Here is a 72089-nt window from a genome sequence, read left to right on the forward strand (position 1 = left end):
AGAACAAACAACAAGGGAGATATAGTGTCCCCTTGTCTTAGACCTTTTCTACAAATAAAGCTCCCTTGTAACCTACCATTCATCAAAATAGAGCAAGATGTGCCCTTCAAACAGATCATAATCCAGCGAATAAACGACTGGAAAACAGTAAGCACTTAGAATGTCCTCCAAAAATTGCCAATCTATAGTATCATACGCTTTGCTAAGGTCAATCTTCATCACACATCTAGGGGAGATAATTTTCCTCTTGTATCCTTTAATAATATCGTGAAAGATGAGAATGTTATGGGCCAACAATCTATCCTTGACAAAAGCTCCTTGATTTTGATTTATTAATAGAGGAAGAACCTTAGTCAATCTACCACATAGCATTTTTGAAATACACTTGTAAAGAGTATTACAACAAGCTATGGGTCTATACTCCACAGCCTTAGTAGGAGTCTCAACTTTCGGAATCAGTGAGAGGGTTGTACTCTTAAGCTCAGCTGGAAGCACTCCATGATCAAAAAACCCCAAGATGGCATCAGATATTTCTCCTCCCAAATCTTTCCACATAACTTTAAAAAATCTCGAACCATATCCATCAGGACCCGGGCTTTTAATCGAGTTAATACTGAACATAGCAACTTCCACATCCTTCTTGGTGAAAGGTTTCATCAAATTCAGCTGCTGATCCAAAGACAAAATGCCTCCATGAATAAAACACTCTCTCTGAATAGGAGCAGAAGCTGAACTATGACTGCCCATATTACTTCGAAAATGATTCAAAAAATGAGCCACTACATCCTCAAATCTATCATTAATCTGCCCATCATCATCAATAAAAGAGGTGATACGATTAGTAGCCTTCCTTTGTTTTAAACACGCATGAAAATAGGCAGTGTTATCATCACCAAACCGAAGCCAGTTAATTTTGCTTCTTTGTCTAAGATAGCTTTCATAGTATCTAGATTGGCTAGAAAAAAACCTCAAAAGCAGACCTTTCCTCTCTTTGAAGATCATCTGAATGAGGGTCCTTTTGGAGCTGACATTGGGCAGATTGGTAGTTCTTCTTGGCTATAGCATACTTGTGAACAACATCACCAATTTCCCTTCTATTAAATTGGCGAAGTACATGTTTAAGTCTCACCAATTTCCTCATTATTCTATCTAAACCGTGAGCTTTTATTGGCTTAGACCAGCTCTGCAAAACAATTTCCCTGAAACCATCATGGTCAGCCTACATATTGAAAAATCTGAATGGTTTAATTCCTGAGTTCAATGCTGCTATGGACTTAATGATACAAAAATAGTGGTCAAAAAGCACATCCTAATTGTTATACCCAAAAAATAGGAGAACGCATTCTAGGAGAGCTAAGGGGAGTGGTCCTAGGAGACCCCAAGGAGGATGTGGTCCTAGGAGACCCCAAGAGAGTGATCCTAGGAGAACCCAAGGATGAGGCCCGAGGAGAACTCAAGAAAGTGGTCTTGAGGGGACCCCAAGGAGAAAGTGGTCCTAGGAGACCCCAAGGAGGATGTGGTCCTAGGAGACCCCAAGGGTGTGTTTGAGGTAAGCCTCCCAAGGTTTCCTAAGTGTTGGCTCGAACGTGTCCAAGGTAAGTAGCTAAGGAGGAGGAGTCCCATGCAAGTCAAGAATGGAGACTTAGATTTTGACAAGGAGAGCCTACACATGTCCGATCGGACATGGTTGGAGGAGCCTAGGAAGTGCCTCGGACTTGTCCGAGGAGAGATGCCAATAAAGATGGCTCGGACCACCTTGGTCCGAGGAGAAGGCAAGAAGAGGATGCCTCGAACTACCTTGGTCCGAGGAGAAGGCCACAAGGTCCGATCGGACCTTGGTTGGAGGAGGTAGGCTCGGACCTTCCCGAGGTGAAAGGCCAAGGGAGTAGGCATGCACCACCTTTGTCCGAGGAGAGCCAAGCATACATCATTTTGGGCCAAGGAAAGCTTGAAGGAGTAATCAACCTGCATGTGAGACTACGTCAAAATCCCCGGAACGACTCTAGCAAGAATTGGTCTAGACATCCGGAAATCTCTCATTTCTCACTCAAATTGAGGAATCAGTTGTATTTTAAACATTTATTGTAATATAAATATAAGATGAATAATAAAATATCCCTATCGTAAGGGTATATCATTTGAGGATCCCAGGCCTATAAATAGAGAGCATATGGGATGAGAGAGGGGTCTTCTTCTGCTTCTTCTTTCTAGAGAGAGAAAATTGGGTCTGTGTATTCTAGAGAGAGAAAGTGCTGAAATTTGAGAGAACTCTTGTATTTTTGCATTCTGTACTGAAGAAACTCAGTTGGCTCAGTTCATCTGATCTTGAGTACAGATCTATAAATCACAACTCTAAGTGGATTAGGCTATTACCGACAATCGGGGCTGAACCACTATAAAAATCTCCTGTGTTATTTACTTTTCCTGTTTAAACCGTCTGTGTCATTTTTATTTCTCTTGAAGGTTTGTCGTATTTGACGTTCTCACGTCGTTGGCTAAAAACGCAGTCAACAACAGCAATAGTAACATAAGCAAAATGCATCTCACTGCTTGGGATCAGGTCTGTTTGCCTAAGAGTTTGGGTGGTATTGGGTTTAAGGAAGGGTTCAAATGGAATAAAGTGTTGTTAGCCAAGTTCCTTTGGGCTATTTCGTCTAAACAAGATATCCTCTGGGTGAAATGGGTTGATGCCCTTTATCTCAAAGGGCAGAATTTTTGGGAGTATGAGATCAAAAGCAATGTGAGCTGGTATTGGAGAAAGCTAGTCAATCTGAAATCAGTCATCTCTCTTAGTGATTTGGAGGATGCAGTAAAGAACAGTAAACTTAATCTGAGAAGACTCTATTTTCAGCTGCTGAATAAGGAGAGAGTTCACTTTGCTAATGTAGTCTGGTGTAATCTGGCTGTTCCCAAGCACAGGTTAATTTTATGGCAAGCTACTCTTGGACACTTACTCTCCCAAGATAAGCTTGTTCACTGCCATATGAATATTGATTCCTTACTATGTCCGGTTTGTGAGCTGGAGCAGAAAACTCATGCCCATCTGTTTTTTGAATGTCTCTTTTCTCATCAAGTTAGATCAAAAGTTGCTTCTTGGCTGGGAAATGATATTTGGTCGATTAAGTATGAAGATTGGTCCACCTGGATGATTGAGAGACCTAAAGGTCTTAAGCAAAAAATTGCAGCAGCAACACTGGCTGCATCAGTTTATGCGATTTGGTGGAATCATAATTCTTGTATGTTCAGATTTTATGCTATGACAGTAGATAGTATAGATCACTTGATCAAGTCTTGTTTGAAAGCTAGAATTTTAAGACTTCCTAAGACAAAGTTTGGGCAAAAAGATATAGCTATTGTTGAGAAGTTGGACCAGTTGTAATGGTTCTGGCTATTGGTGCTCTATTAGAGCTTGAGTTGTAATTGTTTTGTTCTGATTCAATATATTCTCATTTCATCAAAAAATAATAATAATAATAACAACAATATAGCCAAGGAGCTTTCTAACCGTTCCATTATTTTCTCTTTGGGAGTTTATTCATATCGCCATCCTAAATGCTTCTATCTCTCTATCTCTGGGTTTCTCCCTCCTTCCCAATGCCGATTCCGATGATAAAAAAAAATTGGTGATAGAAAAGTAAGCACCGTGGCGTTGTCTCTTGCAAAGGTCACCGCGAAAGGCTTGGACATAGGCTATGTATTAAGATTAGCCTAGCTTTTTCCTTAACTTTTATTCTGTTACATATTCTGTTTCATAATAGAAGTTTTATTCTGTTACACATTCTGTTTCATAACAGAATTGTTTTTTTCTTCATTCTGTTACAAGGCTTTATGCCTCTATATATTGTAACCTAAACTTCAGTCAATGATATACAAAAACTATTGTTTTCATTTTTGTCTTCATTTCCCTAATATGGTATCAGATGCAACACCCTCCTCTTGACTGAAACCCATGGCCAGACCACGCACCAGAAGCTCTTCTCAATGCCAAGATCTTCCACCTCCAGCTCCGGCGACTGACTCCACCACTGATCGCCCAGTGCCTCGTCAAGGTCAGCCCCCTGGTAACAATGGCAGATTGGCTTCTTCTTCAAATCTCTTTGACCCCCTCACCAATCTTGATCACCTGCCTATGACGATTTTCATAGTCCATATCATCTCGGCAATGGAGATCACCCCGGAATGCTCATTGCTTCCCCTATCCTCACTGAAAACAATTTTGAGTCCTGGAAATGCTCAATGACCATATCCCTTGGTGCTAAAAACAAGATGGCTTTTGTGGATGGAACTCTACCTAAACCTCCTACCACAGACCCCAATCACAGCCCCTGGTTACGTTGCAACAATATGGTCATGTCTTGGATATTAAACTCCATTTCCAAAGAAATTAGGGATTCTGTGATGTACCTCAAGACTGCTGCTGCTATATGGCAAGAAATCATTGATCGTTTCAGCGAAGGGAATGGTCCTCGTATCTTCTAACTCAAACAAGTTCTTGCACAACTTCGGCAGGGAGATAATTCAATCAGTGGTTATTTTGCAAGACTCAAGTCTATTTGGGACGAGATCAATGAATACCAAGCCTATACAATCTGCAATTGTGAAGCTGCTAAGAATAATCTCGATTTATACAATCGGGATCAGGTTTTGCAATTCCTAACTGGATTAAAAGATTGTTTTCATTCTATTAGAGGCCAAATCCTTTTAATTGAACATTTTCCCTCTCTTGCTAAAGTTTTCTCTATGGTAATCCATGGTGAAAAACAATGCAAGATTGGCATCAATGTTACTAACAATCTTGTTGCTCCAACAATTGCTCAAAATCCTCCAAATCTTCATTCCATTATAGCACAGAATCCTGCTCCTGCCTCAACTTCTTCCATTGCTGCAGCATCACGGACTAAGAAACCAAGATATACCTGTACTCATTGTCACAAAACCGACCATCTTGTGAGAAATGCTACTTTCTTCCTACTGGTTTCACAGTCCCTATTGCCGAATCAGGCATTGTCCATATAACAGAAAATATATCTCTCAAAAATGTTCTTTTTGTTCCCAACTTCAAGCTAAACCTTTTTTCGGTAACATCCTATATAGCTCAAACTACCAACAATGTGATTTTCACTCACACTTGTTTTTTACAGGAACCTACAACGACTTTGAAGATTGGGACAACTAGACGATATGGCAAACTTTTTTGTTTCGAACAAGATTTGTCTTTCTTTTCCAATATTACTTACTCTTTTACTAGTCCTTGTATTGATGCCAATCAATGGCACATAAGACTTGGTCACCCTTCTCATTCAATTTCAAATAATATGAATAAAACTCTTTCTTTTTCTGCTCATAATTCAGTAGATAAACATTGTTCCATTTCCCATTTTGCCAAACAAAAAAGGATCCCTTTTATTTCTCATAATAATTTTGCTTCTGCTATCTTTGATCTTATTCACATAGACATATGGGGACCCTTTCACATCACTAGTATAGAAGGATATAAATATTTTCTAACAATTGTTGATGACAAATCTAGATATACTTGGCTTTACATGCTAAAATCCAAATCTGAGGCTCCATCTTGCATCCAACATTTCTTTACTTTTATCTCTACACAATATGGCATTAACATCAAAGCTATAAGAAGTGACAATGCTAAAGAACTTAGTTTACCATCTTTTTATGCTAGCAAGGGTATTTTACATTATCATTCTTGTGTAGACCGCCCACAACAAAATTATGTTGTAGAACGAAAACACCAACATATTCTTAATGTTGCTAGAGCTCTTGCTTTTCAATCTCATTTGCCTCTTCTTTATTGGAGTTTTATGGTGAAAACTGCCGTATATCTTATAAATCGTACACCCTCTGTTCTTCTTAAGAACAAAACACTCTATTTCCTTCTTCATAACAAGGAACCTTCTTATGACCATTTAAGAGTTTTTGGCTGTCTTGTATATGCATCTACATTAGACAAAACCAGACATAAATTCACAAAATGTTCTCGGGCATGTGCTTTTATTGGCTACCCCGAAAACATGAAAGCATATACCTTAATTGATATTACAATAAACCAGATTTTTCACTCAAGAGATGTCAAATTCCATGAGCATATTTTTCCTTTCAAAGATAAAACCAACAATGATGACATATCATCATTATTCACTAACAATGTTTTACCTTGTTTTATACCTGTCACTACAGCTGAAACAAGTCATCAAGAGGATGTTACCGCGGATGACAGAACATGAACTCAATCGGGTCGTATGGTTACTACACCAGCCCACCTCAAAGATTATGTTTATGCTCATTCTACTACAGCCCATCCTCTTACTATTTCTTACACTAAACTTTCTCCACAGTTTTGTGCAGCTATTCTTGCAGCAAACACTATCACTGAGCCACAATCCTACAAAGACGCTTGTACACAACCTCAATGGCAGCAAGCCATGAATACCGAGCTTGCTGCCCTCGAAGCCAACAACACATGGACATTAACTAAACTTCCTCCAGGTTGTCATACAATTGGAAACAAGTGGATCTACAAAGTAAAATACAAGCCTAATGGAGATATTGAACGCTACAAGGCCCGACTAGTTGCTAAGGGATACACCCAACAACAAGGAATCGATTACTCCGAAACTTTTGCCCCAGTAGCCAAATTTACCACCCTACGGTTGTTACTTGCTCTAGCTGCCATAAAAAATTGGACTCTTCATCAAATGGATATCAACAATGCTTTCCTCCATGGCGACCTCCATGAAGAAGTCTACATGAAGATTCCATAGGGCTATATACCTAAGGGCACGGTTCCTTCCAATTTTGTTTGCAAACTCAAAAAGAGTCTTTATGGTCTCAAGCAAGCATCGAGACAATGGTTCCAAAAACTTTGTACCACTCTTCTTCAAATTGGTTTTGTTCAATCTCCTTCTGACCATTCCTTGTTTATTAAAAATGTTGCAGGTGTTTTCATAGCTTTACTGATATATGTTGATGACATTGTCATAGCAAGTAACAATGATAATGCTCTTAATAAATTCAAAAATAACTTAGACAGTCAGTTCAAATTAAAAGACCTTGGCCAATTGAGGTTCTTTCTTGGCCTAGAAATAAGCCGATCTTCCAAAGGTATTTCCATTTCTCAACGTCCTTTTATCTTACAGCTTCTCATTGATGCAGGTTATCTTGGTACAAAACAAGCATCATCTCCAATGGAGCCCAACATCAAACTTAGCAAGGATGAAGGATAATTACTCTCAGACCCGACCACTTATAGAAGAATTATTGGGAAACTCATCTACATCACAATCACACGGCCAGACATATGTTATGTTGTCAATCATCTTAGCCAATTTCTTTAAACACCTTGGCACCCTCATCTTCAAGCTGCTCACAGAGTTCTACAATAATTGAAAGGAACTCCTACTCAAGGCTTGTTTTTTCCAGCAAGCTCAAGTGCTCACATTCAGGCCTATGCTGAGACAAGCCTTTCCTCCACAGATGTCCAGCTGAAGATCTTTGCTGATGCCGACTGGGCAAGTTGTGTTGATTCTTGACGCTCCATTTCTGGCTTCTGTATCTTCCTCGGCCAAAGCCTCATTTCATGGAAGTCCAAGAAGCAACGAATAGTGTCTAAGTCTTCTGCTGAAGCCGAGTACCGGGCTATGGAAAATGTCACTTGTGAGATAACATGGCTACTTGCTTTACTAAAGGACTTTGGTATATCTCACTCAAAACCTGCCCATCTTTACTGTGACAATAGTGCAGCAATACACATTTCTGAGAACCCGGTCTTCCATGAGCACACCAAACACGTTGAAATAGATTTCCACCTTGTTCGGGACAAAGTCACCAATAGAACACTCAAGCTCATTCATGTCAACTCCAAGAACAAAATTGCTGATGCTCTCACTAAGGCACTATTCCCGACTTACTTCCACGACCTTATATCCAAGATGGGTGTCAAAAGTCTATACACTCCATCTTGAGGGGGCGTATTAAGATTAGCCTAGCTTTTTCCTTAACTTTTATTCTGTTACATATTCTGTTTCATAGCAAAAGTTTTATTCAGTTACACATTCTGTTTCATAACATAATTGTTTTTTTCTTCATTCTGTTACAAGGCTTTATGCCTCTATATATTGTAACCTAAACTTCAGTCAATGATATACAAAAGCTATTATTTTCACTTTTGTCTTCATTTCCCTAATACTATGTGATGCTCTTTGACATGGTCACATCGAAGCTTCCATATATGTTAGTATTAACACCTCTAATTTGGAAAAGATGAGTGCTATTTTTTTTTTTAAAAAAAATTTCACACTTTGAATTATTTACATTGTAGTGGATTACTCTTGATAAAGAGTTGAAAATATGCAGTGATTTTCTATGTAGGAACATCGTATTTTTATTTTTAAGCTAATCTCTCTGTAGTGATTTTCTCCTTTGCATTTCTTTTTTTTTTTTTTTTTCCATTGCCAGAGACATCACATTTCCCTCTCTTATTTGATGGCAGTGTTGGTATTCCTCTTCTCTTTCTAATTTAAAACTAATTTCTTCTCATTTGGTCCTATATGGATTTTTTTTTTTTTTTTTTTGTCTTCAAACATTTCTTAATTGTTTACGTTTTCTTTTACTGTATTATTTTTTCTTCACTCATTTATATTTATGTTTTTTTTTTAAAAATGATATCCATAAAAAGTAATAGTAATGTTTGATAATAATAATAATAATAATAATAATAATAATAATAATAATAATTTCAAAAGTGTTAAGTTATTTTTTGTTTAATATTGACAATGTTAATAAATCTATTGGCATGACCCATTATGGGAAAGCTGTGATTTAATATTTAAACTTATTGAATCTTAAAAACATGTTTTTGAATTTTTTTTGGATAATTGGATTTAATTTAAAAATAAAACATCAAATTGGTTTGTTTTGAAAGGATCTCAATATAATTACAAATTAAAGATCATTTGATTATTCTCCATGATTGCTTTTTTTCTTCCAAACAATTTACCCCGAGTGTCTTTTGGTTTCTTCATACTATAAACACTAAGTATTTACTATTAGTATTAGTATTAGTATTAGTATTAGTATTTTCTTACCTACCATCCTCTTTACAAAGATTGTTGTGTTTTTATTTTTTGAATCTTTGGAACTTTGCCTACTGTTTGCTTTATGGAGTACTCTTTTCTCCAAGACTTTGAACAATGAAGCATATAGTTGGATGATAAGAATTAGACTTTATATGATGTGGGAGTCCATCAAGACCAAGAATAATGGAGAATTGATAAGTGTGAATATGATTTTCATTGATGAAAATGTTATAAAAATTTATTTCTTCCATTATATTCCTTATTTTTCTCAAATTATTTTATACTTAATGTTGCATTTGTTTTTGCCACAAGAAAGTTCAATGCATGCAACAATCAAGAAAAATTTAGTGTCTAGGTTTATGTATCTTTTGAGTGAGATATCTTTGTTTTATGTCAAGAATTCAAAAATTGTTGCAAGTACATGCGATTATAGACTTTTTTCAACTGAGTACAATATTCTCTTTTTGGTTACAACTTCACTCAAGCAAGTATATTTACATAATTGTAGACTACCATGTCAAGCATAGTTTTACTTTTAGTCTTATTCCTTACCCCATTTGTTTCCAACGCATTAAGTTCACATAACACTTTTATTTACTGCAAATAACGGTTTACTTTGGTTGTGTTTGGTAAAATTTTTGTTTTTGAATTTTTTAAACCCAAAAATGGAAATATTATTTTATTTTTGTTTCTTTATTTTTAAAAAATAAAAATATGTTTGGTAACTATTTTTGTTTTTTGTTTTTAAAAACAAAAAAATAATAAACGCGCTTGATAATTTTTATTTTTATTTTTTGTTTAACAATATGATGTGTTGGTTTGAATAAGAAAAGAAAAAAAAAGTCGAAAACTGTTTAAAAAAATTTTGAAAGTGAAAAAATTCTATTTTCAAAATTTAATAAATTTTAATTAAAATTTAAAAAATAATAAATAAAAATAGAGTTACCGAACACATTTTATGTTTAATTGTCAAATTTTTAATTAATTAAATAAAAAACTATTTTTTAAGTGTTACCAAACAACACCATTATGCCCTTTCACTTATTTAACAACTATAAAAGGTATAATTTCTTACACTCATGTTATAAAAATCTTAAAAAATTATAAAATTAATCATACAAATAAAATTCTTTAAATATACATACTTCTGAATTTTTATAAAAAAAATCGCACGAAGCGCGGTCACATTTCCTAGTAATAATATAATTGAAATCAAGAAATCATGTTTATGGCTTTGAAATCACCCTTAATCTAAATAGGAACTTAGCTAGACATAATTAAATAAAAAAACATAAAATTTACTAAGAGAAAAATTGTAGAAAAGAATGTCTCTCTAAATGAGAGCCTCGACTGTTTTCAAATAGAGACATACCTCTATTTATAATAGTCTCATAATAACTAAATCTTATCATAATAAAATTTAAAATCTAAAACTTAAACTAATAGATATTAATTTACTTTTAATATTATGTGATATCTCGAATTTTTGAATTTGGAGTAAAAATTTATGACAATTTGTTGCAAAATTGGAGTTTGAACCTGTTATTTTTGTATTCCTCAAGAAACTGATTTTTCCTACGCAGGTAATCATATTTTGGTCATATCTCTCTCTTGATATAACTCTGTATTGGACGATTCAACATGGCAAGAAAAACTAAGAAAAAAACTTACAACTTTTGGGGGTGTTTGGCACCTTAACTAAAAAATTGTTTTTTGTTTTTAAAAGTTAAAAACTGTTTTTTGAAAACAAGTAGAGGTGTTTGGCATTGTTTTCAGAAAACAATTTTTAAAAACAAAGTTACAAAAAACAGAAAATTTTGAGAACAAGAAAAAGTTGTTTTCTGTTGTTCTCAAATTTTCTCACTTCTTATTTTTCATCATTTTTTCTTTTAAATTATTTTATCTCATTATTTATTACAAACTTTTAAAATTATTTTCTCTTTGTAAATATATTTGTTAATTTTTTATTTAAGATTAAAAAAAAATAAAACTAAAAAATTGTTTTTAGAAAATATTAACCAAACACCTCTTGTTTTTTGAAAACTACAAAAACAGTTTTCTGTTCTCATTTCTGAGTACACAATTTTGAAAACAAAAAACAGAAAACAATACCAAACATGCCCTATTTTTGGCAGAATGTCCAAAATATGACTGTAACAATGTCAAACTTGCTCGTGAAGTTTCAGCTCCAGCACTAGCTCAAACTCATGTTCAAATTTCAACTCTTTTATTTTATTCATTAAAATATACATTTCTTACAAAACCAAATAAATAAAATAAAAAATAAATATTTCCAAATAAAAAATAAATTAAATTAAATCCATAAAAATATTAATTCAAATTCAATTTATTTTTATATTAATAAATGTGTATTTTAACTACTAAAATTATTTATAACCCAAAAATCACAAAATACCAAAAACATAATTAAATTCATTAAAATAACTAAAAACTAACCATTTTTAAGAATATATATAGTTAAAACTATAATTATCATCAATATGTATTAAAAAAAATGAGAAATGTCTTTTTTTTTATTAATTGCAAGTTCGTAGCATAGAATGTGATGAATCAAAAGACTTTTGCCATGTTAAAAAATACTCAAAATTTATACTCAAGCATTATATATATGTATATATATTGGGGTATCACTTTAAAAATAAAATAATACTTTGGTATAAAAAGTTGGAAATTAAACTTGAAATTAATGTATTTGATTCAAATACATGGCATAAATATCTTTTCCGTATGCTTCTTGAATGTTAGATATATAAATATATATATATACTAAGTACAAATAATGTATATTTCATGTTTGCTTAGTTTTATTTAAAAAAATTATTAATTATTTTTATTAAATTTTTAAGATTGTTATAAAAATTTTAAATAAATAAACAATATTATAAATAAAAAAAATTAAACCAAAACATTGTTATTACACCCCAAATTTCAAGGCATATTTATTTAATATCGAAATGTAGGCTCGCAGAGATAAAAATTGAATGAATAAGTAAAATGAGCATAAGGGTTTATTCAAGTATCATCAACTATGATGACACGTCATTAATTTGGCTCAATGCAAGGAGTTAGCTCGAAAGGAACGAGTCAACTTAAGGGTTGACTTCGAAGACTCGAAGGATGGTGACGTGGATATCACTGCAACTATAAGCTCGAACCAGAGTGTAGGCTTAAAAACGTACATTGGGTGAACGACAAGCAATTGTGTTTGTGTATTAAAAGCCTACAATCATGGGCTTGGTTATATTTGCTTAGTCAGACCTATTTTCATGAGATATTTTGTATTTTCAAATTTAAATGACATTGTTGTAACTTCCAAAAAAGGTGGGAAGTAATATTTGAACCCTGTCTATAAATATTTGGTCTTTTTATTTGTAAAGCATGCTCAATTCTTGTATGAAGAATCTCTGTGAAATTACTTTTAGGCTTTAACGCGGACTATCTTAATAATAATGACTTGTGGACAAGGTAGATTTAACCACTGAACCACGTAAAAATCTCTGTTCTTTTCTTTTCTTCCTAATTCTTTGATAAAAGCTCAATTGCTCTTATTTATTTTTTGATGACGAAAAACGTCGTCAACAGTTTGGTGCTTTCATTGAGAGCATTAAGCATTCTATCAAACCTCCTATTCGAATATGTGTTCATCATAAACATGGATGCACCCGCTGGAAACATCCTTGGATCTAGAAGTGGACGACCACTACCCAGGATCTCAGAGGAAAATACTCTGCAGGCTAAGGAACACCCCCGACGGGCTGGCAAACAACCAATGAATGACGATCGGACTCTAGATGAAGGAAGTGCTTCCTTAACGCCAGGAGATCCTGGCCCAAGTTCTAGGCCACCACGTCAGGATTACTATAATCGTGATAGGTACGTCCCAATGGTGGAGTTGGAGAACTAAAGGCTACGAGAGAGGCTAGCTGATGCCACTCGACTGAACGAAGAAATGGCGAGAAGAGCAGCTCAAGCCCAAGCACCTCCACAGAGCACTAGGGGACGTCCTTGGGGTAGTACCGCTGCTCAAATTGCCGAGCAAATGGCTCGATAGAACCAGGCAGGAGGAACTGGAGTAAATACTAGAGCTAACCAACCGAGGGTTTCATCTCGAAATCCCTCACGTGTGAGCCAAACGAGGGAAGCTCCTGCCAATATTGGGAATAACCCAGCTGCCCTACAAGCAGCTTGGAACAATAACCCAGAATCTGTGAGGCCAGCCTCAAACAATGAGAGACTGCTACCATCTTTGATCAGGCATCCACCTTCTCCCATTAAACATCCATCACCAGTTTGAGACATACCGCAGCATGACTCGGGTGGACCTCGAACTGGGGAGGAGGTACCACAAAGGCTAGCCCAAAGTGCAAGAAGTGCTAGTCGAGACAGAAATCCTCGGACCAGACATGGACAGAGGAATAGCCATGTGGTCCCAGTGGGAGAAAACCAAGGGGAAAGGCAAGTGAGACAGCCCCAGCCATCGGGAGGTCACTTGTTTAGATCCCGAGCCACTGGGATCAGGGAGCATGTGGATAACCCACCTCAAAATTATTCCCAACACCAGCAACAACAAAGGATGGTTAGTTTTCTTGAGGACAACCAAGATATCAGTAGGTCAGAAAATGTGTACAATACTGAGCCTAGGTACTACAAAAATTATCCTAATAATGGTCCAGATCTCCTAGATCATCTAAATCAGAACTGGGGGCAGTACAACCAGCCAAAAACAAATCTGAGAGCACACTTAAATGCCCAGAGGGAACCATTACAACCTGTTTACGGGAATAATTATAACTCAATACTACAACAAGGAGTTGGAGTTCCTTTGACAATAACCAACTCTCAGTATTGCAGGCTCCACCCCTGGTAAATCTGGTTCAGGAAAGAATAAACGCACTCGAGGAGCAGTACAGGCTCCCACAAGAAGGGAAAAATAAGGAGAAATCATACGACTTAGATGAGAAGCCTGAGCCCCTCATATTTCAAGCACACCTTTCCCGAATGGTTTTAAAATACCCCATGTGGCACCTTACGATGGAAACTCCGACCCTAGTAGCCACTTGAGCACTTTTAATACAGTAATGAGAGCCAGTAACGTGGGTCTCAAGCTTAGGTGCATGCTGTTAACGACTACACAATTAGGAGAAACAAAGAGCTGGTTCAATAAATTCCGCAGACATTCTATCTCATCGTGGGAATAGTTGTCAAAGGATTTTAAAAAGCAGTTGCGAGCTAAAAAAAGCATTAAGCCCGAAGCATCATCCTTGGAAAACATCAAACTACAACAAGGTGAATCACTCAAACAGTATATTGGGAGATTCAATATTGAGGCAGCTTGAGCCCGAGATGTTGATGATATTAGCCACTTGATGTTTGAGCTGGAATCCTGGCAGGAAGCGCCTTATGGGACAACCTACAGTGAAAAACTGGTTCATACCATAGCAGAATTCACCCTACGAACTCAGAGGTTTATCAATGTAGAAGAAGCCAAGTTGGCATTATAGCTGTTATCCAGATTTCCGGATAGCGTTTAGATGGATACCCTCGGGGAAGCAGAATTATCAATGTCTTTCACGGTAGGTGACCAGAGCTCGCGGATGGACAGAAAGGCTTCGCCTCTCCCGTTTAGTGTCCGGATTACTCTTTCAAGCAAACGCGACACGGAAGCTCGTCAACTCTCCCGGACTCCCGAAGGAGTATCCTTCGGGGAAACTCCTTCCAGGAGAAGCTCTTCAAGAGGTCTTCGCGGAAACAGTTCCGTGCCTCGCACGGAACAAGACCAGGCGGTCGAGTCGTGGAGGAGGCATATTTGGAATGATATCCACCTGACACAGGATCCCGCCTGACACGCCCGACAGGTCAAAGCCGCACACATCCCAGCACGCCTAAGGGTACCTTTTCGCCTACTGTTCCGCTGGCAACTTGGAAAAGACGGCTGACTTTGTGTATTCCCCATACTTTCACGTAAATATACCCACATAGAGTCTTGTAGCCATGCTACTACAGTAATTGTATCCCCTATTTATGGCTGGTGTAATTAAGACTCATGTACGTAGAGAAAAACCCTAATCCAAAACCCTAGCTATAAAGACCCCCTCATTTTACAATAGGAGGGACGGCCAACAAATCACATAGCAAGAACTCTACTAAAATCTCTCTAGCTTCATCTTCTTCAAGAGAACCCGAAAGAAACACTGTGAGTGTGTGAAGTTCTTGTACACCAGCCATCTTACTGTAATCCTTTACAAGTATAATAACATCGACTCGTGGACTAGGGCTTGTTAACGCCTGAACCACGTAAAAACACTGTTTGTTTAGTTACATTTCAGCACTTCTACAGTTCTTATCTTTTTATTATTCTGTTTGTATTCGTTTCCGAAAAACTCGGTAAACCTTTTGGTGCTTTCATTGAGAGCTGTAGGAAGTTGTTAGTCAGCTCTTTTTCTGTGTACGTTTTTTGTATTCACTCCGTGCTAAAAATATGGTGACTACGAGAAAATCCGCGGTTCACAAGAATGCTAGGGTCAACCCCGATACTATGATGGAAGATGCGGTGCAAAACGAACCCTTGGACTACCAAGGTGAAGACCCGACATCCCGCCAGGATCGGGTCAGTACTGAAGATACGACATACTTAGAAGACGAAGAAGAGTATGTCCAAGACGGTTATTACAAGGACGGCTGCTACTATGAGAAGGACCCAGAACTGGTCCAAGTAGCCGAAGAACTGGAGGTCACCAAAGCCAAGCTTGCTGAGCAGGAGCGCCTCTCCGAAAAAATGCAGCGCATGATGGAGCGCCTCCAAAGCAAGTTCGGAGACCTAGGCGACTCGGACGAGGACGCCTCTGTTTTAGGTGGTGCTGATGCCACTATGCCGGATTCAGCCGCTGCTGGACCATCCAAAGCCGCCCCTAACAAGGGCAAAGAAAAAGTTGGAGAGCCTGTGCGCGCTGACGCCCCTGCACCTCCTAAAGGCATGAATCACCAGGCCGACTGCCCCCCCCCCCCCCCCGCGCGCAGAAGGTCTCTGGCGCTCCTAAGCCCAGACGTCCTTCAGCCCCAAGGGGGCACTCCGTGCCTAAAGGGCCCGGTGCTAAGGCACCCAGGCCTAGGGGAAGGAACAACCGCCCCAGTGATTCCGTCAACCAGGACGGTCGGGCTGCGAACTCGCACTCCGAAGATAGCTGGTCCACGGTGGACCTAAGAAGAAGGTTGGAGGCCAAGTATGAAAAGGCCAAAGGAGAAAAGGCCCGGCCTCGCGGAGATGACCTCCGAAATCATATTAATGACAAGCTCCAGGGACGTGACCTCCCGGAGAGTGATACAAAGAGGCTCGAGGAACAGATTGCTGCCTTGACCAAGCTGGTCCGGAAGCAAAGTGGGGCCCTGTCAGACTCTGAGGAGGAAGACCCGGAACCATGTATTCGGAGGATCGCGGAAACGTCCCTCCCGGATAACTTCAAAATGCCTCACATAGAATTATATGAGGGGAGGACAGACCCGCGTACCCACCTAGCTAAATACAACAAAATGATGCAAGTGGCGCGCGTCAGTGAGGACGCCAAATGCATGTGCTTCTCACTCACCCTTACCAAGTCCACGGAGGACTGGTGGAAAAGATTAGCTCCCGGATCAATCCACAGTTGGAAGGAGCTACAGTCCGCATTCAGGAGGCAGTTCATTGCTGCCCGCGACCACGACATGGAGGTTGGTTCCTTAACCAACATCAAGCAGCAACCCAATGAGAACCTCAAAGCTTTCATTCAGAGAATGATGGAAGCTGCTGCAAAGACCAAGGTCAGCGATGACATGAAGCTGATCGCCCTTCAATCGGGCCTTACTGTCGGCTCCCTGCTATGGGGGGAAATGCAAAGGAGACGGGCAGAAACGCTGTCTGAATTCATGTCTAAAGCTCAGGGAATCATCAACCTTGAGGATGCCTACCAGCAGGCCTTTGGAGTTCCCCCAGCTCCAACGCCTTCCGTGACTGCGCCAAGCTTTGCTTCGCAAGCTCCCGCACCAGCCCTCACACTTCCAGGAGCCCAATTCACTCCAAGTGTGTATGGGCCTTCCGCGTCTGCTCAGACGCCGAGTCAAACCCATTTCTCTGGGTACGGAGCTGTACAAACCGGGTGTAGTATCGCTCCTGGCCTGCTGCAGCCGCAAGCGGAAGGCCCAGAACGAAATTTGAGCCAATCGCGGAGCAAACGAAGCGGAAGAAACTCCAACCGGGGAGACCATTCAAAGAAACCCCGGAAGGACTATGAGCCCAAGTTCACGGAGTATACCAGTTTGATAGACTCGCGAGAGAATGTCTATCGGGCGACCTGTAATATGGTCAACTACAGGAAGCCCCCGAAAGTGTCTCGCGGAGGAAGGCGTCCGCGAGACTCCAATAAGAGGTGTGAGTTCCACGGAGACGTGGGGCACACCACGAACGAGTGCCTTCAGCTGAAGGATGAGATCGAGTCCCTGGAAAGAGCGGGACACCTCGGTCAGTGGGTGAGGATACCCATTATCTATCCCGGACAGGGAGTAGTTCACGGAGCTGCATATTCCCCGGGACAGAGGGGGACCGTTAGCGCTCCTGGAGCCGGTCACCCCCAAGCTCCCGGGTCTCAGTTCCCAGCGCTTCCTGCTCCAACCGCTCCGGCACCCATTGCCTTGTTGGCTCCAGGACCTGGCAACCCATATCCGCCCGGCCTTGCTCCGCCACCGGTTGACGGACACGTAGCCACCATTTCCGGAGGACCGCACCTTGCCGGAAGCACCCGCAACTCCCAGAAGAGGTACTTGAGGGAGTTAGAACACACCGGGGAAATGTGCGCCTTGGTTCAATCACCTGCTCAACGTCCCCGAATGATGGACCTTCCCATCACCTTCACGGAGGACGATGCCCGACATGTGCACTTCCCCCACAAAGATCCCCTCGTGGTGGAAGCCCAGATTGCCAATAAGAAGGTCTCACGGATCTTGGTCGATAACGGAAGCTCCATAAACATCCTCTTCAAAGCGGCCTTCCACGGGATCGGATTAACCGAGACAGACCTGACCCCATGCCCCATCCAGCTTAAAGGGTTCAATGGGGATGCACTCATGCCACTAGGAAAAATTCAACTTCCAGTCACCCTCAGAGGAGAAAGCGATGCTTGTGTCTTCAAGCACAGCACATTCGTGGTGGTCGACTGCCCCACGGCGTATAATGCCATCCTAGGCCGACCGGTCCTAATCGATTGTGGGGCCATAACCTCAATACGCCACTTATGATTGAAGTTTCCATGCGACGATGGGCGTATCGGCACCCTTCGAGGAGACCAACGAAGCGCACGAAGCTGTTATAACGTCTCCGTCCGATCCGTCTACACGGTCCAGGAGACGGTTGCTGCCATTCCTTTGGCGGAAGAATTACCAGAAACTGGGGGTGCTCAAGGGGCATACTTTGACGAACTCGACCCAAGAGTGGGAATCGAGAAAGCGATAGAGCCAATGGAGGAAGTCGAAGAGGTGATCCTCAACCCGGGAGATCCCACCAAAGTCATTTAGGTGGGGAAAAACTTGTCGTCGGCCATTCGAGATAAGATCGTGGCCACTGTGAAGAATAATCAGGATATCCTGGCATGGTGCCACGCTGATATGACGGGTATTAATCCTAATGTTGCGTGCCACGCACTCAACATAGACCCATCTGCAACTCCAGTTCGCCAAAAGAGGAGGCCGTTAGACCCAGTGAGGGCCGAAGCCGTCAAAGCTGAAGTGGACAAGCTGATGTCCATAGGCTTTCTCCAGGAGTCACACTATCCCGTGTGGTTGGCCAACCCAGTTCTGGTCCCGAAACCCGATGGGTCCTGGAGAATGTGCATTGACTTCACGGACCTAAACAAAGCCTGCCCGAAAGATTGTTTCCCTCTTCCGCGAATCGATCAGATGGTAGACGCTACTTCCGGGTACGAGCTCTTATCCTTCATGGATGCGTACTCCGGATACAACCAGATCAAGATGCATGTCGTGGACCAGGAACACACCAGCTTCCTCACGGACAAGGGTGTCTACTGTTACGTGGTCATGCCCTTCGGTTTGAAGAATGCTGGGGCGACGTACCAGCGTCTAGTAAACAGGATGTTTAAGGACCAACTGGGGAGGAACATGGAGGTGTACGTGGACGACATGTTGGTAAAATCCAAGACCTCCGGGGACCACAGTGACGACCTTGAGGAAGCTTTCGCCGTGATCCGAAAGTATGGAATGAAACTGAATCCAAAGAAATGTACTTTCGGGGTCTCGTCTGGGAAGTTCCTCGGTTTCATTGTCAGCTCCCGCGGAGTGGAAGCCAACCCTGAGAAAATTAAGGCGTTCATAGATATGCCTTCCCCCCGGAAGCATAAGGATGTCCAGAGCGTTACCGGAAGGATAGCTGCTCTCAGCCGCTTCGTATCCAAGGCCACTGACAAGTGTATCCCCTTCTTCAATGTGTTGTGAGGAAACAAGAAGTTCGAGTGGACCCCCGAATGCGAAGCAGCCTTCCAACACCTCAAGGAACATTTAACCCGAGCTCCCATTCTGTCCAAACCTGTCGAAGGAGAGGCGTTGTTCTTATACTTAGCTGTGACAGAGCACGCAGTGAGTGCCGCTCTCGTCCGGGAAGATGGCCGTATCCAGCTCCCTGTGTATTACGTAAGCAAGAGGTTACTGGACGCCGAGTCCAGATATTCAATGATCGAAAAACTCTCCCTCTGCTTGCTAATTGCTTCGCGGAAGCTAAGGCCATATTTCCAGGCGCACACCATCAAAGTACTCACCAACCACCCTCTCCGACAGTCTTGCAGAAACCAGAGTCTTCTGGCAGATTGCTTAAGTGGGCCATGGAACTGAGCCAGTTCGACATCCACTACCAACCACGTGTTTCCATAAAAGGACAAGCTCTCGCAGACTTTATTGTGGAATGCTCAGGGATGAATGACCTCCCGGAAGATCTTGTCCCGGAACTTCCAACATGGAAGGTCTATGCAGACGGAGCCTCAAATGAAAAAGGAGCTGGAGCAGGGGTTATCCTAATTTCTCCCCAAGGACATCAGCTCCAGAGCGCCATCCGTTTCACGTTCCCAGCATCCAACAACGAGGCAGAACACGAAGCCATGCTAGCTGGATTACAACTGGCCAGAGAAGTCGGAGCCCAAAAAATCGAAGTATACAGCGACTCCCTACTTGTGGTAAACCAAATATCCGGAGAATACCAGACGAAAGGCGAAAAAATGGTTGCCTACGTGTCTCTCTCCCGCGGCCTCCTGCAGCATTTCAAAGGCTACCAAATCCGCCAGGTCTCCCGGGACCAGAATTCACTCGCGGACACACTGGCCAAGCTTGCAACAGACCCGGAGATTGAACAATATGGCCTAGTGCCCATCGGGCACTTAGAACCACCTAGTACTGAGACACAGAGGGTAAATGCCATCATCGACCATTCCAATTCCTGGATAGGACCCATCCTCAGATTTCTCACCACCGGAGAGCTCCCCACTAATAAAGCTGACGCAAGAAAGCTCCAATATCAAGCTCCCCGATACGTGGTTATGGATGGAAAGCTTTACCGCAGGGGGTTGTCCATACTTCTGGCCCACCATGAAGAAGGATTGTGTGGATTATGTCAGAAAATGTGAGCAGTGCCAGAGGTACGCCAAGGTTCCGCGAGCGCCGCCTACAGAAATTACCTTAATGACCAGCCCCTGGCCGTTCGCCGTTTGGGGCATTGACCTAGTAGGTTCCCTTCCAACTGGAAAGGGTGGAGTGAAGTATGCCATAGTCGCGGTAGACTACTTCACCAAATGGGCTGAAGCTGAACCTATGAACACGGTCACATCTAAAAAAGCACTGGACTTTGTCATCAGGAATATAGTGTGTCGTTTTGGGCTTCCACGAAAAATTGTGTCCGACAACGGGAAGCAATTTGACAGTGAACACTTCACGAACTTCTGTGCTTCGCATGGAATTATCAAAAGCTTTTCCACAGTCGCCAGACCCCAGGCTAATGGGCAAGTGGAGGCTGTAAACAAAATATTAAAGACCACGTTGAAGAAAAAACTCCAAGCCTGCAAGGCTCACTGGCCGGAAGAACTTCCGCGAGTACTTTGGGCCTATCGCACAACAGAGAGAACTTCGACGGGGCACACGCCTTATTCCATGACCTTCGGTTGCGAGGCCGTCATCCCAGTAGAAACTATGATCCCCTCTCACAGGCAGGATACCTACGACCTTACCCGGAACCACGCCCTTCTCCAGGAGTCCCTGGACATGATCGAAGAGCTCCGGGAGCAGTCGCAGGTCCAACTCAAAATGTACCAAGGCAAGATAGCCCGACACTTTAACACGAGAGTCAAGAGCCGTACATTCGAAGTTGGGGATCTTGTCCTACGGAGAGTATTTCCTGCTACGCAGGATCCGGGAGTGGGAGTCCTCGGACCCAACTGGGAAGGCCCCTATGAAGTCCAAGAAAAAGTGGGCCATGGGACGTATCACTTAAAGAGACTCGACGGATCTAAAGTCCCACGCGCCTGGAACGCGGAGCACCTTCGCCGTTACTACCAGTAGGCCCCGGACGATCTAGTCGGAAGTCCTTGGTGAAATTAGCAAAAGTGAAGAATGTGGAAATAATCCTCCCTGTTGTAAAACACGTGCCTAGCAGGCTAATTTAATGAAACACGGAGAGATTCACTCCACTTTTACTGCACTTTTTATCCCTGTGTTCAAAGCTGCATTTTAACAAGTGACCACGCGGTCCGGAGACGTCCGGACCCCACGCTCACTTGGGGGGGTATACATGGCTAAGGCATAGCCATACGCCCCTTGAACAAAACATACACAGAACACCACTTATGTGCTAGCATTGTGTTTGAAATTTTTAAATTGTTAAGCTTAGGTTAATTTGTTGCCATGAACATGTTTGCATTACGTGAATTATGTGTTTATGTGAAAATTGCCATTGAAATGCCTGCCATTATGCATCATGAAAATTATCTCCTGTGTAGCACAGCGATGAACAGGACTGGGGAGTGGGGCACATTCAGAGAGCTACGCCAAAACACCCCCAACTCCCTGACAAGTCCTTTGCAGACATATTCCGCGATCGTTGTAGAGCTTTGCTTCACAAGCTCCAGCTCCGGGTCCCGTAAGGCGAAAGATGGCGAGATCCGCGACCGTTGAAAGCCGTCCTTCGCAGGCTTCAGCTCCGGATCTCACAAAATAATGCATGGCGAGCTCCTCGACCACTGCAAGTTTCAGCTCCAGGAGCAGACATGGTCGATCCCCCACTCACAGCAGGCCTTGCTTCGCAAAGCCCCTGCTCCGGGATCGCACCTGGTAGGCGTGGCAATTTCCCCGACAGCAACGAGCCTTGCTTCGCAGGGCTCCGTGCCAGGTCCCTGAAGCCAGCCACCATGAGGTTCGCAACGACAGTTAGTTTTGCTTCGCAAAGATCTAACCTTAAGTCTAACGACGCTCACCAAAAGAACTCCGGTTCCGAGCCATGGAACGGCTCACCTTAGCAATCCCAGCGAACAGTATAACTACAAGTCCCGGGATTGGCTATTTGCCTTAGGAAAGCTAAAATACGGTGAAAGGAGTCTGGCCGTTGGAACCAGGAAACCTTCGTAACCTAGAAACTACGTGGGAAAAGACATCAGCCGTTAGAGCCTCAAGTGGGAAGTGCATAGGTTCTGGCCGTTGGAACCAAAACCTCATGCGCCCCTACAACAGTTTCTACCGTATAAAAGTCTACCCTAAACGCAAAGTTAAATAAAGAACTCGGCAGAAAAGAAAGGAGAATGCTATAATTATGGCAAATATGTCTGCAATGAAAAACTCAAATGAAAAATAATTAAAGATAAAACCCCTTCAAGCATTGGGGGTGGCTGCAGCTTCCACGACCGCGGCCTCGGGGACATCGGCTTCAACTGAGGCTGGCGGAGTCGGCTCATTGGAAGGCGGAACTTTGTCACGGGAAGGTTCAGAGGTCCCCGCCTCTCCGGGATCTCCCGCCTCAGGGGCTCCAGCACGTTCGTCAATGTTGTAAGTTTGGACGTACGCCTCTGGGCCTTGATCCCACACCTGTAGCTTCTCCCTCATGGCGTCGTCATCCTCTCCCAGATAGCCTAGTACCTCCGGGTTCACTTTCCAGAGTTGATGCATGAGGACCACATGCGATATATTAATCGTCCTGTTCAGTATCACCTCGGCATCCTCCTTCTCCTTCAAGCGCTCCGCCTCGGAGGTTGCCAGCTGTGCCTCCGCGACAGCTAATTGAGCCCTTAGTTTGTCCATCTCGGCCTTGGAGGCATCCCGCTCTCCCTTAAGAGAATCAATCTCCTTGCGCTGCTCCCTATTTTGGTTCAGCACGGATTGCTTCTCGGTCACATGCCCCCTGGCAGTGAATTGCAAGGCTCCGATCTCTTTATCCTTCTCGGCGAGCCCCAACTTCAGCATAGACACGAGATCCCTGCTCCTCTTATGAAGTTGCTCCTCCTCGTGCAGCTTACTCTGAAGAGTGGAATATTCCTCTTGCTGCTTAAGGAGGAGATCATTTTTTGATTGCAAGCGGGCTTCCAAGGTATCCTTCTCCACCCTGGCTTGGGACAGCTCTTCCCGGAGCTTGGAGTTTTCGGCCTTCATCTCATCCGACCGCTGTCTGAACTCATTCTCTGCGTTGGCCCGGTACTCTTGATATTTGGCAAGATATTTCTTGTCCGCCTCTTCCTCAGCCGTGCGCCGGGCCTGGTCAATCTTCTCCGAAGCCCCCAAGGCCTGTTGGGTCAGTTTCTGCTTCTCCGCCTCCAAGGCCTGGCGAGCCACCTGGCTCTCCTCCAGCTGAACCAGAACTGCACCCACCTCCCCGAAACGAGCGTTCCGCGATCAAAGAGGCCTGCATGGAAAGACAACGCAATGAGTTAAGCAGAACCAAATGTGCTAAGACTGATGATCCCAAAGCTTAACTGACGGCTTACCCTGGACAATTGTTGCTTCACGGCATGTGTCAGCAGCAGCGGATCCTTACTGCTACTGATGGCCCATTTCTCAGAATTGAGCTCGCACAAGCTCAGGGCCATGTCCTCCATCATCTCCGCTCCAAACGGCGCCAATGCACGTCCAAGCCTAGGCACCAGCCTCTTCTCCAAGGCTGGGCCATCCAAAACCGCTCCAGCCGGGTGAAGAGACCTCACCCCCTCGGCCAACTCAGCTCTCTTCACGGCAGACAAGTTGTCTGCCCTTCCCTGAGTAATGGCCTTCTCAGCCTCCAACCGCCTCTTCAAAAAATTATCGGCCCGTCTTACACCCTCCAGGAGGGCAGCGGGGAAACGGGTTGGTTTCTGCGGGAAGTGGAACTTCAGGCCAGGCAGAGGAAGGTTTGTTAGCTGAGAAGAAGGAGACCCCGAAACGGTGAACTCCCTTTGGGCTGGAGGAGGAGGCAGACGGGGTACTAAGGCCCCGGTCTGTTGTTTTTGCTGCTGCGGTGGCGGAGGTGACTGCCTTTGTTGTTGTTGTTGCCTTTGCTGCTGCGGCAGCGGAAGTAATTGCCTTTGTTGTTGCTGCTGGTTTGGATGTTGTTGTTGCTGCCGCTGTGGCGTTGGTGATTGTCTCTGTTGTTCTTGTTGCTGCTGTTGTTGTAGTTGTGGTTGCTGTCGTTGCTGTTGTTGTTGCCTTCGACCGGGAGAAGAGTGTCTAAGGCGTTTCTTCTCGGCGCCCTCAGCATCCCCTCCAGGACGCTTGCTCACCCCAGTCGTCTTCACGGGGAACACAAGCCCTTCCCCGTCGCTGCTGCTACTCGAGACCATCATAGTCTCGGAAGGCCCGTCGGCAGGAGACTTCTCTACCCCTGGAGACGCTTGCGCCTCGCCATTTCTCTTCTTGGGGGTGGCAGCTTTACCTCCCCTACCAGCCTTGGCCTTCCGTCCTTTCCCCTTGGACGGGTCTTGGCTGGTGGCAGCCTTCTTAATGAGCAGGGTAACTCTCCCCAACATCTTGGCTTCTGGATACTCTGCAAGAAACATACGAAGCAAGGTTAACGAACCAACAAGCAATGAGAAAGAAGATAAGCAGAAGACAAGACAATCAACAACATAAAAGCACAAGCAAGACCGCCAGCAGGGAACAAGAAACAAGAAAAAGAAAAGTTTGAAAGGGACGACCATGCACGAGAAACGTGGATGGCCTTCCCCGAGCAAAAAAAAACACCGCCTCCTGCTCCAGGAAGCTCCCGTACTCCTTGAAGTCCGGGAATGACATGCTGAGGGAAGAAGGGTCAACCATGATGACACCTTCTGGCAGACTACCGTCACTCAGACACCCGAGGAGCTCATCTACCCTATCGAAATATCTGTCAAAGGGTATCCTACGCGGATCTAGCCTAAGGAAGCGGGGATCGAACCCCATCTGAGAGGTCCGGGAAACCTCAGACAGGCTGGGGGTGTGGATCAATCGAAAACTAGTCTTACCTCTCCCGGAGGTACCAGCCCCCGGAGTCCCTTCGTTAGGGTAAGCTGCGGTGTGGCGAGCCTCGATCTCCTCTCCCTCCGGCTGGGGGTCGGGGAACCTCTCCGCCCAACTAGGGGATAAAGCATTCTCGTCCCGGGCTGCTTGGTTGATCACCTTGGACAGCTCCAAGGCAATCTGCTCCCGGATGTCAACTGACACCTGACTTTGCCCCCTGCCACTCACTGGCTCAATGTTTTGGAAAGAGGCGAGTAGCCCATACTCCCTCAAAGATTCGGAGGTCAAAAGCCCCTCCACTTTCAACTCTTCCTCCGAGAGCCCTTCGTAGAACTTGGACCTCCTTATCATCTCCGCACAGCGAGGTGTCCGCGGAACGACTTCTGCAAAATTCAAATACAAGCATTAGAGATCCTCCCGAAAGGCAAAGCAAAAGCAAAGAAACAAAGTTGAAAAGGAGAGGAAGGAGCACTTACCAGGGATTTTGAAGTCCAAAGATAAGGCTGGCACCCTCTTCAGTGGGAAGCCAGTCGTCAGGAACCAGTACTCCCGGAGGTCTGGAACCCTCGCGGTATGACAGGTGGGACACATCACGTCCGGGTGCCTCTCCAGCCTGTAAAATCCCACCTTGTCTGAATGACCCCTCATGGGCTGAGACTTCAACCCGTAGAAGTACAGCACCTCCTCCGGGGTAGGAGCTTCCAGTTTCCGGGACTTGCAAAAGATGAACCACCCCGCTAGGAGCTTGTAGCTGGGTGGAATCAACTGGAAGGGGGCAATCCCCGCCTTCACACAGAAATTGGCAAAGTAACTTCTTAGGGGCAAATGCGCCTCACACACTATGTGTGCCCAGCTCCAGGCACCAAAACCCTCGTGGCTCTGACTAGCCGACTCGCCCGGCACCGACAGACGGTGCCACATGAGGCCTGGGATGTTCTTCAGGCCTGCCTCTGAGGAGTACAGCTCCAGCATGCCGTAGTTCCTGAACAGGTTCGGCTTCTGGTCCATCTCCCAGATTAAACTATTGGTAGTCGGCGGGCTAGCCGCGACCACTTTTGTCTTTCCTTTCCCCTTTGCGCCGGCGACAGGGGAACCCTTCTCCTGGGCAGAATCAGCCTCCGCCACAGCGAGGAGTTGTTCGTCACTGAACAAAAGAAACAAAGAAGAAAACACTCTAAGCAGTCAGCACCCTTGTCATACCCTAGTGGTATCAAAGGCGTCGGGGAGACCCTCCCCGAAAACTGCTTGGAGAGGCTCCCACCGAGCTTGCCGAAGGGTTGGCACCATGCCACCGGAAGGACAGCAAGGAGCCAAACTCAGACTCCGAGCCTAAGCCCGCCGAGAGAAGTGTTTCTCTAGAGAAAGACACCCTAAAGGCGTTCATGCTTATGCCCTAAAACAGCAAACCAGAACAACGCAAGCAAGACAAGGAACGACTTTCCAAACGCAAATCGTCAAAACATGCAAAAGAGACTACTTATCGACTCACATCAACCGCATGCCTATCAAAGCCCTAATCACGCATGCACATAGGCGATAATGGCAGAAAACTCAACTCTAACAACTACCAACAACCTAAGGTTTGGGAGGAAAGAGCAAAGTAGAAATACTTACTGGTATTCGGGTAGTTGAAGGTTGAAGGAGTAACCGGATCACTGCACAGCACGATCGCGAGAAGTAAAACCTGCAAAGACGAACGGCGATTCAAACCCTGAACTTGGGCGAATAAACCCACTGCCAAATCAAAAGAAAAGTTTCTAGATCCCTTACCAAAAGAAGTGGCAAGTTCGAAGGAATGGAAGCTTGGAAGCCTGAGAGTTCGAAGGTTTGGGAATCTGAAAATCCAAAAGATAGAGAATTTGAAAGCGTAAAGAGGAAGAAAGGTCCGTTCCCTCGTTTTTATAGCAGGGAAGAAGTCGTTTCGAATTCCTCAAATGGACGGTCTCGATCTTCCCATTCCGTGTGCATCAGATCCAACGGCTGGAGATGAAGCGACGATCCTATTTATGACTCCTCGGATGGGAATAAAGTATTTATTTCCCATCATTATACCACCTCGGGCCCGGAGTACCATTAAAAACCGTCAAATCATTACTCAGATGCCTGACGCACGCATACTCAACCAGTCGCCTCACGCACACGTCTTGGTCGCAGAACCATTCCTGGCATGACGCGTGGCCCTTGCCGCACTTGAGTACTTGAGTTCAAACAGAAGAAATTCCCTTCCTTTTTCATACTAACACTCAGGCGGGAAAAAGGAACACTTCCGGGAACACAGAAGGTGACCCCTTGCCTAATCTCAGAAACCGGAATACCCGGAGGACTGTACAAGCTCCCGGATCTCTCAAAGCTCCGTGACCTTGGGGGGTAAATGTTATCCCGATTTTCGGATAGCGTTTAGATGGATACCCTCGGGGAAGCAGAATTATCAATGTCTTTCACGGTAGGTGACCAGAGCTCGCGGATGGACAGAAAGGCTTCGCCTCTCCCGTTTAGTGTCCGGATTACTCTTTCAAGCAAACGCGACACGGAAGCTCGTCAACTCTCCCGGACTCCCGAAGGAGTATCCTTCGGGGAAACTCCTTCCAGGAGAAGCTCTTCAAGAGGTCTTCGCGGAAACAGTTCCGTGCCTCGCACGGAACAAGACCAGGCGGTCGAGTCGTGGAGGAGGCATATTTGGAATGATATCCACCTGACACAGGATCCCGCCTGACACGCCCGACAGGTCAAAGCCGCACACATCCCAGCATGCCTAAGGGTACCTTTTCGCCTACTGTTCCGCTGGCAACTTGGAAAAGACGGCTGACTTTGTGTATTCCCCATACTTTCACGTAAATATACCCACATAGAGTCTTGTAGCCATGCTACTACAGTAATTGTATCCCCTATTTATGGCTGGTGTAATTAAGACTCATGTACGTAGAGAAAAACCCTAATCCAAAACCCTAGCTATAAAGACCCCCTCATTTTACAATAGGAGGGACGGCCAACAAATCACATAGCAAGAACTCTACTAAAATCTCTCTAGCTTCATCTTCTTCAAGAGAACCCGAAAGAAACACTGTGAGTGTGTGAAGTTCTTGTACACCAGCCATCTTACTGTAATCCTTTACAAGTATAATAACATCGACTCGTGGACTAGGGCTTGTTAACGCCTGAACCACGTAAAAACACTGTTTGTTTAGTTACATTTCAGCACTTCTACAGTTCTTATCTTTTTATTATTCTGTTTGTATTCGTTTCCGAAAAACTCGGTAAACAATAGCTAGCACCTCCGACCTAAGTAACTACAATGATGAACGTGAATCCTACTTCAAGCTCGAGGACACCAACTGCTATTGAACCCTCTGGTGATAATTCCTCCAAACAGAAGAAAAATGAGGGAAATACTCCCGAGGCAGAAGGGAGTAAGAAATAAAAGGGAGACAAATATATCTCCATTTAAACTGTGTATACTAAGCTAATAGAGATTCGAGAAAATATATGTGGCAAATGAGAATTAGGTTCCATTTCGATGACTTGAGCTGTTGCGTAATCAACATGCCAAACGAGACCATATTAAGTATTGCTGGTTCCATAGGGACATCGAACACATGATTGAGGAATGCAGACAATTGAAAGATGAGATCGAGGGTTTGATCCTGATAGGTTACCTTAGGCAGTATGTCCGAAATAGAGGAATAACCAGGGGCAGACTCCATAGAACCAAAGAGTGGCACCAGCCTAACATGTGCCACCACCTCAGGTCGCAGCACCCTCTACTCGAGAAGATAACCGACTGTTGGTAACTGGTTTACCATGTGCACAACGGAAAGCACGAGGTGTTGGGCCCAGAGATTTCAAAAAAAATTATTTAAACAAACTTTAAATAATAGAATCCATTAACATGAAAAACATTAATCATAGAGAAAAAAAAGATGAGAATTTTCCAACTATTCCCATGAATTTTCAACGAACATCCAATCCAAAGCAGTTCTTCAAAATACTCAGAACAAGAACTTCCAAGATGTATCTCTACACCTCAAGACATGTGTGGGCACGTAGAGTAATGGTAGGAATTTTTTTTTTGATTCACAAGATATTCCCAACACATGAGATATTGGAATATTAGGTCTGAGACAGTTTTTAGGGATAGAGAAATAATACGATCTATTTCTCTCTTTATCAAAAGTCTTATTATTCTCTTTCAGAAGTTAAGTGAAACTACTTCCATCTAATAGATTTATAAAAGAATTAACTAAATTTTTGAAATTCAAAATTCAAATTATAATTAAATAAATAAAATAAATATCCAAGACCCATTCTTGGACCTTGTTACATGCCAACTACAGTGCATGCACTGTAGTTGGTGTGTAACACATCCCTGGCATCAGAAATGTGTTCCAACCATTTTCTTTAAATTATTATTTATTCAAAAATATCTAAACCTCATACCTTATTTATCAGAATAATTAAAGAATAAATATCATTTCAAATTCAAATCCAATTTGAATTATCAGAAATATCTTTTTCACATTATTTAAATAAATAAAGGTAATTAATTCAAAATTAATTATCTTAATTATTTAAATGCTATTTTTGATAATACCAAAATAATTTTTGAAAAATATAATTAACTAATTTATTAATTTCAAAAATTAATTTATTAATTAATTATTTTGTCTCAATTACATATTTGACCATGAAGAACAAATTTCTTCTAAATATGTATTTTTCCTGATTTTTCTCAATTTCAACTCTTACCTTGAATAGTGTTGATAGAGCCATCTCAGGGACATATGGACCTATAATTTCAAGCTTCAATAAATTTAGATTATTAATTAAAACTATTTACTATAATAACCTTAATTTATTAATCTCAATATTATTATACTAAAAATATTAGATTGCACTCTTGTAATTATAGACATTTATTTATTGAGTACTTTTAAATATATAAAAAGTGTCCATCGATTTAATTACTACATACAATTCAATCCTATATTAATGATTCATAATTAAAGTAGGAATTAATCATCGTTAAACCTCTTTAATTATATATTGTTTCCTTTAGTATCATTAACTTTACTATCGAAGGTTAATTCATAAACTTATGAATTTGAGCTCAATAACCTTTCAGTTCCAAAAGCCAACCCTTAAGGGTACCATTATTCAATTCTTCTCGGAAATGTATAGATTCCATATATGTATATTATCTCCCCAGCCATTTACATCAATGAGTTCCCAAAATAAATGTTTTCAGCCTAATCATTCTGACAAACCATAACGAGTGAATCAAAGAACTCATATGACATAAACATGAGTTCATAATAACTTCAGAATTAAGATCAATTTGTATATGATCATATTATTGATATGTTTAATTAATACTTACAAAGTAAACAGTATTATTAAGCATTAATAACATATCAGGTCTTGTTCATGTATAACCTCTTTATACAAAGTACATCCACTAAGATGTCCTACTACATCAGTAATCCAGATCTAGATTACATGTATTTATAATATTAGTGAACCATACTTACATTATTTAATCCAAAGATTCCATATAACTTTGTTTTATTGTGAACTGTTTAAATTTGCTCCCTACAATCTTAATCCTCTCGTACAAATACAAGATTGTAGTCATAATAACAAATTTGAGAATTTTTTTGATATTCATATAATATTATTCTAATAATAATAATAAACAAAAAATATATGAAAAAATTTATTTCAATTATTTATTTCATAAAACATTGTTCAAAACATATGCTTTAAATGACAATAATCCCAACACCGACCACCTCCGATTGATGGAGAGGATGTAATAACCATCTATGTAGGGCCCCGTATAGCTAAAACGAGCAGGAATGCTCAGAAGAGATATGTACAAGAGCTAAATATTGAAGATGGATCACCCTATGTTCCAAAGCTCCGAGCTCCAAAACAACAAAGGGTCGAATCCCAACCAATAACTTTTACGGAGGAAGATGCCTCTCATGTATAGTTCCCTCATAACGCTCGCCAATAAGAGGGTTCACCAGGTACTGATTGATAACGAGAGCTCGGTGACTATCCTATATAAAACAACGTTGGAAAAAATGGGCTTATCAGTTTGAGATTTAAAAGCATGTGCACCTACCCTTTACAGATTTTTAGGAGAAGGGATAGCCAACACATGATCTATCGAGCTCCCTGTAACTCTGGGGTAGTTTACAGTCTCAATCACTAGGATGTTTGAGTTCAAGTGGTGGATACAATATTTGCCTACAATGTTATGCTCGAAAGACCAGCCCTAATTGGGCTAAGGGCAACAACATCTGTGAGGCACTTAGCACTCAAATTCCCAACACCAAGTGGAATTGGGACACTGAAAGGAGACCAGTTAGCAGCTCAAGAATGTTATAGCATTTCTATGAGAGAAAAAGTTCAACCCATTGCCTAAGCAATGGTTGTGATCAAGGAAATAGAAGAAATAGTTTTTGAGGTCGAAGATGAAATCGACCCCAGATTAGGCGAGGACCGAGCTGAACTTAGACCAATTGAGGAGCTCGAAGATGTCCAGCTCGACGAGAAGGACACAACCAAAGTGGTGAAAATTGGAAATAATCTTGTTAAATAGGAAAAATAACAATTAACACGCTTCTTAAAAGAAAATCAAGATGTTTCAGCTTGGTCCCATGTAAATATGATTGGGATTAGTATCAACATAATAAGTCGTGCTTTGAACATAGACAAAAACTTCCCTCCGAAACAACAAAAAATTAGGCTTCTTGATGATGAAAGGAAGCTAGCACTAAAAGAGGAAGTGTATAGGTTGAAAGCAAATCGTTTCATAAGAGATGCTTTCTGTAATGCCCCAAATTTCCTAATAAGGTTTAGGACCTTGATTAGGAGGCCGGGAGGGCCATAATTGATTTATTGTGATATTTAATGATTATATGCATGTTTATGTGAATTATATTATTATATGATGGTGAATGCATACATATGGGCTTATATTTTAAATGCAAGGGCATTTTGGTAATTTGGCCACTGTGGGCGTAATTGTATATTTTGGGTGCATGGTTGAGATTAAATATAATTTTACCACATTGTATGTGGATTGGTTCGAGCTTTGCGACATGAGACGATCATGAGATGTAAGTGTTCGATCTAGTCATAACGGGCTTAAGTTCGAGGCTCGGGGTGAGTCTCAGGGAGATATTAATGATTAGAGCATTACTAGGAATTAAAGGGTGATGGGATGTGATTTATTGGTATTTGAGAATATGGAGATTAGTGGGAATCGGGAAACGTTAATTATGATTAACGAGATAGGCGAAAAGTACCAATTTTACCCTTGAAATGGTTTAGAGGCTTTTGTTGGCTTAAGGGTATTTTGGTCATTTTGGGTTTTGGATATATATAACATAGGAAAGCTGTGGAAAACAGAACAGAAAACAGAGTTTATCTTCATCCTTCTCCCTTCCTTCCCGTACAAGTCTTCCTTCACCCTTATCTTTGAGTTTTGAGAGCCTATCTTGAGGAAACAAGCTAGGGTCAAGCTTGGGGAGGTTTAGCTTGAGTACAGCCATTGGGAAGGATTCAAATTGTGTTGGAGGTAAGCTTCTATCATTAATTTCTGGTGCATACCCTGTTTTGATACTAGTTTTCAGCTTGTGTTTTTATGGAGGGTTGTTGGAATTGATGGAAGTTTTAGTTGGGGTTTGTCTTGGGTTTTGCTAAGGGTGTAATATTGAACAAGTTTAAGGTTTGAATTGGAGGTTTGAGTGGTGTTTAAATTGGGTTTGATGGATTGGTTCCAAGAGAAATCGTACGGGAAGAAAAACAGGGGTTTTGGCTGAACTGGGGGGTTGCGCCGTGGCATGGCTAGGGAGAGCCGCGGCCCTTGGTGCAAACTGGGTTTGGGCGCCTCTATTTGAGGGGCGGGCCGCGGCATGGCCAAGGAGGGCCGCGGCCCTTAAGGTCATTTTTGCTAAAATGGGGTTTCTAGCTTGGGGATTCAAGCCTTAGGCCTCGGGGTTGAACCTACTACCCGGTTGAGTAGTATTTGAGGTCCCGGAGGTTAGGTTTTGGTTTGGGAACATTTTATTATTCATTTTATTAATGGTACCCTATATGTTTGGTTATGACTAGGTGACCGCTAAAGGACTAAAAGCTGATCATTCTCAAAAGTCGTTTCTTTTATTAATTCTCGCTCGAACCCAAGGTAAGAAAACTGCACCCTGTGTAAATGTGACATGCATGGTTATTATGGATGCATGTTGGTTGATTATTGAGCATGCCATGCATGGCTATTATGGTGCATGTTGATTGGCTATTGAGTATGACATGCATGGCTATGATTGATGCATGTTGGATGTTTAAATGTAAACATTGTTAGCATAATGAATGCTTGGCGATCTTGCCCATTTGCATATGATTATTGTTGAGGCATGCTGGATAATTAAGTGTGATGCATGTAATGCACGAGAAACATGTGGTTAGGGCATGCCATGAATGATGAATATGAGATTGGTCAGAGCTTGAGTCTCTGAGTTTGTGCGTGATCATGACTATGCTAGGAACTGTTTAGTAAGCATGCTGAATGCCCTGTTCCTGAGTAACTGGCATATGATACATGTTGATAGCATTGCTTACTTGTGTATGGACATGAATTGAATACAGAATCGACAAAAGTGTTAGTATCAGCTGTGAAGCTGTGACTTACTTGTCAGGTTCGGCAGTGATACTGGACACAGGTCAGGAAGCGCTGACTTACTTGTCAGAACGGTCTTAGCGTGAATCACGCAAGCCAACAAAGATTAGATCTAATCGACTACTAGCATTGAATGGCTCAAGGAGCATTAATGCCTGACCGACCTTGAGGGTCGATGAACAAAACAGAGCTTGGAGGCTAGTGGCTCACCTATCAGCCACTCTCTTACTAAAAAACAGAGCCTGGAGGCTAGTGGCTTACTTAACAGCCACTCTCCCGCTACAAAACAGAGCTTGGAGGCTGGTGGCTTACCTAGCAGCCACTCTCCCGCTAGAAAAGAAAGCTTGGAGGCTAGTGGCTTACTTAACAGCCACTCTCCCGCTAAAATCATGTGTTATTCATTGGTTTGAAAGCTTTATATTCAGTGTGATTATAATGATAATCATTTGCTAATGTTTATGAAAAGTGTTATGTTTTCTTGCTGGGCTTCGGCTCACGGGTGCTATGTGGTGCAGGTAAAGGCAAGAGGAAGCTGGACCACCCTTGAGTTGGAGAGCTAAGGTGATGACGTGTACATATGCAGCTGCTCGACCGTCACGGCCGAGGTTTAAAGTGGAACTAGGGTTGAACCCTGTTTTGCCGCTTAGAACGGCCTGTTGTAAATACTTTCTGTAATAAACTCTGAAATTTATATTTTTGGGATCCCAATGTATATATATTAAACGTTCTAGTGAAACGTTACACCTTAACCAAAATGTTTAATCCCTAAACCGCTAATCATACTTAGATCACGATTTTGGCCAAATGACTCGATTAGCGAGTTTAGCACTATTTACAAGGCACACCGTAACGGTCCCAGGAGTTGGGGCGTTACACTTTCTACCCAGATTGGATTGCTAACCCAGTATTGGTGTCCAAACCAAACGAGAAATGGAGAACCTGTATCGATTATTCTGACTTGAATAAAGCGTGTCCAAAAGACTATTTTCCATTGCCTCGGATTGACCTGCTCGAGGATGCAACTTCGAGCCATGATGTCATGTCATTTACGGACGCTTATTCTAGATATAACTAGATAACCATGCATGCTCCAGACCAAGAACATTTGAGCTTCATGATAAATTAGGGATTATATTGCTACAACATAATGCCTTTTGGGATAAAAAATGCTAGAGCAACATATCAAAGGTTGGTAAACCGAATCTTTGCTGAACAGATCGGAAACAACATGATGTGTACATGGATGACATGTTGGTAAAATCCCAGTACACCAATAACCATGTTGTCAACCTCACAGAATGTTTCTCTATACTCCGAAAATACAATATGAGGCTTGATCCACAAAAGTGCTCCTTCAGAGTATCTTCGGGAAAGTTTCTCGGTTTTATAGTGAATGCTCGAGGAATCGAGGAAAATCCTGACAAAATCACTTCCCTAATAGAAATGTCTTCACCTCAAAAGCACAAGGATGTCCAGAGTCTAACTGGACTCATGGTAGCATTGAACCGGTTCATCTTGAAATCAATCGATAAATGGTCGCATTCTTTAACCTTTTGAGTGGGGGCAAGAAATTTGAGTGGATAGAAGAATGCGAGCTAGCCTTTTAGGCTCTCAAGAAACACCTTGCAGAACCATCGATTTTGTCTAAGCCCATTTTGGGAGATGTATTGTACTTATACCTCGGTACAACCGAGAATGCAATCAGTGTTGCGTTAGTTCATGAGGACAAAATAGTACAAAGGCAGGTGTATTAGATTAGTAAAAGACTCTTAGGGGCTGAATCAAGGTACCTTCTAATGGAAAATCTCGCATTATGTTTGGTACATGCATCACGGAAGTTGAGACCTGTAACGAACCGTGTTTAGGGCGCCAAGTAGAATTTGGGTTTATGAGAAATTTTATTCTCAGAAACTTTATTTCCAAGTATTTTGATACTTCTAAGAAATATGGTATGTCTTGTATGTAAGTTATGTGTTTAAATATTAGTTATTATATGTTAAGTTTGGTTATGCAATCAAACTAAGACTGCAGTCGCGGACTAAGTCAAAATCCCTAAACGGGTGAAAATCTTAGATATAAAATACTCTCCAATAATTATGGTGAAAGGAAAATTAATTTGAGCATAAAATAATTATGAATAAGGGAAAACAAATAATTTTAATGAATTTTTTGGGAAAATTCAATACGAGCAAGCTATGGGAAAATACTTAATCCTACGTAAGGTGGAATTAAGACCAAGGAAAATTACATAAGAAAAATTATACGCATTTAGTAAGATTAATGTCATCAAATATTTTTGGTATGACATTCAATTAAATTAAAAAGCTTAAGTTCTTTTAGTTGAAAACTATAGGAAATTACATTTTTACAAAAGTATCATTCTAGCCTTGGTGAATAAGTAGCTTTATTTAAAAGCTTGGCTAGGCAAGAAAAAAAAAGGGAGGGTATGTTGGTCTTTCTATAGGGGTCGGCCACAAGGGAATTGAAGAGTCTATTGTATTATTTTTTATTTATTTAATTGTGTAATCATTACACACATTTTCTTAACTCCCAAATCAAACTTGAGAACTCAAAAGCCTCCCTTCTTCTTCTTCTTCTTTCTCTCTCTCTCTCTCTCATTCCAATTACAAAAGTCAGACCCTTTTTCTCTCCATATCCTCTCAAAATTTCGTGCTCCCTCTCTCTCTAAGGAAAGGAAAAGCATCCATTGAAGCTCCTAGGCTTATCTTCAGGAAACAAGTGACAAAAGAGGTAAGGTTCATGAAATTTTCTTTTCACCTCCCTTATGTCGAACCTAGGACTCTCTTTTTCCCTATTTATTTCTGACTATCCACTCTTAAAAACAGTCTTTGATATTTGATATAGAACCTAGGAGTGTTGCATGCAAGATCCAAGAGCTTCTATGACATATTTGGAGCTTTGAACATTAACAAGGTAAGTTTTTGTAGGGTTTTGAAATTTTAGTGTTTCTTCTCTTTTCCTTCTTTTTATTGAATAAAATCTGACCTTGAAGATGTATTGGGGAGAGGTTATAAGCTGGAAAGCATTTGGGAAGCTTAGTGCCAAACCCTAGAAGGGAAACTCAAAGCTTGAATACAAAGGTAAAATCTTGATTCTTTACCTTAAATTTTTTTTGAGTGATCCTACAATCTGAGTTTTTGGGTCATGTTTGGTGTTAAAAAAAGTGAGTTAATGTGTATTTTTTTTTCTTATATGGCTGTTTGGTTTTCATGCATGTAAGTTGTGGTTGTTTGGTAGTGGAAATCCAAAGTTTCCATATGCTTTGTTGAAAATAGCTTGCTGCCAAAAACGTTACAATAGATTTCAATGAGTTTTATAGTGCCTAAATTACCTAGTTTATAAATAGGATTTTTACTAATGCATTATTTAGAAAGAGTACATGATTTTAGCATCTTTAACCACTGAAAAAGGTTTTGAATAACTCAAGTTATGAGCATTTTGGGAATGCATGTACAATATGAAATGTTGACTGGCAGTTTTAATACTGAGAATTTGAGCAACGATTTGAATGGGTTAAAGAGTGCATATTTGAACAACGTTTTGGCAAGTTTAAAATTAATATTTTTATCTAGTCATTTATTTAGACTCTTTTAATATTAATTAAAATCCATGCAAGAGTTGACTAAGAATACCCCATAGATTGTGAGTTTTGATTTTTTTGAAAAGGTTGTCAAATCAAGTTATGTTTTGGAGTGATTTGGTTTTTAAACTTTTAGTCATAATTCACTAGTCAAATCATGTTTTTTTTTTTCATAAAGTAAATAGAATATAATTTTCTATGAATTAAGGGTTAAGATTTAAGTAGCTTAAAATATAATGAGGTTTTATATTTTATTGAAAATTCTTAAGATAGTACTCTTGTGTGAGTTAAGACTTTATTTTTTTCACATAAATAATTATCACTTAGGACTAAAATTTGTTATTTAGTTATTTGAGAAAATAAAATCTTTTTCGATAATAAAACTTATAGGTTTCTTAATTTACTGAAAATGAACATTTTTAAATTAAAATATTAGTAAAATAAAAAATCTATTTTTCAAAATTTGGTAACTCTAATTTCAGAACTCTTTCCTTTAAAATTTTAATAAATCAGGAGATAGTGTTTAATCCTGTTATTTTATAAGGAAAATAAGAAAGCGGTAATGAAAGTTTTCTTTAGGCTTAAGAATGTGGTCTCTTTATGTAATTGAGAATTTATTTCCAAATTTCCAACACCATTATTTGTAGGCATGTTTTTATGAAAAATGTGATAAGGCTATAAATTCAAGGGTTTAGTCTCAACTTTAAGATTCAAGAACAGATGCTTTTAAAGTATTGAAAATTAGTTAAGTTAAGTTCCTCCCTAATCGCTCAACTTAAAGACATAAACTTGATTAATCAAATACCATAATTAATTCGAGTCACTGTATGAATTTCATTATGGTGTTATTTGCATGTGAAAGCTCATTTCTAGACTCAGGGATCCCACTTATCCGCTAAAGACAACTGGTAAGACAACTTACGAATGTTTGGCTACAACATGACATGACTATTTTTAATTTAAGACTCAAGTACACAGTTGAAAACTAGTTCTAGAAGGTTACTTAAGACCGTTGTCCTAAGGAGGTTCACATACTCATAAGTAAGGTAAGCAGTTATGATTATGACATCCGCCTAACTACCGGTATCAAGTAAGTAAGAACTGGGTAGCTCCCGATAAGTAAGTAAGCAAGCATCAGACGCCTTTGGTGACTTTGTAAGTAAGCTTGGTTGACAATTACTTATACAAGTCAGTAAGAATTCTTGTCAGCCAAGAAGAGGTAAATACTTTTGTTCTTGAATATTTGTGTATATGTGTATATGATATATATATATGTTGCATAATTAATAATATTGTATATTAGTGTTTCTTTCTAGATGTTTTTTCTTGAACATATAAATTGTTTATATGAGAGATGGAAATTCGCCACTTAGGGGGCGACTTATCACCACCCTCTCTGACTTTGGACCCCTCCAATGGTCCTAAAATTGCTCCAAATGCTGCCAGACTTTTTGGGAATGTTTGGATAACTCATTGTATCACTTTAGACTGTCACTTTTAGATACCTTATACACAATCTCATGTTTTCACTTCTCTTTAAGTGAAAATTGTTAAGTGTTTTGCACCTCAACGTGTAAACATATTAACCATTATATTTAACCAATCTCAACATTCCCCCACATGGTTAAATATAATCCTCTCTTCTAAACTTGACAGTTTTGGTGCATAAAATAAAGTTTCTTTCGATTTGAACTTTATCTTAGTGAATGTATTGGAAAGCCTTATCGAAGTCATTGGTGTCTTAAAGATTGAACCAAGTATTCCTTAATGATAAAATTGGTAACATCACACACACCTCTACTTGACCATTCATTTTTCCACTTTTCTCGCTTAGCACTCATATGGCCATGTGATGAGAGACGGTCTAAGTTCACATAGGTGAAGTTCTTACAACATCTTTGCTACCTTTAGAGATGCTTGTTGCACACAATTGAACTTTATTAAAAGCCCTAGGCTTAACCCTCACTCAGTAGCAACCAACATTAACCATCCTTGAATGGAACTCATGATTTTAGTGTTGAAACTATTCACCCATTAACTTGTTCTTACCCGTTGAACTCTTACCCTTTATGTTCACAAGTTTGGAGTTGGGTTACCATCATTGGCAAATATATTATTCTAGGAGTTTTAGTCCCATTCCTTTTGAAGTAGAACTTACTAACCTCTTCACAAGAGGTTTTGTAAATGGATCCGCTAAGTTCTCACTTGTCTTAACATATAAGATTGATATGATTCCTCCACGAATCAATTGTCTCACATACTCATGTCTTAGACTTATATGTCTAATATTTCCATTACATACGCCATTATATGCTCTAGACAATGTGGCTTGACTATCACAAAGTATCGAGATTGTCGATACCTTATCTGCGGAAATTGGGATCTCCAACATGAGATCCCTAAGCCACTCAGCCTATTTGCTGGTTGCCGCTAGAGCTATAAATTCGGCCTCCATGGTTGAGTGTAAAATATATGTTTGTTTCTTAGAACCCCAAGAAACCGCTCTTCCTCCGAGCATAAACATCCAACCGCTTGTGGAGAGATTATCTCTGTTTATCCCTTAATCAGTTGCTAATGACGTGACAAGGATTTTTGACACGTGGCGGACACGTAGCAGAGATACGACTCGCCTATCGACCAGCATTATTTCTGCACGACGAGATCAAGTTTTATATACGACCAGCCTGGTTGTATATCCGTTCATTTATGTAAAGATCTGTATAGTTGTGAGGATATCTGAGAATATCTCCTCATTATGGTCTGCAGATCCGATCATTAAGGATAGATATTATTTCCTAATTCATGTAACCCTTCCCGAGCCTATAAATATACAAGAGATAGCTCAAGGAAGGGGATCGATCAATCTTTTATGCTGAGAGAATTATATTACTATTATCCATCACTGTATTGTTTTCTTCCTCTAAGGTCCGTGAAACTCAGGAACCCTTGTTCTTTGATCACACCTGGGGAATTCAATATCAATAATATAATCAAGTGGACGTAGGTTATTACCAATCATTGGGGCCGAACCACTATAAATCCTTGTGTTCTTTATCTTTCCATTAGATTATTTTCAAGCTCTATATCATTTTCTTGTCATTTTCTAGACTCTGTGTCGTTGACAGAAATCAGGATCAACAATCTCCTACACTTGATATCCAACTCGCATCGGAATATCCTTCAAGTGTCTTCGGGAACTTTGAATATTGGAGGCCTAGCTGATTGGTCCTATTAAGGTACCCTAGAACTCTCTCAATCGCTTTCCAATGTTCCATACTTGGATTGCTAGTAAACCTACTTAGTTTACTAACCGCATATGCAATATCCGCTCTTGTACAATGGGCAATGTACATTAGACTCCCTAATGAACTTGCATACTCAAGTTGAGCCACTGCTCTACCATTATTCTATTCAAGCTTTATGCTTGAGTCAAATGGTATATTTGCCTCTTTGATTTTGAGATGACTAAACTTGTCAAGAACTTTCTCAACATAGTATTCCTTACTTAAAGCATAACCCCCACTATTTTTTCTCACTTTTATACCCAAGATGGTATCAACCTCTCCAAGGTCTTTCATTTTGAAAGTGGAAGATAGAAACCTCTTCATTTCCATTATGCCTTTCATATCATTACTCAAAATCAACATATCATCAACATATAGACACACCAAGATGACATAGCCATCACAAGTCTTAGAGTATAAGTACTTATCCGCATTATTGTGTCTAAACCCATACAAAATTATGGCTTTATCAAATTTATCATGCCATTTTTTCGATGCTTGCTTTAAACCGTATATTTAATAAGCCTACACTTTATGTTCATTTCCCTTCAGAACAAAACCCTCTGGTTGTTCCATATAAATCTCCTCATCGAGATCTCCATTTAGGAATGTCATTTTGACATCCATTTGATGAACATAGAGGTTATATATTGATGATAAGGAAAATAGTACTCTTATAGTGGTTGTCTTAGCAACTGGTGCATACTTGTCAAAATAATCGACTCCTTCCTTTTGTTTAAACCCTTTGGCTAAACCCTTTGGCTACTAGTCTTGCCTTGAAGGATTGTAATGTGCCATCGGTGTGATATTTCCCCGAAATACCCACTTGCACCCAATTGGTTTTGAACCTTGTGGAAGTTCTACCAATTCCCATGTGTGGCTTGAAATAATTGAATCCATCTCATCATTTATTGCCTCTTTTCAAAGAGTGGACATTGCTTCTTGGATTGTCTTGGGATCATCCTCAACTTGAAGAGCCATAGGAAATTTCCATGTGACTTCTTCAAGTTTTCCCTCTACTAGGTAGAGTGCCTCCACTTGAGAACATGTCTCGTTTGATCCCAATTCTTTAAGCCTTTGGCTTCTCCGAGGCAATATAGGTTGCTCATCAACCTTTGGATATTTCTCTTTAAGAGATTCTCCAAGACTTATGGGTTCTTGAGAACTGCTATCACTGTTGAGAATAGTGCCCTTAAAGCAATTGTAGTTGACAAATGTTTTAAATGAAATAAATAATTGAATTGAATTATTATATATATAGACTATGTCTGATATTATATGATAATATTAAGTGAATATCAGAAAATTCCAAAGTTTTCTATGTGGTCTTAATCTCATATTGGTATGGGAGGATTGAGATTAAGACAATAAACTTAAATAGTTCGTAGTAAAATAAAGTTATGGAATCTTTAGATTAATTACTGTTAGTACGGTCCACTAGTATTATGAATACATGTGACCTAGATTCGGGTTACTAGTGTAGTATGATACTTTAGTGAAGGTACTTTGCATGCTGAGAGTATGTAGAACTGGACCAGATGTGATTTGTTAATACTTGTTTAAACATCGTTTCATAGTATTAATCAAACACATCAAACGATGATCATATACACAATAAACTTAATCCTGAGGTTGCTATGAACTCCTATATATGTCATCTGATCCTTTGGTTCATGCGTTAAAGTTTGTCAGAATGATCAGGCTAAAAACAATTGTTTTGGGGACTCAATGATGCATATGGCTGATGACGTAGTTTAACAGATATGGAATCTATACCTTCTTATAGATTAGATAATGGTTCCCTATTGGGTTGGCTTTTAGAACTGAAAATGTTATGAGCGCTCACGTCGCAAACTTGTTGTGACACAACCTTCACTAGCAAAGTCAATGGTACTCTAGGAACAATATATGGCTAAAAGGGTAAAAAATTAATTTTATTCCCTTTTAATTATGAACCATTAATAGAGGATTAACGTTGTATATAATGATTATATCAATAGACACTTTATTCTTTAATAAAGTACTCAGTAAATACATGTCTATTATTATTAAGCGTTCAATCTCATATTCTTAGTGGAGTAATCGTGAGATTAATAAATATGATTATTTAATCAAAGAGCTTTGATTAATAATGTAATATTTATTGAAGTTTGATATTATAGATCCATAGGTCCCTAGGGTGGCTCTATCAACACCATATCAAGGTAAGAGTTGATACAAGGGTATAACTGTAATTTGGGAATTTGAGAAGAATTTTATTCTTTGGGTCAAGTTTGCAATTATATGATAATTGAGGTTGAATAATTAATTTAGAATTAATTATTAATTTTTGAAAATATATTTATTAATTTAAATATGTAAATTTTGAATTTCATATATATATATATAAATTAATTAATTAATTTTATAAATTAATTATTTTATTTGAGTGGAAGAAAATAAAATTGGTAATTCAAAAATAGATAATGATGATAATCATTTTGAATTTTGAATTTAAAAGTTAAATTTTGAATTATGGTTGTCATTTTTTCCTTAAAAAGATTAACACCTTATTTTGTGGGAGATTTATTTTAATTAAATAATTAAATAAACGAAGAGTGCAAAATGAAGAATCTCTAAAAAAGGAATAACAGTACATGCCTAACATAGTCGAAGGACTGTGCCATGCGTGTACCACATATACATATGTTATATCTATATAGTTTTTATTTTATTTATGTAATTATTTAATAATCTGACAATGGTTTTTCAAATTTGGTAAGTTAGATATTTATCTAAATCAAATCCTATCATCATTATGATATTTTAATATATTACTAATATTATTAGGAATAATAAGGTGATAGAAAAATCTCTATATATATGATATAGAAGAAGAAGAGAAAATACATACAGAATAACATAGAAAGAAAAGACAACACAATACACAATTCAGAATAGTTCTCAGAGTTTTTGTCAGAAAAAACTCTTTCTTCTTCTTCTTTATTCTAGCCATTCTAAGACCATAATCCAAGTTCTCATGTATTGAGAAATACTTGTGGTTCCTAAAATACAAACTCATGTTCTCTATGTGCCCACACACATCTTGCGGTGTAGAGAACACTCTGGAAGATCGTGGTTTGAGTGCTCAAAGCTTTGAATAGGAAGATCGATAAAAATACAAAAAGACTTAAGGACACTTGATAGGCTTCAAGAGGTAATTGTTTATATGTTCTTGAACTTTTGTGTTTATATGTTATATATAAATATATTGTATATTTATATATATTTGTTGCATGATTAATAATATTGTATGTTAATGTTTCTGGATTATTTTCTTGGTCATATAAATTGTTTATATGATTAATGAAATTTTTTTGATTGCTGTTGTTCCTTAATAAATCAAACATAATGGGCCCACCATGCAAGAGTTTTCGCTGCGTGCTCTAAATGTTTTCCAACAATCACAATATAACAATTTTTCAAAGAACACCACTTCTCTTGATTCAATTATCACATTAGACTCCAAGAATCGCCTATAGGCCTTGCTATTTGAGGCATAGCCAACAAATGCACACTTTACAGCCCTTGGACCCAACTTGGTCCTTTTAGGTTCTGTGATCTTGCAATAAGCAAGGCACCCCCACACTTTAAGATAGCCTAGGTAAGGCTTCTTTCCTCTTCATAACTCATATGGAGACACATTGTTCTTTTTCATAGGAATTCGATTCAATATATGACACGCAGCAAGCAAGGCTTCACCCCACACATTATAACACAATTTAGCATGTAAAATTATAGAGTTAACCATCTCAAGATAAATCCTATTCTTTCTTTCAGCTATTCCATTTTGTTGTGGAGTGTATGGTGCAGTGCATTCGTGTATAATTTCATGTTGTTCACAAAACACATTGAAATCATTTGAAAAGTATTCACCACCTCTATCACTTCTAAGAGTCTTTATTTTCCGTTCCAATTGATTTTCTATTTAAGCTTTATAGATTTTAAATGCATTAAATGTCTTATCCTTACTCTTAAGTAAATACACATAAGTATACCTAGAGCAATCATCTATAAAAGTTATGAAGTATCTATTTCCTCCTCTAGTAAAAATGTCATTCAATTCGCATAAATCACCATATATTAAATCTAGCAAGTTTGAACATCTATCAACACTTAGAAAATATTTCTTTACCATTTTAGATTTAACACATAATTCACATTTATCATGCTCATTCACATCACAATTAATTAATCTACATTTAACAACTCTTTTAATTGTGTTATAACCTATATGAGCAAGTCTATTATGCCACAAAGTAATAGAATTAGAATTAATCACATTGCAAGATTTAGATGCCATATCATTATTGTCACTATCAAGAGCACAAAGTTTGATCATTCCATCACATGTATAACTCTTTCCCACAAAAGTGCCCAACTTAGTCAAAGTGAGTTTACATAATTCAAACTCCATTTTGATACCAGATTTACTCAATAAACTTCCATTAATAATGTTTCTAGTCATATCGGGAACATAGAAAACATTAATTAGGGTCACTTTCTTTCCATTTGTGAAGAACACATCAATGTTTCCTCTTCCAAGTACCTTGGATCTCTTTTCATTTCCCATATGGACTTTAAGTCCCACCTTTGCACTTTCAAAGGTTTTGAAAAGAGTTTTATCATAGGTTGCATGAATGGTGGCACAACTATCGTATCACCATCCTTGTACCTTTCCTTGGGTTCATTAACTTCACTCAAGGTTGCAATGATCTCAACATTAATTGCATTGACATATTCACCTTCTCTTAAGGTTGCATTAGTCTCATCACTACATGCATGAACTATGTCAATTCTCTTTAGGGTTATCATACATTCTTCATCGAATTCATTAAGCTCAATTAAGGTCACAAAGATCTCATCATCAATTGTATTGACCTTAATCTCATTATGGTTAATTTTACAATTTCCATATCTCATATGATGATCAATAACTTTACAAACAAAACAAATACAACAATAACCCTTGAACTGTTTATTAACATTCGTCATTGTACTCTTAATACAAAAAATAATCTCAAACTCACAAAAATATGGCAGAAAGCACATTTCATTCAAATTCTTGAAATCTACACATTTAGAAATACGTAACTTGATGATACCAATCTCCGTAAGCATGTAATCCCATTGAGTTGTCTCATCCATTGTTGATGAAGAATTTCAATCCATATCCACATTCATGAAGAGCATTTCCAAATAAAACTTTCTTTGATCTTTCATGGTTATGTGTCCAACACAAACCAAATCTTGAAACAAGGATTTGAAGGTTGTAGAAGATGAACCAATTTCCCTCATTATTGATTATGCAAAACATAAAATGAAAGTAATTAGAAATAGAGATTTTGATTATTGGGAATATATGGTAGTACCTTTTGCAAATCAACAATGAATTATGATAATAATACAATATTCCAAACCCTAGATGTTGATCAAGATTCAAATTCAAAGTATGAAGACAATTCTTGATAATCAAAGAAACATGTTCATGATATGAATGTTAATCTTGAATATAATGAACTAAATAATTAAATGATGACAAGATGAATTTAGATACATTTAATCATCAATACAAACAATGAATAACATAACAGAATTACAAAATACAAGATTAGGGTTAGAGAGATACAACCTTTGTATTAAGCAACTTGAATCTTCAAACTTGGGGAACTTCTAAGACTTATACACAATATGAATATTGTTGTCCAAAATCTCTATTCCAAGCCTTCTCAATTTCTTGAAGCTTCAACTAAGTAGAATGACATTTGGGATTGAACAAGCCTTGAAACTCATGCAATTCAAGCAAGCTTGATGAGTTTCTTGGAGAAATCTTTGGTCTTAGAAAACTAGAGAGAGAATGAGTTTTTGAGAGAGAGTTGGAAAGTGTGATCAAGACTGTAATGCCCCGAATTTCCTAATAAGGGTTAGAACCTTGATTAGGAGGCCGGGAGGGCCATAATTGATTTATTATGTTGTTTAGTGATCATATGCATGTTTATGTGAATTATATTATTATATGATGATGAATGCATGCATATGGGTGTATTTTAATTATAAGGGCATTTTGGTAATTTGGCTCGTCGAGGGCGTAATTGCGTATTTTCGTGCATGTGGGTGAGTTATGAATGGTACCACATTATATGTAGATTTGTTCGAGCCTTTCGGCATGAGACGATCATGAAATGCAAGTGTTTAGTCTAGTCATAACGGGTTTAAGTTCGGGGCTCGGGGTGAGTCTCGGGGTGATTTTAATGATTAGAGCATTACCGAAAATTAAAGGATAATGGGATATGATTTATTGGTATGTGAGAATATTGAGAATAGCGGGAATTGGAGGGTGTTAATTATGATTAACGAAATAGGTGCGAAAGGATGATTTTTCCCTTGGTGGCTATTAAGGCTTTATTTTAGACTTGAGGGCATTTAGGTCTTTTCACCCTTAGAGATTTATATCAGCCATTAAGGCTGTAGAACCTTGTCAAAAACAGAGTCCTATCTTTCCTTCTCTCCCGATGGTTTTTCTCCTCCATTTCTGTTTGGATTTTTAAGCTTCTTTTGAGGAATCAAGCCAAGGAACCAAGCTGGGATAAGCTAGGGTTATGCTCCCCCATTGAAGAGGGTATGTTGCTGAGATTGAGGTGAGTTTTTAGCCATTAGAACTCTTGGTTTTGCTCTGTTTTCTTAGTTGAGTTCCAGCTGGATTTTGGGTTGGAAAGTGAGGAATTGATTGGAGTTTTGGCTAGGGTTCTTGGGGTTGTGGTGTCTAGGACATGTGGAGGTGGTATTTGGGTTCATTTGGGACTTAATTTGATGTTTGGAAGCTTTTTGTTTGGGTTATAAATGGTGGAATCGAAGGAAGGATTTTCTGGGCAGTTGCTGACTGAAGGTAGCGCTACAGCGCCCAGTATAGGGCGCTACAGCGCTACCTGCAGAGGAGGCTAGGGCGGTTTGGTTCTGTCTTGAGCACTGGGGCGCTAGGAGGGCAGCGCTGTAGCGCTACCCTGTTTCTTCAGAACCCTGTTTTGAGTGTTTTTAAAGGTTTTTGGCTCGGGTTTTCAATCCTTAAGGCCCGGGATCGAAACTACTCACTGTGTGGGCATGTTTCGAGGTCCCGAGAGTGGGGTTTAGATCAAGACCCTATCTTGGTTGATTTTCATTAATCGGAGATTGTATTTGGTTATGACTAGGTGGCCGCTAAAGGATTAAGGATCGATCGTTCTCAAGGGTCGTTCTTGTTCTAATTCTCGCTCGAACCGAAGGTAAGAAAACTGCACCCTGTGTATATGTGACATGCATAGTTATTCTTGATGCATGTTGGATGTTTAAATGTAATGCACGAGAAACATGTGATTAGGACATGCTTTGTATACTGAGTATGATATTGTTCAGAGCTTGAGCCTCTGTGTTTATGCATGATCCTAATTGTGCTAGTATTTGTTAAGTAAGCATGTTGAATGCTTTGTGTTCTGATATTGGATATGTGATATATGTTTGGTGGCATTGTTTACTTCTATATGGTACTGACTAGACAGAGACACTGACCTAAGAGTCAGAAATGGCATGAGCGTCTTGAACGCGGGGCCGAATGAAGATTAGATCTAATCGATATCAGCGTTGAATGACCCTAAGGCATTAATGCTGGACCGACCCTAAGGTCAATGAATCTTATAAGCGCTTGGCTAGTCTAGGACTAGTTACTCAGAGCCAGGGCCTAGGGCTTGGGTGACCGTTTGTCACATGACTAGGGAACGATGTTCCAGGGTTATGACTCTATGGTCATGAGGAAGGTTATGTTGGTGACTAGTCATCATGCACCTATTCTATTTAAGCTAGTGAAAGGATCACTTATCTACTCGACAGGGTTATGCTGGTGACTATTTCACCAGATACCTATCTTGTTTAAGCTAGTGAAAGAATCACTTATCTATAAGCTCCGGTGACCCTATCGTCACATGGCTATTGGGAACGGAACCCACCCTAGTGACTGTACCACCGTCACTTTTCTATTGGGGCTAAAAGCCCTGAATGGCTATTATGGTCATTGGTTGATGTGTTATACTCAACATTACGTGGATTTGTTTGCCTGCTGGATTAGGGCTATATCTGTTAGGCGTGTGCCTTATGATTTGATGACATGTTATTACTGTTCATGAGCATATTAAGTTTTCTTGCTGCGCTTCGGCTCACGGGTGCTATGTGGTGCAGGTAAAGGCAAAAGAAAGCTGGACCATCCTTGAGCTGGAGAGCTTAGGTGACGGTGTGTACATATGCGGCTGCTCGGCCGCCACGGCCAAGGGTTGAAAGAGGAACTAAGGTTAAACCCTGTTTTGCCGCTTAGATCGGCCTGTTGTAAATATTTTCCTGTAATAGACTCTGAAATTATATTTTTGGGATCCCAATGTATACAGTAAACGTTCTAATGAAACGTTATATCTTAACCAAAATTTTTAATCCCTAAACCGCTAATCATACTTAGTTACACAATTTTGGCCAAATGACTCGATTAGCAAGTTTAGCACTGGTTACAAGGCACACTGTAACGGTACCTGGAGTTTGGGACATTACAAAGACTTTTAAAACACATCATTTGGAGCACGTTACATAAACTGTACGACCCTAAAAGACCGCCCAAGCAACGCATCGCCTACTAGGGCTTTTGAAGGCCTTCACATTTAGGCGATGCTACACCACTTAGGGGGTGACGTATCGCCACCCTCTCTAACTTTGGACCCCTTCAATGGTCCTGAAATTGCTCCAAATGCCACCAAACCTCCAATGTTTGGATACCTCATTGTATCACTTTAGACCCATACAAGTCACTTTTAGATACCTTCTACACAATCTCATGTTTTCACTTCTCTTTAAGTGAAAATTGTTATGTGTTTTGCACCTCAATGTGTAAAAATCTTAACCATTATATTTAACCAATCTCAACACAATTTTGGCAATAACAAATGGAAATTAGGCTTTGCTAAGCAGGGATAAGCTAATCCCAACAAGCATCCAGGCTTGAGTTTGAGTACTCACTAACTTCAATAAGTGCTATTGGTGCAATCAAGGCAAACATAATGCAAAGGGGTGTTATAGTTCCACCAAGTCGAGACACTTCTCCAAGGAACACCCAAATTCGAGTAGGAAGGACAGGAACGGTAAGCAAAGGTGGATAAGAGCATCACTGCTTGTTTATGCACTCACATGAGGTGACAAGAGAGCCAGACCATTTGAGGTGGTGTTAGGTAAAATTCCTATCGCCCAAACCTCAGTATGTGCATTAATGGATATTCGGGCATCACATTCATTTGTAGATACTACCTACAATAAGAACTAGACGGAGCGCCTGAATCTACAAAATATATGTAGTGTATCATTGCCTTCAAGGGATTATATGATGGTTCGGTTTTGGCTTAGAGTTGTACCAATTATTGTAGTTGATCGTGAACTAACAGTTGCCCTATTAGTATCGAACCAATGCAAGTAAGAAGTAATTTTGGTATGGATTGGCTATCTATGTATGGTGCAGTGGTCACTTACAAGAAGAGGAAAGTGGTCTTCCATCCGGCAAGCGAGGAACCATGCACTTTTCAAAGAACGTCCAGAGACAAGAAGTTGTCATGGTCTCAGCAATGAAAGCAAGTAAGATGTTGGAGGATGGAATTATTGGATATTTAGCTCACGTTGTGGATAAGAACCAAGAAGAACATGCTTTGCATCTAGAAATGGTCCTCCAACATTTGAAGGAACATAAGTTTTATACTAAATTCTCCAAGTGTAAATTTTGGTAGGAAAAAGTAAGCTTCTTAGGTCATGTGGTGTCGAACGAAGGGATATCCATGGATCCTACCAAGATAGAGGCAGTGAGTCGGTGGAAACCCCCGAAAAATTCCCATGAGGTGGGAGTTTCCTCAGGTTAGCATGGTATTATAGGCGATTCGTAGAAGGGTTCTCGTAGATAGCTACACCCATGGCCGACCTTACCCGTAAAAAAATGCTAAGTTCGTATGGACTGAGCAATGTGAAAGGAGTTTTCCAGAGTTGAAAATGAGACTGACCACCGCCCTGATGTTAACTATCCCTAGCGAGATGGAGGGATACGTAATTTACAACGATGCCTCTCAAGATAAGGAATGAGGGCAGTTCTGATGCAACATGGCAAGATGTTCGCTTACATGTCGTGACAACTACAGAATTACGAAAAGAACTACCTAACACATGACCTCGAACAGGTTGTTGTGGTGTTCGCACTGAAAAATCTGGAGGTATTATCTCTATGGGGTACACTACAATATTTACACCGATCAGAAGAGCCTGAAGTACTTCTTCACTCAAAATGAACTAAACATGAGGCAACACCGATGGTTAGAATTATTGAACAATTATGATTGCGATATTCTGTGTCATCCAAGAAAGGCCAATAAGGTGGTAGATGCTCTGAGTCGACAACCGATGGTGTACGTGATGATGGTACGAGAAATGTTGTCAGAGTTGCAAACTGACATCTTTATGCTAGATCTCGAAGTGATAGTAGGTAGATTCGCAAACCTTTGTGCAACCCACCATTATGGAAGCCATACAAGGAGGGCAACTATTGGAGCTTTGATATGAGCAAATCAAACACAAAGTGAGGAAGGATATGCGACAGGGGTTCCACATATCAGAAGATGGGTTGTTAGGGTTTAAAGGCAGAATTCACATTCCCAATAATGCATAAATCAATAACCAAATCTTCTATGAAGCGCATGATGCCCCCTATGAAATGAACTCCAGAACCACGAAAATGTACCACGATCTTAAAAAGTACTTCTGGTGGACGAAAATGACGAAAGAAGTGGCAAAATACATGGCGCATTGCCTAACGTGTCAACAAACAAAGGCAAAGCATCAATGACTAGTGGGGTTGCTACAACCATTAGAGATTCCATAATGGAAATGGGAGATGGTCACAATGGAATTTATCACTGGCCTGCCCACGACCCCAAAGGGGGAAGATACCATTTGGGTCATTGTCGACAGACTGACGAGTGACTCCTAGCTCAAAGTCAACCAAGTACGAGGTAAATATCAAGCTCGTGGTACAAAGATGGCAACATACCTAGAAAAAAGTGAAGACTACATTCGACAGTTTGAGAACTACACGAATGAACAAGTTCCAAGGGAACAAAACTCGAATGTTGATGCTTTGGCTTGACTTGCAACAAGTAGGGAAGTTGACATGCTCAATGTGGTCCCAATACAATTCTTGCCACAACCAAGTATATCCGAGCTGGAAACGGGTGAGGTCGCCGTAATTGATTCACAACCAACATGGATGACGCCTATATTTAATTACCTCAAAAATGGGAGCCTCCCTAAAAAATGAGGCCCGAAAAACTATTGTATAAGATTCCAAGTTATACTTTCTTGGAAGGAAAATTGTATCGAAGAGGCTACTCCATGCCATTATTAAGATGTGTAACCCCTCCCGAAGCAAAAACAATCCTCGAAGAAATTCATTAAGGGTATTACGAAGATCACGCTGGGGGCATAACCTCTCAAAGAAAGTGATAAGGCAAGGAAACTTTTGGCCCACACTAAAAGCTGATGAATTCATATATGTTAAGCACTGTGATAAATGCCAGTGGTTCACATCGATACCTTGAGCTCCACCAACCTAGCTTACTATGTTAACTTTCCCATGGTCGTTTGTAGTATGGAGCATAGATCTCATAGGATCGTTAGCAATGGGGCGAGGTGGAGTTAAGTATGTTGTGGTAGCAGTCGACTATTCAAAATATGGACTAAGGCTGAGTCATTAGCTAGAATCACCTCGAAAAAATTCCTAGACTTTGTGGTAAAGAACATTATATGTCGATATGGAATACCGAGGAAAATTATTTATGGAAATGGACCTCAATTCGATAGTGAATTATTCACTCAGTTTTGTGAAAGAAATGGGATTATAAAAAGCTTCTCATCGGTGGCACATTGTTGTAGGTTGGTGCGTTGAATCGTGAGAAAAAATGTAAAAAGAAGAAGAAATGGTGAAAAAAGGAGCTTTCAGTGGTCGCTTGAATCAAAATGGTGCTAAGGACGAGTTAAAATAAGTTTTTGATGAAGGAAGGAGATTGAAAGGCTTAAATTGGAAAATAATGGAATTAGAGTTGTGACATGGGCTTAAGGGTCGCGACTCTAGTGGAAGTTAGAAGCTTAAGGTTGCTGAAGGGAATTAGAGTCGCGACTTGCTCTTATAAGTCGCGGCGCTAGTGGAAGTCAGAGGCGAACCCAGGAGGACATCAACACACGGGCCGCGACCAGGGTTGAGAGATTCGCGACGCCTGAAGGCTTACCTAGACTTCGAGTTGCATTAAAAATGACACGAGCCGCGACCTAATAAAGGCTAAGTCGCGGCCCGCATATGAAAAAAAAGGGGATTCGTGATTTTGTTTTTAGTATAAATTCAAATTATATGTTATAATTAAGGTTAGGTAAGATTTTAATTATGATTTTAGAGATTAATTTTTGTTATGAGATTAGTTTTTCTACACTTTCATATTTTTATTTCTTCTTCAAGTCTTTGAATTTTATGTTTATGAATTATTATTGTGTTGATTTAGTCATGTCTGATATGAACTAAACATTTTTATCTAGGGTTTAATGTAGTCACTCGGATTTCTATTTAATTTTATTATGATGTTCTATTGTTTCTTCTTCTTGATTCTAATCTATATAATTTTTGCATAATGCTAGTAAATACCTGATCGATAGTTGCTTGATTTATGATTTTAATTCAAAATTCGAAAGATGAGAATTGAATATGCTATCGTTATATAGACATAGTTTACATATTGGAAGAAAGTACCTATATGGCTTGTGAAGTAATTAGGTTTCTATGCTTAATGCCTGCTATATGAATAAGTTTATCACAGAGATGTAGAAAACCTGCATATAGGATGAGATCTTATATCTTGAAAAATAATAGGAGTCAATTTATGTAAACCTGCTATTAGAATAGGAAGAAAGAAATTTAGAAGTGATTAATAAAATTAGTAGAATGAAAAGTAGATGAAGTTAATACCCTAGGTCTTTTTATTATTGATTTTCATCTCTTAATTAGTTATTTTTATTCACAGTTATTTAAAATTTTGTAATTAGATTGATTCATCTATATTTTGTTTGCCAAATAGAAATTAAAGAACGATTATTGGTAATTGGTTAACGGTCCTTGTGGGATCGATACTTTATTTACTATCTATATAACTTGAATCGATTATGTGCACTTGCACATCATATTTTGGCGATCATAGGGGCAGGAGAAGGAACCTACTCTGAGAAGACAACAGGAGGCCCCGAGGCTGCTTGGGCGGCTTGTGGGGGAGGGTTCTTAGTAACCCTGGCTACCTTCGAGGGAGGTGGTGGTGCATTTCTTTCTTCGAGGACACTCTTCCTCATTTCGAGCCTCTAACCTTTGGAGGCTTGGTGAGAAGGTTGTCGAGGTCTAAGTCCTTGTCACCTGTAAAATGGAGAAAAACTGTAACGCTCTGGTTACTCCAAGACCGTTACGGTGAACTTTGAATTGTGCTTAACTCGCTAATCAAGTTCTTTGGTTATAAACGTGCTTCTAGGTATTATTAATAGGTTAAGGTGGAAAAACAATCAAAAGGAAATGATATATTTTATTTAAAACATAAAACTATTCATGGGCCCATCAAAACATTTACAAGTTATTTACAATCCAAAATGGTCATTATTGTTTAAATTTACAACCCGCTGACCTAAGCGACAAAAATTAGGGTTAACCCCTAGTCCCTCTGAGAAACTCCTTGGCCGTGGTGGTCAAGAGGCCGCATATGTACACATCACCACCTAAGCTCTCCACTTAAGGCTGGGTGAGCTTTTCTTTCCCTTTACCTGCACCACATAGCACCCATGAGCCAAAGCCCAACAAGAAAACTCAATAATGCATATAAATATTATCAAATGATTATCATTATAATCATACAAAGCTTATAGCCCTAAACAGATGAGTGAGTATCACTTTGTGGTTACGTTAACCATGAAGGAGCTTATAGCTCTAATCAGATGAGTGATTTAACACTTGAGGTTCTGGTAAACCACAATGAGTGACTAACGAGCAAGTCACTACGGGGCTCGACACCCATAGACATGTGACTAACAGTCACTGGGGCTCTCTGGCCCTAGCTCTAATCAGATGAGTGACTGATGGATAGTCACTACGGGCTCGGCACCCACAGCCATGTGACTAAACAGTCACTGGGGCTCTCTGGTCCTGGCTCTAAGTAACTAGCCTTTGGCTAGAGAAGCGCTTTTAGTTTTCATCGAACTTGAGGTCGGTCTGGCATTAATGCTCATTTGAGTCATTCAATGCAGATGTTAATTAGATCTAATCTTTGTCGGTTTACGTTAAACACGCTAAGACCGTTCTTGACTTATGAGTCAATACCATGTGACCAGTGCTCAGTACTACTGTCGAACTTGACTAATGAATCACAGCTTCACAGTAAATACTAACACCATTGCCAATCCTGACTATTCAGTCAATGCCATGCACAAATGAGCAAGATTTGCAAAGCATTTGATATGCAATCAATGTCCACATTTAAACATTCAACATGCCTCAAGAATAACCATGCATGTCACATATGGGGTGCAGCTTTCTTACCTCTGGTACGAGCGAGAATTAGTAAAAGAACGACCCTTGAGAACGATCTGTCTTTTAGTTCCTTAGCGGTCACCTAGTCATAACCAAATAAGGAATTCCATCAATAAAATGAGTAACAAAGGTTGCCGAACTAAGACCTAGCCTCCGGGACATCGAATCCTACTAAACAGGATAGGGGAACGATCCTGAGGCCTAAGGTTTGAGTTCCCATGATCAAAACACTTATTTGGCCACAAAAACCCTCAAGCACCGCGGCCCCACCTCTTTGAGCCGCGACCCCCAGCCAAGATAGAGGTGCCTGAAGCAAGCACCGCGGCCCTCCTTCCCCAGTGCTGCAGCCCCCAGGCCCCTCAACTCCACCTCCCATTTGCACCATGCTTGGGCCGCGGCGCCCAAGAACAGGGCCACGACCCCACCTGGAAATTCAGCCATAACCCTGATTTTCCACCTTTTAATCCATCCAAAAACCTACTTAAACATCCTCAAATCCAAAAATCAAAGTTTCCAAACATCCCAATGATTCAAAATCATCAAATCTCGAGGCTCAAACAAATCAAAGATTCATCAACACACAAAATCCAAATCAAAGCTTAGAAACTCTAAAACTCAAAACTTAAAGCTTGGATTACCTTTGATTAAGTTGTTTCTCGCTAAATCCTTCGATTAAGAAGCTTCTAATATTTCCTAGGATCGCTATGCCTCAATCCTTGCTTAATTCTGACTCCTAAAACCCAAGTTTCCTTTGAAATTGCGACGAACGGTAAAAAGGAATAACGGGAGAAAGAGTCAAAGTGTTTGAACGTAGTTTTCTTTCTGACAAGCTACTTCAAGCTTAAGTAACCTCAAATAAATCCTAATGCTCGGGGTTCCAAAAATGCCCCCGGGGACAAAATAGTCTAAACTCCTAGAATTTCCTCCTGATCTCACTAACACCCAATATATCCTCAAATAATCATTCTCATTATCCAATATCCCAATAATTGACACCGTTATGACAAAACCGCTAACTTGCAACCTAAGATCGTCTCATGCCGAATAACTCAAATATATCCACATAATAATGGGATCTCATCCATTAATCATAAACATGCACCAAAATCTACAAATATGCCCTCAACGGGCCAAATTACCAAAATGCCCTTATAATAAAATGTGGACCCACATGCATGCATTTAACATCATATTATAATATAACTCACATAAACATGCATATAATCATTTAATGACATAATAAAACAATTATGGCCCTCCCGACCTATTAATCCAATCACTAAACTGCATTAAGGATTTTGGGGCATTAAAACTATCCCCTCCTTACAGAAATTTCTTCATCGAAATTTACTTGAACAACTCGGGATACTGACTCTGCATATCTGACTCCAGCTCCCAGGTCGCTTCCTCGACCTTGTTGTTCCTCCACAATACCTTAACCAAAGGTATCGTCTTATTTCTGAGGACCTTGTCCTTTTTGTCAAGTATCTGGACTGGCTGTTCCTCAAAGGAAAGATCTACCTCAAGTCTAGATCTTCATAACTCAAAACATGAGTCACATTAGATACATACTTCCGAATAACTGAAACGTGAAACACGTTATGCATTGCTAACAATGCCGGAGGCAAGGCCAACCTGTAAGCCACTTGACCAATCCTCTCCAGGATCTCAAATAGACCTACAAATCTAGGGCTCAGCTTGCCCTTCTTCCCAAACCTCCTCACCCATTTCCATGGAGAGACTCTAAGGAAGACGTAGTCTCCCACTTGGAACTCCACGTTCCTGCGCTTGGGATCTACATAGCTCTTATGTCTACTCTGAGAAGCGAGCATCCGAGCTCTAATCTTCTCAATGGCCTCACTGGTCCTCTGAACTGCCTCAGGACCCAAGTATCTCCTTTCACCTGTCTCATCCCAATGAATGGGAGATCTACACTTCCTACCATATAGCATCTCATAAGGTGCAACTCCAATGGTAGACTGATAACTGTTGTTGTAGGAAAACTCTATCAAAGGTAGATACTTACTCTAAGATCCACCAAAGTCCAGCACACATACTCGCAGCATGACTTCCAATATCTGGATCGTCCTCTCAGATTGCCCATCTGTCTGAGGATGATAAGCAGCACTGAACTTTAACTGTGTTCCCATTGCCTTCTGTAAACTCCCCCAGAACTTGGAAGTAAAAGTGGGGTCCCGATCGACCTTGGCGCTCCATGAAGACGCACGAACTCTCTCACATAGAGATCTGCATACTGATCAACTGTATATGTAGTCCTCACTGGCAATAAGTGAGATGACTTGGTATAGCGTTCCACTATCACCCAAATAGAATCATGCTGACCAACAGTCCTGGGTAACCCCACCACGAAATCCATCGTGATGTCCTCCCATTTCCACTCTGGGATATCCAGAGGCTGCAATAACCCTGCCGGGCTTTGATGCTCAGCCTTGACGTATTGACATGTCAAGCACTTAGCCATATATTCCACTACATCCCTCTTCATCCCCGCCCACCAATACAACGATCTCACATCCTAATACATCTTCGTGGTGCCTGGATGGAAAGAGTAAGGTGTAGTATGAGATTCCTCCAGAATCTCTCGCCTCATCGCAGTGTCTAACGGAACACATATCCGCCCCTTGTATAAAAGCAAGCCTCAATCAGACACTGTATAATCTCTGGATGCTCCAGCCAAAACATCCTCTCTGATCTTGATCAGCTGTGGATCACCCAACTGGCCCTCCTTGATTCTTTCCAACAATGTAGACTGTAGCATAATATTGGCCAACTGGCCCACCAAAAACTCTATATCATCTCTTATCATATCATCTGCTAACTCTCTGGCTATCAGCCTCGCACCATAAATCTGCCCCGGACCCTTCCGGCTTAAAGCATCAGCTACCACGTTGGCCTTTCCTGGATGATACAAAATCTCACAATCATAATCTTTTACTAATTCCAGTCAATTCCTTTGTCTCATATTCAAATCTTTCTGCGTGAAGAAGTATTTCAGGCTCTTGTGGTCTGTATAGATCTCATACTTCTCCCCATAAAGATAATGCCTCCATACCTTTAAAGCAAAGACCACAGCCGCCAACTCCAAATCATGAGTGGGATATCTCTTTTCATACTCCTTCAGCTGACGTGAGGCATAAACAATTACCCTCTCTGACTGCATCAGAATACAACCTAAACCTTGATGTGAAGCATCGTAGTAAATCATAAATTTCTCTTGATCTGTTGGAAGACTCAGAACTGGAGCTGTAATTAATCTCTGCTTCAGTTCTTGGAAGTTGTTCTCACACTTGTCTGACCACACAAATTTCTGATTCTTACGTGTCAGCCCAATCAATGAAGTAGCAATCTTAGAGAAACCTTCCACGAAACACCTATAATAACCTGCCAATCCAAGGAAACTTCTAACCTCAGAAGCATTCTTTGGCCTTGGCCAATCTCTGACTGCCTCAATCTTTGCTGGATATACCTTAATCCCCTCCTTACTGACAATGTGCCCAAGAAAAGATACCTGAGATAACCAGAACTCACATTTCTTGAATTTGCAAACAATCTGTGTTCCCTCAGTCTCTGTAGAACCAATCTCAGATGTTGTTCATGCTTTGACATTGATTGAGAATAAACCAGGATATCATCGATGAAGACGATCACAAACTGGTCCAAATAATCCTTGAACACTATGTTCATTAGATCCATAAAAGCACCTGGGGCATTAGTCAATCCAAAAGACATGACTAAGAACTCATAATGCCCATACCTAGTACGAAAAGCAATCTTTGGTATGTCTCCCTCCTTGACCCTCAACTGATGATAACCAGAACGAATGTCGATCTTTGAGAATACCTTTTTACCTTGCAACTGATCAAATAGATCATCTATCCTTGGTAAAGGATACTTGTTCTTGATTGTTAGCTTATTCAGTTCTCTGTAACATATCATCAGAGAACCATCCTTCTTTTTTACAAACAGAACCGGCACTCCCCAAGGTGAGAAACTAGGTCTTATAAAACCCAAATCCAACAGCTCTTGCAATTATACCTTTAATTCTTTCAACTCATCTGGGGCCATTCTGTAAGGTGCTCTAGACACTGGTTTCGTCCCTGGTGCCAGTTCTATCACAAACTCTATTTCTCTATGTGGTGGCAACCCTGGAAAATCTTTTGGAAACACATCCAGGAATTCACAAACTAATCTGGTCTCACAGGCATGACCTGAGTGGTGTCAACCACACTGGCTAAGAACCCAATGCAACCTCCTTGCATTAGATCTCTAGCCCTCAAAACAGAAATCATAGGTATGTGAGGTCCATGCATAGTACCAATAAACACAAAAGGATCCTCACCTTCAGGCTCAAAGGTGGCCATCTTCCTTCAGCAATCAATGGTTGCCCCATACTTTACCAACCAATCTATACCCAATATCATGTTGAAGTCAGTCATAACTAACTCTATCAAGTCCACTGACAACTCTCTACCCTCCACTGTCACTGGCAAAGATCTGACCCACCTCCTGAATACTACCAACTCCCCAATGGGTAATAAAGTTCCAAACCCCACAGCATAAAAATCACAGGGTCTACATAGTCTATCAATAATAATACTAGCAAAAAAAAAATGTGTAGCACCAGAATAAATAAAAACATTATAAGGGGTTCCAGCACTAAGAATCTGACCTGTAACTGCTGAGGGAGAAGCCTCAGCTTCTACTTGTGTCAATGCGAACACTCGAGCTGGGGCCGAGCTATCCGCTTTCCTGGGTTCTTCCTTCTTGCCTTTGGGTAGTCTTTCTTAAAATGACCCACTGCTCCACACAAAAAGCAGGCCTTTGCCCTACACTCTCCCAAATGACGTCACTTACATCTAGGGCATTCAAGACGAGTCTTCCAAGCTTCACTACCACCTTGACGACCCATTGAAATACCACGGGGCCGCCTACCAGGACCTGGAATTGGAAAGGTGTCAAGAACCTTCCTCTTCTGGTCACTGGGGCCTCCACCCCTACTTGAACCCACAAAAGGAGAACTTGTTCTCTTGAACTCCTTTCTGGCTGCATTATCTCGCCAGATCTTATACTCTGCACTCTCAACTGTGAGTGCCTTCTCAACCACCTGTGCATAAGTAGTAACCCCAGCCACACTGGTAATGCAAACATCACGGGCTAATCGAAGCGATAGCCCCTGGAGAAATCTGTCTCTCCTGGTCCCATCAGTGGGCACCAGCTCCATGTCAAACTTTGCCAATCGATCAAACTTCAGGGCATACTCATCCACTGACAAACTCCTCTGAAGTAACCTGATGAACTCCTCAGCCTTTGCCGCCCTGATAGCATCATTATAATATTTCTCGTTGAACAGAATCTGAAACTCTTCCCAACTCAGGGCATTGATGTTTCTGGTCTGGGATATAACCTCCCACCAAATTTGGGCATCCTCCCGAAACATATATGTGGAACAAGCCACCCTCTCATTACCAGTCACCCTCATGAATTCCAGGATGGTGGTAATCATGCTCATCCACTGCTCAGTTTAGCAGGATCTGCACTGCTTTAAAAAACTGGAGGTTGCTGCTTTCTGAACCTTTCATAGATAGGCTCCCATTTGTTACCAACCTCACGCAGTTGCTCAGCTGCTGGCATCGATACAGGAGGTGCCTTAGATACACTGACTACTGCAGGAACCTGTTGTTGTCTTAGGAGGCAGAGTTCTTCTCCCTGCCTCAATTTTGTAGCCTGCAGATCACTAAATAATTGCTGTCAGTTCTCAGGAGCTGGCTGTGGAATCTGACCCTAGTCATTCTCCTGACCCTGATTATTATTATTATTCTGGCCTTGATCACTTTTGCCAGTTGAGGAATCTGTCTGTCTTGGAATCATTCTTATCACTTAAACCTTGCTGAAAAAATTAATGCGACCAGTTAAGCAGTAATAACAAAACCTCTTGCCGCCTCACGGTCCAAGATCAACATATAATCACCAAATTCCATAGTTATACAAGTATACAAATGGATACATGATTATAGCATTTGTCACTCAACATGTATCATATAATAGTTCACAATGAACAATACTAATGAGTATGTTCCAGCAATATCAGTACTATTTAGCACACTGTTGCTGAAGATGCAGTATTTAAGGCATAGCCTTATCCAGGTATCCCATGTAAACATGTAAAGAATTTATATTATATTTAAGCAGTTAAATATATAACCACATAAATAGTTACCAAACCATGAGTCGAGCTTGTCTTCAGTGGTGAGTGTACAAGCGCAGTCAGTGTACATGAACCCTTAAACCTTGGCATGCTCTGATACCAAGTTGTAATGCCCTGGTTACTCCAGGACCGTTACGGTGAACTTTGAACCGTGCTTAACTCACTAATTGAGTTATTTGGTTATAAACGTGCTTCTAGGTGTTATTAATAGGTTAAGGTGGAAAACAATCAAAAGGAAATGATATATTTTATTTAAAACATAAAAAATTTCATGGGCCCATCAAAACATTTACAAGTTATTTACAATCCAAAATGGTCATTACTATTTAAATTTACAACCCACCGACCTAAGCGGCAAAAATTAGGGTTAACCCCCTAATCCCTCTGAGAAACTCCTTGGCCGTGGTGGTCAAACGGTCACATATGTACACATCACCACCTAAGCTCTCCACTCATGGCTGGGTGAGTTTTTTTCCCTTTACCTACACCACATAGCACCCATGAGCCAAAGCCCAACAAGAAAACTAAATAATGCATATAAATATTATCAAATGATTATCATTATAATCATACAGAACTTATAGCCCTAAACAGATGAGTGAATATCACTTTATGGTTATGTTAACCATGAAGGAGCTTATAGCTCTAATTAGATGAGTGATTTAACACTTGAGGTTATGGTAAACCATAATGAGTGACTAACGAGCAAGTCACTACGGGGCTTGGCACCCATAGCCATATGACTAACAGTCACTGGGGCTCTCTGGCCTTGGCTCTAATCAGATGAGTGACTGATGGGTAGTCACTACGGGCTCGGCACCCACAGTCATGTGACTAAACAGTCACTGGGGCTCTCTGGCCCTAGCTCTAAGTAACTAGCCTTTGGCTAGACAAGCGCTTTTAGTTTTCATCGAACTTGAGGTCGATCCGGCATTAATGCTCATTTGAGTCATTCAATGTAGATGTCGATTAGATCTAATCTTTGTCAGCTTGCGTTAAACACGCTAAGACCGTTCTTGACTTATGAGTCAATACCATGTGACCAGTGCTTAGTACTACTGCCGAACTTGAATAATGAGTCACAGCATCACAGTAAATATTAACACCATTGCCAATCCTGACTATTCAGTCGGTGCCATGCACAAATGAGCAAGATTTGCTAAGCATTCGATATGCAATCAACGTCCACATTTAAACATTCAAATGTTGGGGTTTTATGCCCTAATTAAAACCCAAATTCTTTGTAATCTCATTTTATTATCAATAAAATAATAGAAATCATTTTTTTGACTTGGTCAATCACTTTGCTCGCATGTTTTATTTTCATGATTATTTGTTTAATATAAACTTCTATTAAATCCTGAGCATATAGCTAATCTTATTTATAGTGACGTAATCACAGTGGAATATAAATATGATTATATGTTCAAAATAAGTTAGTCCTAAGATTAGTCAGTGCACAGGACTAACTTGCCCATCTAAGATATGATCTACTTACACATTACAGTGTTATGTTATTTCCAGAACATTAGCAAAGTAGATAAGATCGAATGTATTTGTTACATCGGACTGGACCGATATTGACAGTTGATAAGATAAGTAAACATACCGTTATTATCTATTCTAGTCATATCATATAGCTGACCATAGGTCGATTCAATCTCAATTATGAGTGGTTAGTATTCTAACTGATTGTATTATTTGAGTTCTTTGACTTGTTCGTTACCAGCTTACCCTACGGACTAGCCCATACTTACATCTTGGGAACTCAGTAGTATAATTGAGTGGGAGTGTTAATCATAGATATGAACATCTGTAGCTTCTGATGAAGAAGTGAAACGATGGTTTCGTTTTAGTTTGGTTCAAGGTGTTAAATGATAGAGATCTCATTTCAGTAATTAAATTAGTTTACTGAAATATCATTTACAAGGAACTAAGTGTTTTAAGGATAAAATACAATAAGGGGTAAAACGGTATTTTAGTCATATCTCATTGTAGACCGTCTATAGAGGATTGAGTGACAATTATGGTTGTAATAATGGATAAGTAATAGCGTATCTATATTTGCTATAGAGTGTTCTATGAATTCAATAGTGCAATTCCGAGTCTATAGTAGTCACGAGGAATTAATAAGTTAGTAAATTTATTAGTTAGATTTATGATAACTTATCGGAGCTTGATTTCATAGGCCCATGGTCCCCATTGTACCTTGGATAAAATCATCTAGATAGTCTCAATTAATTGATTTAATAATCAATTAGAATTATCTAAGTTGACCAAGTCAATTTTGGATAATTTCACAGAGTTGTGTAATTTTGAGAAAAAAAGAGAAATTATGGCAGATTTATTAATTAAGATAAATTAGTATCTAATTAATAAATAAGTTTAAATCAAGGTTCAAATTATAAATAATTAATTTGATAAATGATTTAAATAATTATTTAATTAATTAAATCAATAGAATATAATACAGGCCTTGATTTTAAGTCTAATGGGCTTATAATCAAATGAGAAATTTCACGGGCCTATAGCCTATGATAATTTAGACCTAGGGCTTCAAAGTGGCTATTATTTTATTGATTTTTTAATTAAATTAAATGGCCTAATTGAGTCTATAAAAGGAGTGCTTGGAGAGAAGTCATCAGTAAAGATTTCTAAGACGACAGATAAGTCACAAGTCAGATTTTCTGATAGTTTTAGATTCTCTCTAAACACAAGTCCTTTTCTAAGCCTCTTTGTTATTTTCTCTTCTTCTCTCTATATCTATCTCATGTGTTGAGAATTGCCCACACTAGTCTAGGTGGTTCTAAGGATATATTGGAAGATCGTGAAGAAAATAGAAGATCGGTTCAGTTTCTTTATAATACTCTGCGACAGAGAGGATACAAGAGTTAGAGAAACTGAATGACTGACTCTTTAATTCCGCTGCATATACTGTAAGTATTCTATTCTTTGTTTCTCTTTGAATTCAATTTTAGAAACATGTTTTAGGCTATCTCGTATTAATCTGTTTAATATTAGATATACATAAAAATAAATAAAGATCATGTATAAGCTAATCTAACAACTGGCCTTAGAGCCTTTGGTAATATTTATTTTCATGTATGAACATGTTTAAAATTGGATTATTTGATATGTTTGAATAATTGGATGGTTTTCATGTTTTTATGTGAATTTGAGCAATTTGCAGGCTATTTTGTTGTGTTTTCTATGCTATTAATTTCATATATGCTTTATTTTGTATAAAACATGTTAAAATTTAATAAGAAAATGGTTTTTGTTTGAAAAATTGCACACAAAAAAAAATTGAATTTTTTTTGCACGGGCTCCCATGCATGCGCGCACACGCGCACGCCCCACCCCGCGCGCACGCCCAGCCAACACCAGCGCGATGAACAGTACCCCGTGGTAGTGTTCATCCAATTTTTTTTTTTAATTTTTAAAAAAAAAAATCAATAAATAAAATTTGTGGAAATAAATTATTTATAATCAAAACCAAAAATATCTTTTTTGTTTTATCATTTAATTTTTTTTTTTAAAATAAGATATTTTTGTTAGTTGAGATTTAAATAATTAGATATTTTCTACAAACATTCAAATTCAAATTTAAAAATAGACTAACAACTTAATTTTAAATCTTTTAATATATTAAAATATTAGAATTATGATATCAGATATTTAAGATATTTTCATTTAAATTCTTGATATTTTTATTAAATCTTTATTTGAAAATATAAATATCTTTTTATTCTATAGTTTTTAATATTTAAATTATTTGAAATTTGAACATTGTTAGTTAGATATTTTTATGGATATTTGAATTTGTTTAAATATTTTGAGATATTTTAAGGTTGTTATAACTATTTATATTTTATTTTTTTTAATGGTTAAAATATTAGCTAATAGTTATAACAACACAAGACATTTTGGAAAATAGTTAAGATATTGATTTTAAAATTTAAAATTGGTTAAATTTTGAAAAATATCATTTTTTCAGCCAATTAATAAAATATTTTTTTTAATGAGATTTAAATTAACTTTGGTTAATTGATGATAAATCCTATTTCAATTAAATTATTTTTTTTTATCAAATTAACCTAAAACCAAGTTGATTGTTGATAAATGAAATTTAAATTAACTATTGTTGATAAATGAAATTTAAATTGACTTATTTTTTGTAAAAATTTAATTAATTTGAATTTTTTGATAAATTCTAGATAATTAATTGTGGTATTTTTGCAAATGAAATAAATTGTGGTATTTTTGCATAAATTCATAGAATTGCTCATATAGTAACATGATTAGGCTCATCCAATTATAACATGTTTGTTTTCACTACATATGGTATTTTTGCAATTGGGCTTAGATGCATATAGTGGCCCATATGTTTGTTAGATATATGGTGTTTTGCCAAATAAAATATTCATAAAATGATAGGTTTTATTTGGGCCCATTAGAAAATGTAAAGTTTAAATTCCTCTCTTGTGGGTGATTCCACTTATGAAGGTTCATTTGCTTTGCATGACTATAGTGGGCCTAATCAATTAATAACAATTAATAAAACGAAGGTTTAAATTCCTGTCTTTTGGACCTTGTATGGAAGATAGAGGGCCTTTGTAGTGGGAACGACATACTGGACCCAACCCTCCTCCATACAAGCCCAATTGTTAAGGCCCATTTACCTGAGTTGGACTTAATTGTATAGGTTAATTATATTAGTTGAACCTAAATATTGATTAGCAACAAATTAATTCTAAATTAATTGAATTTGTTTCAATGTGACACTTTAGAATTAATAAGAAATTATAGGACTTTGGTTTTAAAAAATTTAATCTATTTAATTTTTTTGGGAAAACCATAGTTATTAATTTTCTAAAACTAAATAATAAAAATACTATTTTTAATTTTATAATGAGCTTATTTTAAGAATTTTATTCGATCTCCACCGTTGGTTTAACATAGCCAATAGCTTAATGGGGCCTCGAGGCGTTTTGATTCGTCCCCCTACGGAAGGTGTTCATTAGTTATTTTGACAAGGTTAGATTTCGAAAGATAGATAATTATAGGTCAAATTCTACTAGACTCACCCCTACGGTGACTACTAGGACTAAATCTATGATTATTGAAACCGTGGGTCTAGCTCATAAAATAAGAGATTTTGTTTTCTTATTTTGATAGAATAGTAGGTTGTTAATAGTGGTGTCCATTATTAAATGAGTTTACAACTCTATTTAACTAGTGGTATTTTTGACTCTCGCCAACCGGGGCAAGGATATCATAGATTAGTTAAAAACCTAAAGAAATAGAGATATGATTGTTTTTGGTATTTTTTCTCATATCTTACATATTTTTGGTATATGTTGTGCTATTTCTTGAAATTTGTGTGAATATAAGTTTTATTGAGCAAATGTGACTGATTTCTATTTTATTGATAATTTATAGTCTTAAGCTAAGTAGTGTCTGTGTCTACTCCCATCCTTTCTCAACTTTTGATGGAGAAACTCACTGGAGAAAACTTCCTTCATTGGAAGCAGAATATCAACATAGAGTCGATTGGTGACAACTCTGAATTCATCATGATTGAGGAATCCCCAGAACGAGCACCGTGTCCGCACGTTAGTGATGCAACCGTCAATGCTCGTGATGGTACCGTAAATGCTTGGATAGCACCGTCTCTACACGTTCGTGATGGCACCGTAAATTCTCGAATGGCACCGTATTTGCACGTTCGTGCTCAACTCAACTATGGTCTGACGCAGCTCATGAACGAGCTTCAGATTATTGAACTTTTAATGGGTGGACCTAGTAAAGGAGGGGAAAATAAGACTACTGATGTTGCTGCTGATCTAGCTAAGGTTGAAGCTCATCCAGCTTCTTCTTCGAAAGCTGGAAACAAGAGGAAAGGTGGAAAAAACAACAACCACAAGCTTGCAAAGGCTACAAAGACGAGTGCACAACCACATGCACAAATGCCTAAGGGGAAGAACATGAAAAACAAGAAAGGTAAAGATAAATGTTTTTACTGCAAAGAGAAGGGGCATTGTAAACGAGATTGCCCTAAGTTTTTAGCAGTGAAAAACAAAGGTAAGGATTATAGTTCATTTATCTTAGAAACATATGTTTTCGAGAATGATAAATCTGTTTGGATTATTGATTCTGGATCTACCAACCATGTTTTTAACTCTTTACAGCTGCTTGAATCGTGGGAGGAAGTGGACGAAGGCGGCTTAAAGCTTAGAGTTGGGAATGGAGCGTTCGTTAAGGTCCAAGCTAGAGGAATAGCTCGTCTGAAGTTTGGAAATAAATACTTAATTTTAAAAGATGTATTTTTTTATTCCAGATTTTAGTAGAAATTTAATTTCAGTTTCCATGTTGCAATTAGAACAATTTGTTATGACTTTCACAAGTTTTAATATATCTATTTCTTTCAATGGACCACAATTGTGTATTGCATGTTTGGAAAACGGGCTTTATATTCTGCGACCTAATGAACCCCTCGCTCTTAATAATGATTTATTCAAAGTAGCTAAACCTAGGACCAATAAACGTCAAAAGATCGATAACAATAATATGATGTATTTATGGCACTTGAGACTAGGTCACATTGGCTATGATAGGATTCAAAGACATACAAAGGATGGACCTTTGAGGGAACTCACCTTAGGTGAATTACCTGTCTGTGAATCTTGTCTAGAAGGCAAACTGACCAAGCGTCCATTCTCTGCAAAGGGTGATAGGGCCAAAGAACCACTTGGTCTTATGCATTCAAATGTTTGTGGACCTTTGAATGTACAAGCCATGGGTGGTTTTGAGTATTTCGTCACTTTCATTGACGATTACTCTAGATACTCATGTCTTTACCTAATGCATAGGAAATCAGAAACATTTTCAAAGTTTCTGGAATTCCTAGCAATGGCTCGGAACCAATTAGGTAAAACGTTAAAGATCTTGCGATCTAATAGGGGTGGAGAATATTTGGATATGCAGTTCCAAGATCATTTTACTGAACTTGAGATTTTATCACAACTTACTGCCCCAGGTACTCCGCAACAAAATGGTGTAGCGGAACGCCGAAACAAAACTTTATTGGAAATGGTTAGATGCATGCTTAGTTACTCAACTCTACCAACTTCGTTCTGGGGACATGCAATTGAAATCGCGAATGACATTCTCAATGTTGTGCCGTCAAAATCAATCCCCAAAACACCTTTAGAACACTGGAATGGTCGTGAACCTAGTTTACGCCATTATAGAATCTGGGGGTGTCCCGCTCACGTCCTGAGGAAAAAGGAGGGAAAGCTAGAACTGCGAACTGAAGTTTGCATGTTTGTTGGCTATCCTAAAGGTACTCGGGGTGGACTTTTCTATAGTCATTCAGAAAAGAAAGTGTTTACTTCTACAAATGCTATTTTTCTGAAAAATGACTATGTCCAGAACTTTAAACCTCGCAGCAAAGTAGTTTTAGAGAAGATGGTTAAAGAATTGACTCCAACCAATGTTCCATCGTCATCAACGCGAGTTGATGATGAAATTCCCACTCTTCATGACCAACTGACGCAAGTCGATTTAAATGAAGAAAGTACCACTGTTCCTGAGCAAACAGTCACGGAGCCTCGTCGTAGTGGGAGGGTTTCTAGGAACCTAGTTCGCTATGGTTTGGATGGTGAAACCAATATGGTTGTTGGTGACACTAGTGATGATGATCTGTTGTCTTTCAAACAGGCAATGGCTATCCCTGAAAAGGAACTATGGCTCGAAGCCATGAAATAGGAAATGGAATCCATGTACTCAAATTCCATCTGGGATCTTGTGGAAGCACCTAGTGACTTTAGGGCCATTGGGTGCAAGTGGATCTACAAGAAGAAATGAGGTGTTGATGGAAATATCGAGACTTATAAAGCTCGATTAGTGGCAAAGGGTTATACCCAAAGAGAAGGCGTGGACTATGAGGAAACTTTTAGTCCGGTAGCCATGCTCAAATCCATTTGCATCCTCCTATCCATAGCAGCCGCTCTCGACTATGAGATCTGGCAAATGGATGTCAAGACAGCTTTTCTTAATGGAAAGCTTGACGAAGTCATTTATATGGATCAACCAGAAGGATTTAAAGTATTTGGACAAGAAGAAAAAGTTTGCAAGTTGAATAGGTCCATCTATGGACTTAAGCAAGCTTCTCATTCCTGGAATCTTAGGTTTGATGAAATAATCAAAACCTATGGCTTTGAACAAAATATTGATGAGCCATGTGTTTACCAACTGAAGGCAAATCAAATAGTGGTATTCCTGGTTCTTTATGTAGATGATATCTTACTCATTGGAAACAATGTTAAGAAATTATCAGATGTGAAGAATTGGCTGAGCACTCAATTCCAGATGAAGGATTTGGGTGAAGCAAGTTATGTTCTAGGTATCCAGATCATCAGGTATAGAAAGAACAAACTTTTAGCTCTATCTCAAGCAGCTTACATTGATAAAGTGCTTGAATGTTTCTCAATGAAAAATTCCAAGAAAGGGCGTCTACCGTCCCTCCATGGAATTCATCTTTCAAAGAAGCAATCTCCCTAGACTCCTGAAGAGGAAGATGCAATGAGAAAAGTTCCTTACGCATCTGCAGTTGGAAGTCTGATGTATGCCATGTTGTGTACTAGACCAGATATCTGCTAAGCAGTGGGAGTAGTGAGCAGGTATCAGTCAAACCCAGGACCAGAACATTGGATAGCAGTTAAGCATATCCTAAAGTATTTGAGACGGACTAGGGATTATATGTTAGTCTACAAGTGTGGTGTTCTGAATCTTGTACACTACACCGATTCAGATTTTCAGACTGATGTTGATGACAGAAAGTCTACTTTTGGAATGATGTTTACTCTTGCGGGTGGAGCTGTGATTTGGAGAAGCATAAAGCAGTCTGCAATCTCAGATTCCACCATAAAGGCTGAGTACATAGCCGCGTTAGAAGCAACTAAGGAAATAGTCTGGCTAAAGAAGTTCTATTCGGATCTTGGTGTTATTCCAGAAATGGATAAACCGCTTGTGTTGTTTTGTGACAATACAGGAGCGATAGCCAACTCAAAAGAACCTCGAAGTCACAAGAGGAGTAAGCATATAGAAAGGAAATATCACATTATTCGAGAATATGTGGCCAGGGGAGATGTGAAGGTTATGAAGATTGCAACTGAAGACAATCTTGCGGATCCTTTTACAAAGACACTACCAGAAGCTGCATTTGATAAGCATATCAAGGAAATGGGATTAGTAGAATTAAGGCATTACTTTCAATTAGTGCAAGTGGGAGTTTGTTTGGGTTTTATGCCCTAATTAAAACTCAAATTCTTTGTAATCTCATTTTATTATCAATAAAAGAATAGAAATCATTTTTTTGACTTAGTCAATCACTTTGCTCACATGTTTTATTTTCATTATTATTTGTTTAATATAAACTTATATTAAATCCCGAGCATATAGCTAATCTTATTTATAGTGATGTAATCACAGTGGAATATAAATATAATTATATGTTCAAAATAAGTTAGTCCTAAGATTAGTCAGTGCACAGGATTTATACTGACTTGCCAATCTATGATATGATCTACTTACACATTATATTGTTATGTTCTTTCCAGAACATTAGCAAAGTAGATAAGATCGGATGTATTTGTTACATCGGACTGGACCGATATTGACAGTTGATAAGATAAGTAAACATACTGTTATTATCTATTCTAGTCATATCATATAGTGGACCATAGGTCAATTCAATCTCAATTATGAGTGGTTAGTATTCTAACTGATTATATTATTTGAGTTCTTTAACTTGTTCGTACCAGCTTACCCTACGGACTAGCTCATACTTACATCTTGGGAACTCGGTAGTATAATTGAGTGGGAGTGTTAATCATAGATATGAACATCTACAGCTTCTGATGAAGAAGTGAAACGATGGTTTCGTTTTAGTTTGGTTCAAGGTGTTAAATATTATAGATCTCATTTCAGTAATTAAATTAGTTTACTGAAATATCATTT

Source organism: Humulus lupulus, chromosome 1 (assembly GCF_963169125.1).
Source record: "Humulus lupulus chromosome 1, drHumLupu1.1, whole genome shotgun sequence".
Classification (NCBI taxonomy): Eukaryota; Viridiplantae; Streptophyta; class Magnoliopsida; order Rosales; family Cannabaceae; genus Humulus; species Humulus lupulus.